General features: G+C 44.2%; 2 long non-coding RNA genes across 3 annotated transcripts; both read right to left on the bottom strand.

The window, feature by feature from the left end:
• Positions 1-15,476: 15,476 nt before the first annotated feature.
• On the bottom strand, positions 15,477-27,020 carry LOC310762479. Of its 2 annotated transcripts, XR_014548006.1 has the most exons (5): positions 26,921-27,020; positions 26,606-26,663; positions 26,223-26,311; positions 25,060-25,149; positions 16,814-16,899 (listed from the first exon to the last, which is right to left on the bottom strand). It is a non-coding gene; the product is annotated as an uncharacterized lncRNA (long non-coding RNA). The 2 variants fall into 2 exon arrangements; XR_014548005.1 differs by lacking the exon at positions 26,223-26,311 and having other exon boundaries at positions 15,477-16,899.
• A 22,654-nt stretch (positions 27,021-49,674) lies between these two features.
• On the bottom strand, positions 49,675-55,400 carry LOC310762496. The gene is made up of 2 exons (XR_014548027.1): positions 53,938-55,400; positions 49,675-50,762 (listed from the first exon to the last, which is right to left on the bottom strand). It is a non-coding gene; the product is annotated as an uncharacterized lncRNA (long non-coding RNA).
• Between the last annotated feature and the right edge of the window lie 16,689 nt (positions 55,401-72,089).

The following is a 72,089-nucleotide window of genomic DNA, read 5'->3' on the forward strand; positions in this document are numbered from 1 at the left end:
CAACATCAGGGTCTTTTCCAGGGAGTCTTCTCTTCTCATGAGGTGGCCAAAGTATTGGAGCCTCAGCTTCACGATCTGTCCTTCCAGTGAGCACTCAGGGCTGATTTCCTTCAGAATGCATAGGTTTGATCTTATTGCAGTCCATGGGACTCTCACTGCTACCATGCTACACATGAATCAAGCCTTAGTGCACTGACAATATGTGACACACACAAAAAAAACCTGCCGGCAGTTGTACTGTTTTCAGTGTCCCTGGGGAAATGTGCTCATAGTTCCTTTCAGGATTTGCAGACTCATGAAGTTCATCTTATCTTGGCATATTGCATTGTCTGTCAGACCTACACTGCTGCATGGGATTTGTAGTCCATCAAATAAAGATAACCTAGCTGTGGCATGTACAGGTATGTATGTCACGGTATGCTACAATGTATGTTTGACTGAAGTCATGTGAGACTCATAGTGCTTGCTGTGCGCTTGGGACCAGCAGTAGTGCACAATGTTGTATCATGGAATGTAAAGACATCTCCTGCAATCTTGTCAAACACAGGTATGTTAATATATTATAACAGAAGAATATAGGTATCACAGAATGGTCATTGGATTTGATGAAAGGCTGCCAAAATATCTTGATAAAATTCAGAATCGCCAGAATCTGATCCACATTCCACTGCTCTCAAAATTTGCATCTCCATGACCATTTGGGTTCTCTTGCATGGCAGAATTGGCTGAACTTTCTGCCATTATGGCAAAAAATGAGCACTAAGTGGAGAACAACCAGACCTATACTGGAAGAGAGTTCTCTAAATGGGATGCTGTCACCAGTGGTAATGTTGGTAGTAGTAACAGTAATATATGTGTGTGTGTGTTCCTCTAAGCAAATATGCATATGATCAGGCTGTAGATTAGGAAAGTAAATACTTAAGAACATAAGAAAAGCCTTGCTAGATTAGGCCAAGGACTCATCTCGTCTGGCATCTTTTTGGTAACAATGGCCAGCTAGATACCTACAAGAGCCTCATCACTGTATGTCCATTTTAAAACATGTTGTTGGACACCATTGGCCTTTGAACTTGGGTGTCTTAGCAGAAGAATACAGGCAGCAGGAGGCAGCTTTTGCCTCTTCCTGGGAATGCTATAAGGGAATAACAAATAAAACTAGAGCATCTGCAAGGCAACCCAATTTCTGATCTACATGATTGCCTCCTTTTCTTCATCTCACATGGGAACTTGAGAGGAACGTGATAGCTACCGATAATGATGGGAAGCCCATGATTCAACACCAAATCATCAAGTCTTATTCTGGGCTTCATTGTGCCCAGTTGTCTGCAGCTGGATGTAAAACCCTAGCCTGGAGCTATTTACACCATGATCAGGCTAGTAATTAGCAAAATGTTTAATATAATATAGAAGCAATTAGGAGGTGATAACATGCAATTAAGATGTGTTTTCAGATTAAAGATTTTATAGTGCTCTCTTTCTTGAAAAGATAAAGTGCCTATCTCAAAATGTCAAACTGCAGTGATTTAATCTGAATTATTTTCAATTAATATGCATGCATTCTTGCGATGTGTTCACCGTTGTTATTGACATTGATAAATTAAGCTTATCCCAGCAGAATTTATCCTTGAGATGCTCTATATTTCCTGAATGTCAGCTCTTTATTTCTATTTTTTTTCTAAATGCCTACAAGCTGTGCGCGATCTAACTTGCAAGTCCCAAGATTCATCCCCTGGATTACAGCGATGTGACAGTCTGGGTGGAACAATAATCTAAAAGGGCATTGTTATAAATAGTGTGTTAGAATATAATTGTTTGTCATGTCGTTTGTCCCCTTTAAATCCCTTTGAGTCCTGTTTAAGTAATTTAGACAGCTAGGTTGACAAGAGTCTTGAGACTTCCCTTATAGAGTTGTTGGACCAATCTTCAGCCTGCTTTGTCTTTAGGGACCACCTCAATTGCGGAGCAGGAAGTACAAACAGCGAATATACTGTGAGTTTATTATGAGATTTCAGCTCGGGCTTCAGCTGTCGCTACTGCTTCCTTGCTCTGTTTTACTGAACTATGTAAATGCCGCTGATGTTAATTTGCTCAACTCCTCAATAGAATAGCTGAAACAATAGGCACCCGGATGAGGCTTCTTAATCGTCATTAAGGAGCAGTTATCCCAAAGCACATTAACATGGTTACAGCAGTTTGATGAAGAATTATAAATGGCTGGAACTGAAGCTTTGCCTGTCAAAATCTTTTGGACAAATCTGGCAACTAAAAGAGTAAAGTTTAGAAAACCTTTTTAAAAAGTGTTCGGATGATTACTAATAATAGTATCACTGCACTGTTCAGTTTGTCAAAATTTGTGGTACTGAAGTTTTAAGAGAACCTAATAGATCACCAAAGTTAATGGTTTTTTCGCTCTCTCTCTCTCGACTTCATTTTGGCATTTTTCCTTTGCCTAAAATGCCTTGTTAATCACAACCATCCCCACACATTTACTTAATAGCTTTTATCAATAAGCAATTAGAAGTAAGTAAAATGTACAGGCTTATGTATGCTGTGCTCCAATTTTTTTGTTACACGCCTTCCGCCCCCCAAAAAAACAAAAACAAACAAACAACAACAACCTTTAAATAAACCAGACTTTCAATTTTAACAATTTAACAGCACAATCCCAACCATGTATTATCATATGTAAATCCTAATGAATTCAATCATACATAGCCAGGATTTATTGGGGGGTGGCGGGCAGAATCGAGCTATCTGTGACTGGTCAGCTAGTTAAGCATTTTTATTTATTTACTTGATTGGGGGGGCAGCTGCACCCCCTGCACCACCTGACTATGCCCGTGGGACAAGGGCAAATATGCCTCCAAACCAGGGGTCGGCAACATTTTTCAGCAGGGGGCTGGTCCACTGTCCCTCAGACCTTGTGGGGGGTTGGGCGGCGGTGGCAGCGGAGGGATGATGAGCGGCGCACGAAAGGGCTCCGGAGAGGGGCTGCTTTAAATGGCGGCTGCTGGAGCGATCACGCTGCTGCTGGTGGTCCCAATCAAAGCCTAGCCCCCTTCCCCTGCAGGGTGGGGAGAAGCCAGGGGGAGGGAGGGAGGAGGCACCACCACGGTGTGTGTGAGGGAGAGGGGGGGAAATGGCGCAGCGCGAACAATCAGAATCAGATCCACACCCATCCACATGGCGATTCCCGGACCATCCGCAGGCTGGATCCAGAAGGCAATTGGGCTGGAGCTGGCCCCCGGGCCTTAGTTTGCCAACCCATGCTCCAAACCAAAGAGAGATTTAGACCAGCTCAGGAGTTGGTCTGCAGTTATGAAAGCACCACACATTGAAAGCACATGACTTCCTCTGTAGTTGGTTAAGGGTGCTGGGAATTATAGGTCTACGGGGTAAACTCAGTGTATTATGGCAGGGCAAATGAGGCAGTGCCCCACCTTAGCCAGCTCCCAACCAGCTTCCTCCTTAGCTTCAGGGCTGCTTTTTGTAGAACTCAACAGGGTGGGGAGAAACCTAATCTTTGTTATAGTTACCGGTAGGTAGCCATGTTGGTCTGCCATAGTTGAAACAAAATAAACAAATTCCTTCCAGTAGCACCTTAGAGACCAACTAAGTTTGTTATTGGTATGAGCTTTCGTATATCTGAAGAAGTGTGCATGCACACGAAAGCTCATACCAAGGTGCAACCGGAAGGAATTTGTTTATTTTGTTTCGACTAATCTTTGTTAGCTCCACAAGTCACTGGCTCTGGCTCTGTTGTGTGAACTCACTGCTTTCCACCCCCCAATCCCAATGGGCACCAGCCACCACTGGATGAGCCAGTGTGGTGTAGTGTTTAAGAGCGGTAGATTCATAATCTGGTGAACCGGGTTCGCGTCTCCGCTCCTCCACATGCAGCTGCTGGGTGACCTTGGGCCAGTCACACTTCTCTGAAGTCTCTCAGCCCCACTCACCTCACAGAGTGTTTGTTGTGGGGGAGGAAGGGAAAGGAGAATGTTAGCCACTTTGAGACTCCTTCGGGTAGTGGTAAAGCGGGATAGCAAATCCAAACTCTTCTTCTTCTTCCGGATAAAGTACAGTACCCAGGATTCCTTGGGGTGAAAGTCAGGTGCTTTCAATGTATGGCGTGTATGCAGTCTCTGATTTACGTAGCTCCCTTTGTTCCAATGAAAGGGCATCCTTCCTTTTAGCTTTTTTAAATAAATCTTTCCCCTTTGGTTTCTTTAGAAGAAAGAAGGCTTCTTAGGAGCTGCTTTCAGGCACATAATTGGCAGCCTTCCCACACCTTCTGATGCTTACAGAAAAGCCCATCTGAAGACATCACAGGGTTTTTAGGAAGTGTGGGCACCCAGGAAAGCTGCAGAGTGCTGATGATTTGCAGAATGAAAAAAAGGACACTCACCAATACCCCTTGGCTACTTGGAAAGTAAGGTAACCTGCTCCCCACCCTTGAGAATTTCACTGAGGTTTTATTATCCCCTTTTATAAATTTTGGACACAATTTATTTTCTCATTAATTGCTAGAGAATGGTTAAAGGTGGGGCGGGACTTTGGAAAAAAATACGGCACATTACTAGTTAATAATATTTGGTAACTGAGTCTCAGTTCATGGATGTTAAAAGCATCACGTGGAAAAGAAGCAGAAATAGGATTTAAAAGATTTGAGCATGGTTTGATAGAATATGATACATTCTAATGAATAAATCACTATTGGCAACTCGGTAGTGTTAATTCCACTGGCATATCAAGTAGGAAATGCTTTTTTAATGCAAGATTTGCTTTATTTGAAAGGAGATACGGGCCCATTTGTCCAATGTTTTTATTTGTCATGTTTTCCGTTACAGAGAGTTCTATCAAATTCCCGTACAGAGCTTAGTGAAAAATGCCAATTGCATATTTAATAAAGAATAATCCTTCCAGGAACCATTATGGCTTTAAGTGTGATTATAGAACAGCTCTCCAGTAGTTTCTTTAACTTGTATAAACATCCATTTTGTAAAGCTGGAGGCTTAATTGTACTTTTGCATAGATCCATGCCATTTTCAGATAGGCCTCTAATGAATTCCCAACCCTGGAAATTAAAAAGTGATGTATGTTACAAAGCTCTGCTCTAATAAAATTTATACTCCTGTAACTGTTGGATTATTCTACAATTTATAAAATAATTGGTCTTCAATATTATGGTGAACTCTTACGGACTACATTATGGTCTCATGTGCTGACTTATTCTGGGTTTGTTCTAACCTGTTTGAAACAGTAATGCCCTATTTTTATATTGTTTTGACTCATTTGTCTTTAAACCATGTGCCTTTTTCTCTCTCCAGCATGTCAAAAAGATGTGCCCTGCTGGATCAGACCAAAGGCCTATCTGGATAGCATTCTGTTTCCATAATGGCCAATCTGCTGTCCATGGGAAACCAAAAACAAGATTCCCCTCTCTTGTTGTTATTCCTCAGCAGTTGGTATTGAAATGGTGTTGATCTTGAAGCGATCCTATAATCATTGTGATTAGTACTCTTATCCTCTCATGTAAAAAGGTAAAGGGACCCCTGACCATTAGGTCCAGTCGTGGCTGACTCTGGGGTTGCAGCGCTCATCTCGCTTTATTGGCCAAGGGAGCCGGCGTACAGCTTCCGGGTCATGTGGCCAGCATGGCTAAGCTGCTTCTGGCGAACCAGAGCAACACACGGAAACACTGTTTACCTTCCCGCCGGAGCAGTACCTATTTATCTACTTGCATTTTGATGTGCTTTTGAACTGCTAGGTTGGCAGGAGGAGGGACTGAGCAACGGGAGCTCACCCCATCACGGGGTTTCGAACCGCCAACCTTCTGATTGGCAACTCCTAGGCTCTGTGGTTTAACCCACAGCACCACCCGCATCCCTTATCCTCTCATGTACCTAATCTTACTTCAGCATAAGAGCGTAAGAAGAACATGCTGGATCAGGTCAATGGCCCATCTAGTCCAGCATCCTGCTCTCACAGTGGCCAACTAAGTTGATGGCCATAATTTCTTGTGGGAGTGAGTTCCACAGTTGCACTAATTTCTGTGTGAAGTACTTGTCTATCTCCAGCTCTTCAGCATCTCTGAGAGAGCACTTTCACTTCATTATGCATTATCCACTTTCACCTCATGATGAATTATTTAATAATACAACTCTATCATGTCCTCTTTTACTCCCCCTTTTTCCTGAACTACAAAGCCCCCAGTGTTGCTCCAACTGCCCTACCCCACCTCAATAATTTTGGTTGCTCTTTTCTGCATCTTTTCCATCTCCACATCACCTTTTTAAAGATATGAGTCAAGTACTCCCACCTACAAAATAAAGTTTCCCTTAGTAGAAAAATGGACTAGACCAGCATCTAAACAGATTTGGCCAAAGGGTTGCCTTCACCTTTGACTGACCCTCAAGGGGTTAAATGCTAGTGGTGAGTGTGGCCAGACCATAATCTCACACACAAACACAGAGCCCCCCCCATCTCAGCTGACCTGTGCAGCTATGGATTCTAGTTTATTGGGCATGAGTTTAAGCGCTTCCTCTTGGCCCAGCCTTTTTTCAAGTCTGCCACAGCTCAAGAACACAGAATAGTGTCATTCTCTTGCACCTTCTGTTGGTTTCTGTTTGTGCCACTGTGCAGCTGCTTAGATTCACAAGACTCTGTTTACATTCCAGAGACATTCCAGGCTGTTGGAAGTCTCACGGGAGACAGATGTGATGTTACTGGTTTCCTGTTCCTTTGTTTGTTTCAGTTGCTCTCTGCTCTCACAGAGAGAGGATGTTTCTTTTCTGTCTGTGTAGCGAGAAATAAAACTCTTTAGCCATGTAGCTCATACTATCTCGTCCTTCCACATGCTGCTTTGATACTCTGCTGAATGGGGAATGTGCCTGGAGCCTTATCAAAGGCTCAGGTCGTTAATCATCGTCGGAGGCAATTCCGGAGGAGCTCGGTCGACCGCAGGTTCTGACACCTTCTAGGGTTGCCTTATTTTGAAGAGCAAAGAAGAGGACACATTTGCCGACTTCTGCTTTTAACTATGGATCACTATGGCGACTCTACCCATGAAAAAGAGGACATGTCCTCGAACAAGAGGACATATGGCAACTCTCAATTTACTACACTGGGCTAGGAAGCCAGTAGCGGGGGCTCTGTGCTGGGGTCTCAGCTGGCTAGGGCTGAAAAGAATGGGAATAAACAACATCTGGAGGGCCACAGGTTCCCCATCCCTGGGACATGGCAGTGCTCAGGAAGACCTTCATTATGTACACACAATACCTTTAAAGCACAGGGAAAGCGTATTTCCCACCCCCTCAAAGAATTCTACTCCCTGTAGTTTACCCTTGGCAGAGTTACAATTCCTAGGAATCCTTAAGAAACTCTGGTGCCCAGAATTCTTTGAGGGGCAAAATGTGCCTTCAATGAATAATGGGCGCACAGTCCTTCCTGTCTCAGGAGCATCTGATAACTGGTTTGGTTTTTTAAAACTCAATTTTATTAAAGGTTTTCAACATTTAATGCAATAAATACCAAACAAAACTGCTATCTGAAGAGAACAAAATAATAACAAAGAAAAGAAAATGGGGAGGAAAGCAAGGAAGAAAAAAGAAACACACAAACACAAAGTTTTATATTCTGGTCTGGATGAGGTCAGTTCAAGGTCTGAGGATATGCCACATAGGTAGACCTGCAGGGCCTTGTGACATGGCTGTTGGTGCCTCTGGTGGTTGTTTATTATTTTATCATTTATTGGATTTATATACTGGCCCTCATCAAAAGATCTTGAGGCAGTTCACATGATAAAGTCTCATTGTCATGGACTGGGCCCCCATGAAGAAGAGGACAAAATTGACTACCTTCCGGTTCTATGAATCTATGACTGCCAAGTGATTTGTTCTGAAACGGCTGGGTAACGCTAATTTCTTGTGCTTCTTCCTTTTGTTTGAACAGGTATTCGAAGGATATTTGAGCAGCAAAGGAAGCACAGATTTCACACAGCCACCTTTGAACCGCCGTGCTGCTTTAAAAGATGAGTTGCGTCACTAACAAGCCACAGGTGTACACTACAGGAGCGGGTGAAATTGTAATTGAGGAGTATGATGGCAGTTAATTGTCTTTAATGTATTTATCCCAAGATGCACTTATGCATCTGCTATATGTCTAGGTGTTTGTTACCAGGAGCTTTCCCCGATACTTACGCAGTGGAGGATCTATATCTAAGAGACAATAAAGATGGTGAAAATGCTATCAAGGGACTCTGAAGTGGCAGGACAAAGAAACTTAGCCTCCCTCTACGTCTTGGAAATAAATGGGCCTATTTATTTTGATGGGATTTTTTTATGCATTTCCCCATATTATGGTGTAAATACTAAACACTTGACAGCCATTTTCAGGCAGTAATCGTTCAGCTGAACTGCCACACGCCGAAGTATTTTAGTGGGCAGATAGTTTGATATTTGCCTTTCTGTTAAGAGGTACTTCTCTTCGCCGTGGGCTTATTGCTCTAATAAAATAGCTTCATACTGTAGATTAAAATAATGTCTAGCCTGCCACTGACAATGGAGGATTTATGTGTGGGAGTAACCCACAATACTGCCTCCATGCATGCATGGAGAATAGATGTGATAATTAGTCATACACTGTCATTCATTTATGCAAGCAATACAGAAATGTAAGATGAGAACAACAGTGAGGCATTGCTGTGCAATAGTGCCCTGAATTCTAAATGTACTAAAACAGTGGGAGCGCAGAACTGATTATTAACCACGCTGTGGCCAAATTTTGCTCCTGTTTTTGTTCATGGTAGCTCTATCAATTTATCTGTTTTAAACATGTAATCCGTCCTCCCTGTATTCCAGATTGGGGTGTGTGTGTATGTGTGTGTTTAGATAATTACAAACTTCTTAGTCCTGGCAAATGAAAGGATGTGGTCTATGGTCTAAGGTCCTGTACTATGTATAAATACTGAACATAAGAAGACAGAAAATATATGTACAACATGTTTTAAATCAGGGATAGGGAACCTTTTTCAACCCAAGGGGCACATTCCTTTCTGGGTAGTCTTTTGGGAGGGGCACATGGCAAGGGCAAATGTGAACAGAGCAATGAATGCAAATTTTACACTCACTGTAGGCTAGTTAGTGCACAAAGTCTTTATGTTCCTCTCTATGCTCCATCCAGGGAGGAAAGAGGCATTATCCGTGTTTAAGGGCACATTCCTGACAGGCAAAGAGAAGACACTCAAGAAAAAGCAGGGTTAGTATGAGGTGCAGCTAGGGAGTGTGGCCTTTGGAGAGTCCCCAGGGCCAGAGAGACAGGGGCATTAGGATGCTCGAGATGGCTAGCAGTGCCGTACCAAGACATTGTACTGCCTAAGGTACATCCAAATGCACACACAAACTCACAGAGACCTAGGATGAACACTTTAAAAATACTTGCTGCACCTTTCAGGCACTTCAGGGTACCACTTGAAGCAGGGCCCACTCGAGCAGCTAATAAAATGGTAGAAAAGAGAAAAGAGTTCAAAGTAGGGAAAACAGAAAGGTCTGACCTTTCCATCTGCTACTGACACTTGGTGCTGTAGAGAAGCTGTGGCAAGGGATGAGAAGTGGTCTCTCCCTCTGTGTGCTTCCTAGAAGAGGGCATGGGAAGCCAATAAGATTCCAGCAGTCTCCCTCTTGCAGCAGGCCCACCATATCTTGCTGCCTAATGCCAAAGATGGCCTATTGTATGTACAGATGCCAACTGGGCCGATGGTTGAATCATATTTCAACACTGGCAGTGGGACATCCACTGTCACACTTCAGAGAAACAGAAATAGTGGAGGGTGTTTGTTTTGTTTTTTTGCAGGGGGAAACAGACCAAGTGGGACCCAGAGCTCTCTCTTCCACCAGAAGGAAACAGCTGAGGGATAGTCACAGCTGCCTCTGAGCATCTGCTCCCTGAGGAGAAGGGTTCAATTTGGCTAATGACAGGGCTAGTCTTGGACATGGGACAACCAATCAGGAGTGGCTGCCTCTTGTCTTTCTTCCACTGTGGCTGAGCTGATGAGGAATCAACCCTGAGAGCAGAAATACATTAACATAAGAAGAGCCTTGCTGGGTCCGACCAAAGCCCCATCAAGTCCACCTCCCTGATCTTTCAGTGGCCAACCAGATGTCTGTGGGAAGCTCACAAGGACGACATGAGCACAACAGGACTCTCCAAATTATCGAGCCCCAACAACTGGTATTCAAAGGCATATTTCTTCCGATCCTGGAGGTAATATGTAGACCACGTGTAGGCAAACTATGGGGGCCGAATCCAGCCCAATCGACTTCTAAATCCAGCCTGCGGACGGTCCAGGAATCAGCGTATTTTTACATGAGTAGAATGTGTCCCTTTATTTAAAATGCATCTCTGGGTTATTTGTGGGGCATAGGAATTCGTTCATTCCCCCCCCCCCAAAAAAAAATAGTCCAGCCCCACACAAGGTTTGAGGGACAGTGGACCGGCCCCCTGCTGAAAAAGTTTGCTGACCCCTCATGTAGACATTGTAACTAATAGCCATTGATTTCATTCTCCGCCTCCATGAATCTGTCCAGTCTGCTTTTAAAGCAAACAAAGTTGGTCGCCATCCCATTGGCCCTATTGGCCGTATACATTTGAAGCAGTATCATCCCGCTTTAAACAGCTGTGGCTTCTCACAAAGCATTCTGGGCGCTGCGGTTTGTTTGCTGAGAGCCCTACTCCCCTCACAAGCTACAATTCCCATACCTCACTGGGAAGAAGGGTTGACTGTTGAACCACTCTGAGAATTATAGCTGTGAGAGGAATAGGGCTCTCCTTAACAGCTCTAAGCACCCTTAACAAACTACAGTTCCCAAGATCCTTTGGGGGAAGACATGATTGCTCAAAATGGTAGGATATTCTTTAAAATGTATAGTGCAAATGAGGCCCATATCTTTTAATGGGAAATTCCATTATGCTCTGTGTGAAGAAGTATTTTGTTGGGAGAGAACCTATCCTGAAATCCCAGAGAGCTACTGAACTAATTAGGTACAAGGCACTTTTCTATGCCTCTACTATCCATATTCCCATTGACACTCTCAACTCTACAAAGTTAGTTAGACCTCTTAAGGAGAAGGTGCTGTTGAGTTCAATTCAATTAGAGAAGAAGGGCTGTGGGCCGAAAACTGCACAAAAAACTTATTTGGGAGTTTTTAATAGCGGCTTTTCCAGAGGTCTAGAATTCTCCCCATGCTAACTTTTCATCAGAGAGTTAACTTCCTACATAATCAAGGCTACTTTGAAATTTTTATTCATTTGTACTGGATAACCTTCCACCAATTCCATAAGGCCTATGACAATTGCCCCAATCCTGCAACTTGCGTAAGTATGATAAGTGCAGCTCAGCAGTGCTACAAGAAAATGTAGAACCTTATATACTGTTGGGGACGTTGTTGTTGTTGTTGTTTTAAAAAATGGGGAATGAATGTGTACTATTGATTTTCATATTTTAATTGTGTTATCAAAAACACAATTAATGGTTCCCCCCCCCCAAGAAAACAACAAGTACAACACTATCTCTCTCTATATATTGGAAGCATCGAAAGAGGAAGAAGAGGTGTTGTAAGAGCACTGCTATGTCTCTGAAATGTATTGCCTGTATCAGCTCTTTCTTGCAGGAATCGCCATGCAGAATTATGGCTGTCCTTCCAACGTGGATCCAAATTTATATCAGGCTGCTGCTTCCTCCATCTGATATAGAGCAAATATTAGCATTGTCTAGAAGCGCCTTCTGTCCCTTCTAGTAATCCGCTTCTCCCTCAGAGGAGCCTAATAAAAATGCGGTTGCTGTGGTAATTGTTATATTATGTTCAGAAAAGTGCCAAGAATATAATTACTTGCAAAATGACTTCACAGTTCAACTTTAATATACGTGGTAGAACTGTTGGGTAGTAAAAGACAAGGAAAACCGGGTAAACAAGTCTATTTAGTGGTAGTATCTTTATTAAATTAAACTTTTAATAGTATCACTGTGTTTACAGCACATTAACTAGTCACAATTTTCAATGTTTGCCATTTGTTTGTATATATATATATATATATATATATATATATATATATATATACACCCAAGCCACCAGAAGATGGATTCCTTAAGAATGTTCTCCCAGGTATGTGTAGAATATTAATTAGGACTGTCTATTTCGGTCGGATAATAACAATGTCCAACAACTGAATGGAATCTGTGACCTGTGAAAGAACCATTCATATGCTTTAGACTGCCTTGGAGCATTATTTAACAAGTGAACATGGAACTTTTTCACAGTGATCCCAAACGTTTCAACTGTGTATTTCATGGTTTGGTTGTTGTTGTGTCTCCAAAAACACACACAGAGATTCCCTCTCCACCCCTACCCCCACGCTCTTGGGAAGGATTCCATGCTTGCTCTCACTTAAATAAATGCTTTTTAATGCTTTTTTATACGATCGTTTCTGCTATGATAGCTATGGGCTTTCGATTGTAGTACTGGTAACCAGAAGATGTGTTCCAGCAATTGAATGTCTTCATCTTAAATCTTTAGGGCTGCACAACATCACCTTTAACAAACAGCCGTAATTAAAAAGCCGCTGTTCAAATTGTGTAAGAGATAAGTAAATTTCATTTTAAATACTGTAAAATTTCATTTTAAATACTGTAGTCAGGATTAAGGGTTTTCTCACTGGGAAGCCTGTGGTCTCCCCCCCCCCCTCCGCTTCCTTTTTTTTCTTGACTTCAGGCTGTATCATTTTTCAATGGAGAGCTAAGAATAATGGCCATTTACTGTAGCAATTTCTAGAAGTATTTCAGTTTATCAAAGATGTTTCTCACGACTGATAGAAGCATATGGTTCACTTGCAGTTCCTGTTAGCATCCCATGGGGCATGTTTCTCCATCCACAAAAGCACCATCAGAGGTCTAACTAGCTGATATTTGTCCTAACTGGCGGACAAGTCAAGTTCCCATAGGGAGTAGGGATTCAATGGACAGGGGGAATCAGCTGTCTCCAGCTATGCGGCATGGGCTCTCAAGGGCAGCTTTGTGAGATACAACAGGCACCAAAAATGACCCCCTGTCCTTGCCTTCTCAAATATGTTGTTCCATCTTTTACAATGTTACACTGAAATGAAATTCTGGGCATGGTGTGTGTGTTAATTTGCATTGGGAAGTACAGCAATTACTGTTTTTCTGGGCTTAATGGTCTTTCAGATCCCTCATCTTTAGATGGTAATATGCATAACTTTACAGTAGTACCTTGGGTTACAGACGCTTCAGGTTACAGATGCTTCAGGTTACAGACTCCACTAACCCAGAAATAGTACCTCGGGTTAAGAACTTTGTTTCAGGATGAGAACAGAAATCGTGGCGCGGCGGCAGTGGGAGGCCCCATTAGCTAAAGTGGTATCTCAGGTTAAGAACAGTTTCAGGTTAAGAACAGACTTCCAGAACAAATTAAGTTCTTAACCCGAGGTACCACTGTACTTCCTTCAAAAGGGAAACCAGCCATGCTGCCTTTGGAGAGGCCTACTCATTCTTTTGACCACTGCCCATGGATGGGAACACGTCAAGCCCCTTTCAGATCTTCTCAGCATGTTCACTCTGTGCATGGGGAACAGGACACAGGTGGCGCTGTGGTCTAAACCACTGAGCCTCTTGGGCTTGCCGATCAGAAGGTCAGCGGTTCGAATCCCCATGATGAAATGAGCTCCCGTTGCTCTGTCCCAGCTCTTGCCAACCTAGCAGTTTGAAAGCATGCCAGTGCAAGTAGATAAATAGGTACAGCTGCGGAGGGAAAGTAAACGGCATTTCCGTGCACTCTGGCTTCCGTCATGGTGTTCCGTTGCGCCAGAAGAGGTTTAGTCATGCTGGCCACATGACCTGGAAAGCTGTCTGTGAATAAACACCGGTTACCTCGGCCTGAAAGTGAGATGAGCGCCGCAACCCCATGGTCGCCTTTGACTGGACTTAACCATCCAGGGGTCCTTTACCTGATTATGCCACCAATCCATAATGGCTGTGAGTCACTGTTGGAGCCTTCTTCAGTTGTTATCTCCCTCATGGGGTCATGAGGCACAAGCTAGCCCAGCACCCTCCATCGTACCCTCATTACCTGCCCCCGCTGCTCCCCACATATTGGGGACTGCATGTTTGCTGTGAAGATCCTCAAGAACATAAGAAGAGCCTGCTGGATCAGGCCAATGGCCCATCTAGTCCAGCATCCTGTTCTTGCAGTGGCCAACCAGATGCCTGTGGGAAACCTGCAACTTCATTGGAATTCCAGTGCTCCAGCTGGGATAGCTCAAGTCAGTAGCACATGAGACTCTTAATCTCCGGGTTGTGGATTCAAGCCCCACGTTGGGCAAAAGATTCCTGCATTGCATGGGGTTGGACTATAGATGACCCTTGTGGTCCCTTCCAACTCTACAATTCTATGATTCTATGAGGGGGGGGAGAGAACCTTTATCTACTCCATGCCAGGCAACATTATATAATTTCTTTCATATCACCACTTGCTTTCCTTTTCTCTAAACTAAAAAGTCCCACATTGTTAGGGAACTGCCATCGGAGCCAGAGGGAGAGGGAGGGCTCCAGAGGGGTTCAGGAGAGCGTCCCGGGAGGGAGAGAAGCAGCCCATCTGCTGGGGAAGGAATTCAGCGTAGCACCAGTGGCTTGACAACCATATGTCAGGAGTGCTCTGATGGCGTTTCCTGCTTGGCAGAGGGTTGGACTCGATGGCCCTTGTGGTCTCTTCCAACTCTATGATTCTATGATTCTATGATTCTATGATTCTAAGGGGGGCAGATGGGGGAATCGGCGAGGTGGCTCCATGACTCCTCGCCGGAGACCAGCGGGGAGAGCACGGGTCCTCCGCTGCCCACACCCTCCCTGTGCAGAAGGCTTCCGCGCAGGGAGAGTAGGCGGCAACTAGGCGTCAAAGAGCTTCTTTGCTGGAAGAAGTTCAAGAAACGCCCACTGACGGATTCTGCCAGCGATTGAGACAGCCACGGGTGAGTGGCTGTCCGGACAGAAAGGGTTCACCCAGGTAACCCAGCCAGGTGTGGCGTCGATTTATGCACGAGCAACCCCTAGAACCACCACACACATATTGCAACCTTTCCTCATAGGGGAGTTGCTCCATCCCCTTGGTTTTTTTGGTTGCTCTTTTCTGAAAACTTCTCAATATCCTTTTTGAGGCGAGGTGACCCTACCTTCTCTGCACATGTATTCTTCCTGTGCAATTTAGAATCCTGATTATAATAATAATAATATAATAATAATTTATTATTTATACCCCGCCCATCTGGCTGGGTTTCCCCAGCCACTCTGGGTGGCTTCCAACAGAATATTAAAATACAATAGTCTATTAAACATTAAAAGCTTCCCTAAACAGGGCTGTCTTCAGATGTCTTCTAAAAGTCTGGTAGTTGTTCTTCTCTTTGACATCTGATGGGAGGGCATTCCACAGGGCGGGTGCCACTACCAAGAAGGCCCTCTTCCTGGTTCCCTGTAACTTGGCTTCTCGCAGCGAGGGAACCACCAGAAGGCCCTCGGCAATGGACCTCAGTGTCCAGGCAGAACAATGGGGGGTGTTTGTATGGCAGGCTCCTGGCAGGAGACATTCACTCTACAATGTGTGGAGTGGGAACAGGAGACAAGGATATGACGGAAGGGACAGGGTCAATGACCTTGTCTCTTCCCGCCCCCCCCAACATGATTCTAATCTTGTGGCTTGTGAGCAACCAGTGTCTTGAAGACATGGAGTGGTTAACATACATTTGTGAGTTTGCCCATGGATCTTCTCTTCTGGGATGATAACTGACATTTGCTGGATCACTTTCAGCCTTTTTCCTAGTTCACATTTCCCCACTGTCCCAAAGCGGTAACAGCCACTCGATAGGCCATTTAACCCCCCCCCCTTCCTTATTCTCGCTCCCACTTTAAAAACAAAAAACAGAAACAGCAACCATCGCCACTCTCTGTTCATTAAAGAAAATGTTGCAAACCCTGTGATTCTGCAGAAGAGGAACATATGAAAATATTTGTTATAGCGATCAGATTTGTTTTGGATTGCCTTGAGAACAGAAGGTCAGAGACATAAGGGTCTGTCTGATAATATTAGTTTGGAAAGTATTACAAAATTGCTGTGTATGTGTGTGCGAGAGAGAGAGAGATGGGAAGAGAGAGTGAGAGAGAGTCAATGCTGTTAACTCCGTGTTTTCCATGACATGTTAAAAAGGAAACTGTTGTATTGAAATGAAATAACTGACTCCAGGCAGGTCAACGCGGTCAATTTTGTCTCTCCACCATGCTCTCCAGGGATGCATCATGCAGAGAATGTTTCATATTAACCGAGCTTTCAATGGAGGCAGCTGCTACTTCTCAGGAATGATTCCTGTTATCACAGTAGCTGCAAATTGTGTTGCTGTGATTACAGAAATTGCCGCTAAAAAAGTGCAAGTGTTATCAGTCGAGATTCCAGTCCGTATGGGAGATTTGCTGTGTGTGAATGCATCCCCAGGGAGCCTCAGGGAGCCTTTGCGTGGAGACAAAACTAACTGTGTGAACAAGCAACCCCTCAGTCTGTCTGACCCAATATCTTTGGGGTATATGCATAGGATTGACTGTGCACGTAGAATTAGACTTTAGAAGCAACTGTGTTTCAGGAGACCTCTCTTTGCTAATTTGTTGCTTTTCACTAGGGAATGAAAAGTCTTTCCGGTCCACAAAGAATGATAATCAGTTGTTAATTCCCAAAGATTGATCCATGTATTCCAGATGAGAGTCTGTCACAAGCAAGGAGGAAGTTGTGATGTGGTGCTGTTTGGTGGCAGAGTACAAGGAATCCCTCAGAGATGTACCTTGTTCTCCAGCTGCTGCAGCAACAGAAGATTCAGTTATGCTCTAAGATATGGGGCTTTATTGCTGGAGCTGTCACTGAACCAGAAAGCAAGGAGCATGAGATTGTTTCCTGGCTTGTAGTTTTCTACATTTCTTCTCTAGCATCTGCAACTGACCATAAATGGAGATAGGATGGATCATGGGCTCAATCCAATTAAAAAGTTCTCATCATACAACCTAAGAAGAGCTGAACCCTTACGCTACTGCTTGCAAGATGTATATATTATTTTTTCTGAACTCTTTCAAGTTTCACCCCTCTTCTCTTCCTCACAAAGTCTGAAGGGCTAGGCTTATCCCTGATGCAACTGCTATTTTTATGTTGAAGCTGACCAGTACCTTGGCAAAGATAAATGCAGCCCTCTTGTATCTTTGTGTACTATTTCTTTGTCTCCATATAGATTCTCCGGATTTCTAATGGGAATATCTAACAGGAAATGCGTTTTGTTGACTGTGGCTCATAAAACATGTCCTTTCCTACCCCAGTTATTTTTGTCACTTGTGAAAGCTCATCGTGCAATAGATAAACTGTCAAAAATAATTAAGAAAAATGCTGATATACGCCCATGGCAAAGAATTATACTTTTTGATGGTGGCTGTTTTCATCGTCCAGAGTCAGTCCCTTGGCAGATATAAATACAGGTGTTATCACCTCATTGCAGATGATGATGATGTTCTGAATCAATGCCGACAAAGGCTGCTGTTTGGGAGACATTCAGTATGGAGGAAAGTGATATATATTAGGAAGGCGGGGAGAGGAATGCAGAACAGCATTGAAACAGGTCCATAAAACTTTTGTATACTGTAGGGATTGCTGGTGTTTTTTTTTTAATGTAGACAATATTAAATTATCCAGTTTGCATAACATGCCCGTTGACAGTAAAACTGCACGGATGATGAAACCCTATAAAATGCCAAACTCTGTAAGTATGTGAACATATTTTATATTTTAGGCGATTTACAGTTTGAGCTTTAGTTTCTGAGCTAATAGGTGTATAGGCAGTAAACTGCCGCATGCAGACCTTAGTTGCTATTCAGATCATTGGGTTTCTACATTTTTGAAGTAAGCCCTTCCGCCCATGAGGGTTTTTTTGTTTGTTTTTTTCAAACCCTACACAAATCTATACCATAAATTCTGAAAGGAAATGGGTTTTTGATTGGATTTATGGCATCGGATTACAGTAAATGGCTAAACAGTTATAGGATTATAGCCTTTTGCATTTGATAGGAAATACTGGAAGAGAACCCATAATTCCGAAGGGAGGCCTTGAGTCTTAGGGGCTTTAATCTCTTACCAAAGGATGTTAGAAAATTAAAAAGCAAATGCATTTACAGCTGGAATCCAAGAGCCACTGAACTGAGGCAGCAGTTCAGAGGAACCAGTGAAAAGAAGGGTGCATTTGGATGTGGGAAATACTGTGCTAGTGTCCCTGGCGATAACGCCAACACTTCTGTCCTGTTTCCCAATGTCCACTTGACACAGCTGAGTGACAATGACTGGCAGTGGCTCTCTGGGCGTTCAGGCAGGGGACACTCCTAGCCCAACCGGGAGCTCCCAAGGTTTGGATTACTGAGCTACAGCCCTTATTTGGTGCACCTTCTTGATAAGGGCTTGTTGTTCTTTTACCCACCCTTCCACTGCAAGGAGCTCATGGTATTGTACATGGTTCTGCCTCCAGCCCTTCACAACAGCTCCACAAGTTAGGTTAGGCGGACAGATAGTGACTAGGGGTTGGGGTGGTGGTACACAGGTTGAACCAGCGTGGGTCAACTTGATGTCACCTGTATTGTAGCCACGGGACATATAATGTGTGTGTGTATGTGTGTGTTCAGAGACTTTCTTATATTTTTACCCATTTTTATGATGCATTGAACACTTTAAAATACAGAACGATCGAATGTATAAAAAAGAAATAAGGAGTGATTATTATATTATATTATATTATATTATATTATAATAATGTGTAATATTATATATATTCTGATATATATGTGTATATATGTGTGTGTACACACACAGGAATATATAGATATATACGTACACATACATACATATACATATACACATACACACATATAAATATACATATACAGTACATATACATATACTTCACTTATTAGCACTCAGAACATTTGGGATGTACAGTTTTTCTCACTTCTTCTCCTTTCATTTTCGTATCATGTGCTTGTTTGTTTTTGAAATGCACCCTTTGGTTGGAAAATGTGCAGACAATGAATGAAAGCATCTTGAGTTCAAAGTATTCTTGTTTTCATTTAAATCCTTCCTATCACCTGCTGTTTGTTGCTCTTTGCTTACGGCATGAATCCCCCTGGATTTCAGGAAACCTAACTGGTCCTCTATAAACTGCCATGACTATTCGTTTCCCATGTATTCTTCTGTCCCCATAGCTTCTGATGTGAAACAGATTTTACTTTTCTAGAGAGTAGAGGTCAACATGAAAGCTTCTTCTTTAAAAAAAGAAAAAAAGAAAAAAGAAATTACTCTGGCATTCAACTTTTCGGTTTCTTATGTTCTGCTTTCTACTATACTTTAGAATTATGTCACAAATATAAAGCAAATATTCTGCATTAAGTTCTAAATTTCATTTTTGGGTGGGAATGTTGCAATTACCATGCCATTCAGGTGGTAAGTTTACACTGGTATCTCATGGGATTTTGAGAAAATGTCATCTTTGATGTTCGTCATAGCATTTTATAGAAACTAATTGGGAAATACAATCTCTTTGTAGACTTTCATTCATTCCTCTTCCACATTCCAAGGGAGCACAGGGAGCACTGATTGTGTGACCACTTTTGTCCTGCCTCTGAGGAAGTAAGTAATTTCACTTCTATTATCTGGTGGTGTGACTGTTTGTATAAATACCTGCTCATCTGGAGAAATAAGGATCTCACACTTTCTATTTGTAGAACTTTTTCACTGGACTATTTCTCTCTTTCTCCTTCTCCCCACCCCCCTGTCTCTCTCACACACAAAACAGGGAGTGATATACAGTGGTACCTCGGGTTAAGTACTTAATTTGTTCCGGAGGTCCATACTTAACCTGAAACTGTTCTTAACCTGAAGCACCACTTTAGCTAATGGGGCCTCCAGCTGCTGCGCCACCGGAGCACAATTTCTGTTCTCATCCTGAAGCAAAGTTCTTAACCTGAAGCACTATTTCTGGGTTAGCGGAGTCTGTAACCTGAAGCGTTTGTAACCTGAAGTGTATGTAACCTGAGGTACCACTGTAAAACATTTATGTTGTACAATGTCAGTAGATAAGTTGTATTTGTCCCAAATTATCCATGAAAAATTAATGCAATTTTCCAGGGCATGGAGAATACCAGGCCCAGAGATGAAATGTGGCCCTCCAGTCTTCTCTACCTGGCCCTTGGGACTCTCCCCAAACCACATCTCTTCTCATCCATACCCTCTCTTCCCAGGCCAGACTCTTAAACCAGACCTACTTCATAGAATCCTAGAATTGCAGAGTTTGAAGGAGTCCATTTGCATGTGTTGCTGCACCCATATTTGGTCTAAGAAAAAGTTCCCCATCCCTGAAGCATACTATGTTTTCATTATTTCCTTACATTAGTTCATTCTTTATTTTTTCAGGACTCTTACTGCAGGCCTGTAAAAATATTTTGCAAGCAGGTATAAGTGGCTGATAGATAGAGGCGGACAAATATGTCAATTTTGATTGTTCTCCAATCAAAATTTTGTTATTTATTCCGAACTGAAGTTTGGTTCTACACCTTTCCACATCAAGTTTTGTGAAAATAAAAACCTCACAAAAATTCACTAGCAGTTTACTGTGAATAATATACACATTTTGGCAAAGCAATTCCCGCCAATATAATGCATTCTTCTGTGTTATTTTTACTTATAGATGTGACATACACAGTTTCTTCTACTGCATTTTTGCGCACATTACACTGTAAAAATTGGAGACATGCAAATTTCAATGTTTCAGTTTGCTAATTGTTTGGGAAAGTGAGAATTAGGTAAGAATTCATTTAAATGCTAACTGATTTCTCTCTCGTCCCTTCTGATAATATTAGCAAGTGATATTAACAAGCCACAGGGTTGTTTCTGGGGACTTAAGACATTGAGACATAGGTCCATAATGCACATTTCCATAGGAAAATTTATACATAGAGATGCTTCTGGTAAATGAAGATGGTAGCCGACTAGGGTCTCACCAGGCTGCAAACTGAAGTGTGTCCAGCCACCCTAGAAGCAAAGAGGGGAGAAATAAGTTTCAAGAAGGGGGGAAGGGTCAAGTGATCTGTGGCCCACTGCAGATGACCCAGGGCTAGCTCTCTATTGTGTGTTTAAGATTGCAGCCCTAATCTCTTCCAGAAAACAAAACAAAACAAAAACACCACTTCTTGCCCTTCCACTGCTGCCTTTGTTGCACAAGTGACAAGGGAAGGTATTCAGCTAACTCATCCTCTTTCAAGGTTTCTAGTTAGCATGCAAAAGAAGGAAGTTGCACATCTTGTTCATGGGAAGATTATATGTTCCGGAAATGAGTACAGCACATAAAGGGCAGCAAGCGTTTACATTAACCAGAAAGATGGTGAAGGCCCAGGTCACTTTGGCCAGTGCTTCTGCTGCAATACATGAAATTTCCTGAGCAAATGTTTAGCATGGAGCTCTGTTTCACAAATGACCTTAATGAAATGAATAATATTTTCACACCCATAAATACATATACATACAATCTGAAATGAGCAATTAAGTGGGGGGTTTTTTGTGTCTCATGTACACACACACACACACACACACACACATATAGTGGTACCTCAGGTTACATACGCTTCAGGTTACATACGCTTCAGGTTAACCCAGAAATAGTGCTTCAGGTTAAGAACTTCGCTTCAGGATGAGAACAGAAATCGTGCTCCGGCGGCGCAGCAGCAGCAGGAGACCCCATTAGCTAAAGTGGTGCTTCAGGTTAAGAACAGTTTCAGGTTAAGAACGGACCTCCAGAACGAATTAAGTACTTAACCCGAGGTACCACTGTATATATACACACACACAGTGTGTGTGTGTGTGTGTGTGTGTAAATATTTTTTATATATTTATATATATCCCATCGTCGCCTTTGACTGGACTTAACCATCCAGGGGTCCTTCACCTTTACCATGTGTGTGTGTGTGTGTGTGTGTGTAAACAAACAAGACAAAACAAATCTTGCCTCTTTCTTTTGCTCTCTCTCACTCTCCCGCTTAACAAAAACACCACCATCAACACCAAAAACCTTGAGTCTAATTAAAATCCACCACATTAAGGCCCTTTGGTTATGAAGCAGACATGGCTGTCTGAAATTTGGGAGTCTTGATATGCTTTTCCAATGATGTGTCAAGCCCATTATAGTGGAATGAGCTACTAATGTGACATTACTGACATAATGTGATGCATCTAACCACCTGAATGATGCATCAGGCAGAAGGAATTTCCAAAGAAGGCTGCTCACTCTTGCAAAATGAAAAGGGGGAAAACAATCTGGAAGAAGTGGGACATAAATCCTTTTATATAGTTTAACACAAATTTAATTATCAAGTGTTTGTAAATGTTCAACCAATTAGGCAGCTTGATTGGCTGAAGACTCCTGGATTTATAGCTTTGAAGATAGATTATCTTGTGTGAGTGAAAGGTCTGCATTAGACAGAGTGGTTTGCATGAGAAGCAGTTGGTTACAATGCTTGTATAAAGAGGATGAGCACTGCTCCTTTGCCTAACGAAAGGGTTTTGTGTTGTTGTTTTAAAGTCAAGTTCCCGCAAGTAGGAAATAAACAGAAGTACTACTGTCGTGTAGAAAATACATAATAACACATTATATATGTGTGTGTGTGTGTATATTTGTTGTTTACTTGTTTAGTCGTGTCCGACTTTTCGTGACCCCATGGATCAGGGCATGCCAGGCACTCCTGTCTTCCACTGCCAAGTGTAGTTTGGTCAAACTCATGCTGGTAACTTCGAGAACACTGTCCAACCATCCCGTCCTCTGTCATCCCCTTCTCCTTGTGCCCTCCATCTTTCCCAACATCAGGGTCTTTTCCAGGGAATCTTCTCTTCTCATGAGGTGGCCAAAGTATTGGAGTCTCAGCTTCAGGATTTGTCCTTCCAGTGAGCACTCAGGGCTGATTTCCTTAAGAATGGATAGGTTTGATCTTCTTGCAGTCCATGGGACTCTCAAGAGTCTCCTCCAGCACCATAATTCAAAAGCATAAATTCTTCGGCGATCAGCCTTCTTTATGGTCCAGCTCTCACTTCCATACATCACTACTGGGAAAACCATAGCTTTCACTATACGGACCTTTGTCTTTAATAGAAAAGACAGATACACATAGAGAGATACCAAGAGAGATCCCTTTTTCCATTTGAAATGGATTGTTATGGGTGCCGTCCAGCCCAAGTGAAGCTGAAGACCCCACTCAACAGAAACCAATGGCTATTGGTTGAAATGGCTACATACTACCTCAATGTGATGGCCTTTCTCAATCTAAACTATGGAAGATGCCTACCAAAGGAGATGGCCTTTTTGGCAGTTACCCCCAATTGTGGAACACACACCCTAGAGGGGCTTGCTGGGCACCCACCTTTCAGCATAATGGAAAACCAAGATCCACTAGGATGAGACAATTTGGACTTTGGCCAATCTTGGGCTTTAAGTCCCCTCCCAAAGGGGTTTTTCATGGGACTGGTGAGGGTGAAGGTCAAGGAGAGACCTACACCTATTCCAAACACCATTCAGCTGAGTGACCTGGGGTCCAGTCCTCAGAACTCCAGCCAATGCTCACCTGTCAGCGCAGCCTGAAGTAGCCCTTCCCAGAGGCTGCTTGAAGGAGTTTGGAATAGGGTAAATTATCCCAGCTTCCTATAGTTAGGGTTGTTCTACCGTGACCTTTTCAGAACAAGGTAAAAGTGTGTTTCCCACCCAACTCCCCGGGTCTTCTAATATCATTTTAAAATAATTTAATGTCGTTTTGATATTAGTCTCTTCTAATTGATGTTGCTTGGTTTTAGCTCCCATGAGACTTTAGCTCTTTTGAGATGCGGTTTTTAGTTTTCTTATGTGTTAAAATGTTTTGTTGCTGCAACTAGCATTTTAGTCTTTTATGCTGGATGTGTTCATTGTATATTTGTTGCGTTTTAACCTTGTTTTAGTTTTTATGCATTTCATATCACCTACATATTAATTAATTAATTAATTAATTAATTAAAAAGAGATAACAAATAATAAATGTGATGCTGTGGGCTTCCCAGAGAATGGCCCATCACCTGGGAAACAGGATACTGATGGACCTTTAGTCTGGTACCAAATTTTCTCCTCGCTGAGGGTGCCATATTCGCTCACCCCACCACTTCTGCCGCCACCAGAGAAACAACCCAGGTAAGGGAGGCTGCAGCAGTGGCAGAATGGCATGGTATTCTGCTGCACAGCCTTGCTTGCTGGTCTCCCCCACCTTCAGGGGTAAAGAGAGACCAGCCGCAAAGCCTCACAGAATGGTCTCCTTTCACTGCAAGAGGGAGGGTGGGCAGAGACCAATAGCAAAGCTAGCTTTGAGGAATGCCTCCCTCTCACAGAGACTCTTTTTTGCCTTAAGGAAAAGCCCTTCTGGATCCTTGCTACCCACCAGAAAAAGCAGGAGAAGCCTTTGCAGGGTTTATACCCCACCCTGCCCTCAGAGACGACGCTTTGGAAGGACTTTTCGTTGCAGGGAAGTTCTTGCAGAGATTCACACCCACCCTCATCACAGGGGGGGTGGGACGGGACATTTTGCCTCAGTTACCAAAACATCTTGGCCTGCCCCTGCATAATAGAGATATAATTAAGGTGCTGATGTATTTCTTAGGGTTATTTTTAAGCTGAGGTGTGGCAACCCCTTTAACTCGTACTTCCAACTTGCACCTATTCTGCGGTCTGAAAAGAAGTGCATGTGCTGGTACCCACCAAAAACCATCTGGAACTCTACACAATTGAGGTTATCAGCCGTGCGGATACCAATATATGCATGCAGGTACACATTTTCAGATGTCCTGCTAAACAGCACACCAAAACAGTAAGCCTGGGTCCCAAAACCAGTCAAGAACAATTAGTTGGGTAAGGATAAAAATGTAAACTTACTGCTGCGGAAATATTGTTTTCTTGTTGAGAGCTGAGTCACTGGGGCATAGTGATGCCTGTTGATGCTGGAAAAGATGTCCCCCGCCCCCTCTACATAGAGTAAGCAAGTGGGAAAAAAAACACAGAGATGAACAATGTTTAGTGCTGTAAAAATGATGTGTGGTTGCACCCTACGGTCTCTCAACAAATAAGTGTGCTCCAAGAGATTGAGAGAGTAGCATGCCATCAAAATGTGATCCTGCCAATCCTTGGGGCAGCAATCTGACTCACACCTTCCTGGGTGTAAACCTCAATGACATGGTGTGACGTCCTTCCGGCCAAATGTGTATAACAGTCTTCCCCCAATCTGGTGCTACAAGTCCCAAAGCTGTGCTGGCTGGGACTGATGGTAATTAGAACTGGAGGACACCAAACTGGGGGAAATGAATGTATAGGCTTGTTCTGCAAGTTACTAAGTATTTGCAAAAAGTTTTATTCCATCCAATTTTGAATTTCTGGCTCATCAAACTTGGGGTGGGGGGAGGAATTCTGTACAAGAGTGAGTTTTGTGCACAGCCCACAATAGAAGAACATGCAACACTAGCCAGTAAACACAATGGTCCTCACTGAAAAACACAAACAATAATTTGGCTGGCAGATGAATCTTTTCTCTTGTACATGCATGTTGTATTTTCTTGTTTCTATCATTTAATCTCTCTGCCTATTTCCTTGTACTGTATAGCAAATGGGGGGAAATGAACAAAAATGACTGGAGGTGAGGGGGGAAAGGAGATTTTGCATATCAAAGGGTGTTATTTTCAAGTGAAAACATTAAAAAGTTTTTTTGGTGGGGGATTGCAGTTGTGTGGGTAACTCCAATTGACTTCTGAGTGTACTTTAGATCAACCCTAGTTTCTTTTGTGAAACTTCCCAGGGAGGATAGTAGAAAACCTGCCAGTCATCATCTCTGCGTGAAAAAGATGCTTGTGAAATGCCTGAGTCACAATCTGAAGCCAGTCATGGATTGACGGCAGTGTTCACCTGAAATATGGCAACCTCTTTCTAAACCAAATCTAACACCTTTTGCTTAACAGTCATTAAGCAATTGCAAAGTACTTAGCAATTGCAAAGTACATGTTATGGCTGGGCAACCATGAGTGACTTGGGTCTGTTTGGAATATTACCTTTGAATCCTTGCAATTCCGTCAGACCCCAGACTAGCACTGTGCTTCATGACATGAGGTTTTGCAGCAATAGTTCTGTTTGCTGGTGGCTGGGATGCAGAATGGTGGCTGGGATGCAGACACATGGCACAACATGCAGAGTTTTAATACATTAGGAAGAGATGCCCCATCCTTTAGACCCAGTTAAGACTACACAATGCTAGGAAATAACAGTTGCAGATCAAGTATATTAAGTGGGAAAATAAGGAAACCATCCCCACCCCCAGAATACATAGTCTTAATGAAATTGCCCCTGTTGGAGAATACAACACGTATTTTCTATTTATTTATTTCTCTCTCTCTTGAGGAGATAAAAAAAAAATAGCCATGTTAGTAACTGTCACCTGGGAAACAGAATCCTTTCCAGCTTTGAATCAGAACATTCTCTCCAACATTTTGCACCTGGCATAAAAACAAAGAAAATAAAACATTACAACACATTCAGTTGCACCCCGAACTTTCCATCCATTTCATCAGCACTAGTCTCCCTATCTAGTGCCCAAACCTGCTCTTTGTATTCCAGCCCCTTTGTCTTAGAAAGAATATATCCCATGTTCATTTCAATGGCTCTCTCTCAGCATTACCTTAGCCTGCCTCCTTGACATTCTAGCTATCCCTCCACCTTTCCCTGAAACATCTGATATAAATATTAAGATTACCTTGGCTTTCTGTCAGCCCTGCCACTGCTCCTTGTGTCTTTTTATGTATAGGGAGGGGGATGCTGCAGAAAGCAGAGCTCTCGCCAAGGATGTCAGCTGTCTCTCAGATGCACCGCATGGGGAAAAAACCTCGCTGTTGCAAGCTGCCTGCAGGAGCAGCAGAGAGTGCGAGACAAGCAGGCTTCAGTTGCCAGAGGTGTGTGCCACTGCGATCGAAGTATCCCTTTATGGAGCAAATCTGTTCCTGTATCCCTCAACAAATGAAACATTGGAAATGTTGTGCCTTTGTTTAGGCCAGCAGGCCTTCCTGCTCATGACTACAGCAAAATTGGTGAACTTTCCATTGATAATGGCAACAATTGGATTAAATAAATCCATGCGGGAGGCACGTTCGCAACCCGCAGCATTCACAATCCGCAGCGCCGCGTCTGTGCACGCGTGGGTCGTGCTTCGGTGCATGCGCAAAGCACCGAAACCCAAAAGTAACCTGTTCCAGTACTTCCGGGTTCACTGCGGTGCGCAACCCGAAAACACGCAACCTGAAGCATCTGTAACCTGAGGTATGGCTTTATCCATTTTCCTATCACCAAGAGGGCAGAGAAGACCCTATGCCTTCCCTTCAAGAAACAGAGCCAGTTAATAAGGCAGTATGTGGCTCCTTCACAACACAACTGCCAAACAACTCCTGCTTCCAAGACATCAGCAAACTTTTTCAGCAGGGGGCAGGTCCACTGTCTCTCAAACCTTGTGGGGGGCCAGACTATATTTTTTTTTTGAGGTGGGGAGAACGAATTCCTATGCCCCACAAATAACCCAGAGATGCATTTTAAATAAAAGCACACATTCTACTCATGTAAAAACACGCTGATTCCCAGACCTTCCGCGGGCCGGATTTAGAAGGCGATTGGGCCGGCTCTGGCTCCCGGGCCTTAGTTTGCCTACTCATGATTTAACCCATATCTGTTCTATCAAGCCTGTGCTCATAGAAGAAGGTGCTCCTGTGTTCCTAATGTGTGAACAGATTATGGGTCACCTACAGACAAACCGTCACAAAACTTGCCTTCCTTTCCTTTGCCTGTCCAGGGCCCTCTTCAGAAATTACCAATAAAGGTTAAATTTCCACATGAGCTGTGCTGGCATGCCAGAGACAAGCTTATTTATTTTATTGTTATTTATTAAATTTTTGTACTGCTCTTCATCCGAGGATCACAGGGCGCTTTACAGCAGAAAAACACAAAGATGCATAACAGAATAACAAATGAAACAATACCCTGCCCTACACAGTTTTATTAGCCAAAGGCCTGGGAGAAGAGGAATGCTTTCGCCTGGCGCCTAAAGATATGAAATGAAGATGCCCGGTGAACCTCCTCTGTTAGCTGCACCATCCTCTTCATCACCATTGTTGTTGCCTCCAGTATGGAGAAATTTGATCTTCTAAAGCAAGGAACTTTCTGTATCAGTGGATACAGTCATTTTAGAATCCTGATTTTCTGTCTCTGCACCGAAATAGAATGTAGAAATAGGAACAATTTACGCCAGTTTAATTTAAGCTGGCATATGTTATGTTGGCTTTCTATATTTAGGATTGCTGTTCAGAGGGTGAAGATGATGACCAGCTGGTGCATGTATCTGCCTTCTTGGTCTTCTTTTGAGGTATGGACTTTGGATAAGCAACTTCCAGGCCTCGCTCGTGTTTCTTACGATTTTCATCTTTAAACTGAGCTTTATTTGTTAGATTACTGCCACACCTTTTCCCTTCAAGGAGCAAAAGGTGGCAGTGTGCATGGTTTTCCCTCTTTCAGTTCATCCTCACAACAACCCTGTGAAGTAGAATAGGCTAAGAGACAGTGACGGGCTCAAGGTCCAAGGTCACCTTGTGAGCTTCATGCCTGAGTTGGGGACTGAACCCTTTTGTCTCCAAGATCCAAGTCCAGCTGCCTAACCACTAAGCCACATTGGCTCTCAACTTGGACCAGACAACCCTTCAAATTTCAGGGCTGCCCTGTGCAGTGTCAAAAGTCTATGCCTCCTCTCGCCCTGCCTCTCCTCTCACCTTCCATTCTAAGTCATTGCTGCAGTGCTCCCTGTGGTGATTTCTTGGCTCGGTGCCCAGTGTGGGCAAACCACTTGCGCTCCCATAAATCTGCTTCTGATGGCATAGAGGAAGATGGGCCAGATTTCCCCATCTAGTTGTCAGCCATCCTAAACTGTATCCTTGGGAGATCTAGCAGAAGATACATGAGGCCTTGCTTAGGGAAAATGGAGAGAGCTACTGAGCAATGTCCTTTGTCATGCCCTTTTCCAAGGAGTTCTCAAATCCGTTGCCACCTTTGTTCTGGCGAGCAGGGTAGTTGGGAGAGGATTCCACCCCACCCCCATGATCTGGTGCTGACACTAAAGCAATCCATTGCAGCTGAATAGGATGGCCTGTCTGGAATTTGTCACGCATGCACACACACATGAATTTGTAAATCTGTCTGTGCTTGGCTACCCAGAGTTTAAATACATGACCTTTCACACAACCTTTCAAACACTTGCATTTGGAGATGATCCCTAACTTGGCAGAGAGAGAGAGATGATAGATGATAGATGATAGATAGATACAGTGGTACCTCAGGTTACATACGCTTCAGGTTACATATGCTTCAGGTTACAGACTCCGCTAACCCAGAAATAGTGCTTCAGGTTAAGAACTTTGCTTCAGAATGAGAACAGAAATCGTGCTCTGGCGGCGCAGCAGCAGCAGGAGGCCCCATTAGCTAAAGTGGTGCTTCAGGTTAAGAACAGTTTCAGGTTAAGTACGGACCTCCGGAACGAATTAAGTAGCTAACCCAAGGTACCACTGTAGATGATAGATAGATAGATAGATAGATGATAGATAGATAGATAGATAGATAGATAGATCGATAGATAGATAGAGATAGATGATAGATAGATAGATGATAGATAGATAGATAGATGATAGATAGATAGATAGATAGATAGATAGATAGATAGATAGATAGATGATAGATAGATAGATAGATGATAGATAGATAAATAGATAGATGATAGATAGATAGATGATAGATAGATAGATGATAGATAGATAGATAGATAGATAGATAGATAGATAGATAGATAGATGATAGATAGATGATAGATAGATAGATAGATTATAGATAGATAAATAGATAGATGATAGATAGATAAGACCTGAAATACTGGACAAAACTTTATCAATACAGGATGTAGCATTTTGCATTGAAATACGGGACAATCCTGTATTATACAGGACAGGTGGCAACCCTAAATCCTGACCTCTTTCTGTGCACACATTACCCTTGCAATGGCTCTGCTCTGCCTCCACTGTCAGAGGCAGTAATGCTCCAGGATACAAGTTGCTGAAAGTCACAGGACAAGAGAGTACTCTTGTGCTTGGGTCCTGTTTCAGGTCATAGGAGCCAACTCCTAGGGGCCAAGGTCCCTATAACCCTCCCATAAAATATTTGAGGGGTCAGGGTGTCCCCAATGTTGATGGGCATTTCCATTCAAATAGTGTTTGCACCACATCTTGTGATTGATCATGTGGGGTGGGGCTTACCTGCCCCCCACAATATTTTATCCACAATATTTTCCCACAGGCATCTGGGTGGTCAGTGTGAAAGCAGGATGCTGGTCTAGATAGGCCACTGGCTCTTATGTTCTCACATTGCTTGGATTGCGGTGAATTTAATTCACTCTTATTTATTTATTCGCTACCAAATAAATATGTATTAAAGATTATATTAATGAAACAGTGATGTAGAAAAGCAGGCCTGTTATTCTTCAGTCCATTTTGCTTCTCTTTATCTTCCTGTGAGGTGGGCAGCGGGAGCTCAGCAGCTCTTTGTCCAGAAGTCTTTACAGAACGGGATTTAAGATACAGTAAGTTCATAACTCACCCATTACATAAATACTCCCTCTGCTAGAGAAATATACACATACACAATGTATGTTAATGCTAGAAAAATACACAGACAGGAGGCACTTCATGTGACTGCAAAGGTTTTGTGGTCAGCAGACCGATAAAATTCTATCAACCATTCTAGGGATGAGATCACTGATAAAAAAAAGATGTTTTCACAGTTGCAAAAGTAAAATAAAAATAAGCTTGTCAGCCCTGCCTCTCAGAGCTGCTACCCTTTGCCTACATTTACAATTCCTAATGCAGACAAACACAGCACAAACACAGCTCAGGGAAGCACAGGGAGCTTCTATCATGTGTTAGGTGACTTTAGAAAATTCTGTTACAATTCTGGAGTTCTTTAAACAACAGCTCTTAGCTAAGTAATAAGGACCCACAGAGCAACCCTAACCAGGTCTACTCAGAAGTGAGCCCTAGTAAATTTGATGGGGCTTACTATGAGGCAAGATTGTACCCCAGTCACTATTATCCCCTTTGATCTGCCAAGTTTGGGGGTAGATCACTGAAATGCATTCAATGTGGTGTGGGGATGTCCCTGAAAATGGTTTGGAAGCTGAAGATAGCACTGAATTCCCTTGACCGTACCTTGACCAGGTGGGATTCCAGAACCTCTCACATTGGCCTACCATGATGCTTCTTCCTAGGTTTGATTCCAAGTTTCTTAGGATGTGTTCCCATTATTGTCTTAGAGTGCAGCAGCGAAGTTGTTTTTTCAATGCATTTCGCAGATCTTTCCTACCTCTCAGCTGTTCACATGAGCACAGCTTCAGTTCATTTCTGTTTGCATACACACCAGGAGGTGTGGATGGGGTGTGTGTGTCATGTATTTACCCTGTGCAAAGGTGTTCATAAACAAATTAGGAACAGCAACTCCCATCAGTGGGAAGCTGGTTTGAAAAACAACATATCAAACACCGGTGCGGGAGACATATGTGTTTGGGATAATGCCACGTGAACACATTAGAAATCCAACACTGGAAATGCTGTGAATTCACAGTAAAAGGGAGGGTGAACACAGCCTCAGTTGAACATTTAGAGAAACCTACTGGTGGTAATAGTGGTTTGACAATGGAACCAAACACCTTGAGTAGGGCTAGGGAACCTTTGGCCCTCAAGAAATTGTTGGGCTCCAACTTCCACCACCCTCAGCTGACATGGCCAGGTATCAGGGATGATGGGAGCTGTAGCTCAGCAACATCTGGAAGGCCAAAGGCCCTGGGCTACAGGAATGGAGGGCTCTCCCTTGCTGGAGGTCTTCAAGAAGCGTCTGAATGACCATTGCTTGGGACATTCTAGCTCTGGATTTCCAACACTGAGCAGGGGGTTTGATTAAACAGCCTACAAGACTGTCTCCAGCTCTATGATTCTTAGACATAATGGCACCAGGATTTGTGTCAATGTACTCTCCCATATAAACACCCATAGATTATGGTTACACCCACACCAAACATTTAAAGTGCACTAAAGCACCCTGGAAACTGCAGTATGTCCTTTACAGAAGCGCAGTTCCCTGCACCTTCAACAAATAACAGTTCCCAGGATTCTTCAGCAGAAGCTATGCACTTTAAATGCATGGTGTGGATGTGACCACTGAGATACTCATGGATGAATGTCAGGGAAATTAGGTCTTCAGGATAAGACTTTTCCAGCTGTGGCACTGTAGATAAAAAAATGAACAAACCTCTCTAGATGGTCCTGGCAAGGCACTTCAGTGTATATTTCTAGCAAGGAAGTAAAAGCAACTCTGTCTTTCCTAGGTATCTTAATGGTGGTGTTTGGATGACTTTTTGTTTGTTTGACCACATTATTATCCCACCTTCTTCCTGCTCAAGGAGTCATGCATTTTCTTCTCCCCTGCCATCTCCATTTTATCTTCACAATAAGCCTCTTAGGTAGCTTTGATAGTGAATGGCCCAAGATCACCCAGTGAGCTCAGCTTCATTAATGTGTGACCCCGAAATTCTGGATCCCACTCCCAACTGATGCCAAAGTTTAGTGCTAGTTTAATGCCGTTTTGTGCCACGAACCCCACGTTTCATGATGTCCCTCCAAACCGAGTAACTGACACAGCAAATTGCAGTTAATACCAAAAAAATCCAACCTTGTCTGATTCACTCCAGACAGGTGCCAAAGTTTTGTGCTAGTTTTGTGCCATTTTCAGGGTCACATATTAATGAAGCTCCATAGGTGAGTGAGGATTTGAACCCAGATCTTCCCAGTCCAACACTTTAACCACTATACCACACTACACAACTCCACCACACAACTTTTGCTGGTATTTATATGCTGCTTTGCAGTGTTTTTGTCTGTCTGTCTGTCTGTCTGTCTCTCTGCGTGTGTGTGTGTTTAAACAGAGCTATTGTTTTAAAATCTGCCAAACAAAGGTAAACCAGATTGGAGCAAAACCCAAATTATTCCCCATGTGCCTTTCTGAGCTTATAGACAATTGAGTGTAGTAGTTATTTTAATACATGGCTTGCTTAGAAGAATTGTTGCTGGCCTTTGGTGGGTGGGTGACTACATTATACTATGGGTATTAATTAATACTAATTGTAAGCATAAATCAGAAAATGTACACACTAAATGAAACAGGCAGAGGTAGATCTGTGAGACTGGCATTCAAGCACCACTTTCCCCCTGGATGTACATTGTGTGACCTCTGACAAGTCTCTCTGATGTAAAAAATGGAGTTTGGCTTCAGCTGCCCAACTCCCATGGGACTCTGAGTCCCCTAAGTCCATAATCGGTCAGAGAAGAATGGATGGAGGCAGGATACTTTATTTTTCTGTTGCAACAGAGTTCTCTCCCCTCCCCTCCTCGCAAGCAGGGAGAGATCCAAATCAAAAGTGTGCAGGAACCATTAAAGACTTTTGACATCACATCTGTAAATGAAAACAACAAAGATTTATCTCAAGGGGATGCTATGAGCACAAACACAACAGGGAATACAAAGCACTTGCAAATTAACAGGACATCCCTACACAGTTTCACTTGAAAGAAAATCCCACTAAGTTCAATGAGTCTTACTCCCAAGTCAGCATGCATAAAACTGCAGCCTAACAAGGCCATTCTATGTGTGTCTCTTCAGGAGTAAGTCCCATTGCATTCATTGGGAATTACTCCCAGGTATGTGTGCATAAGAATGCAGAACTTCTCTGCATCTGAGTTCCAGCTGAAAAAAAGCCCTGTAAAAAGTACTTCGGGACTATAGTAATAGTACCACTTGATTGATACGAAAAGGATAAGATCTCCTTTTTAAAAATGGGGTGATGGAATACTGGTGATAATTCTGTGTACTGGAAATGGATTTGGACTTTCCTGTTCAAATATTGTGCTGAAGTCATCGCTGGAGTGAGCACTAAGGGAGATAACTTACCAACAAAAAAATTAAAATGAAAAGTGTCACCAATATTTTCTACAGCAATACCCTGTGGCTATGCCACTTTGTCTCCCATTCACACATAACAAATATGGTTTTGAGTCAATTGTCCATGTGGCATAACCAATATAACCTCAAGTACAGCAAGCCTGATGCTTTATTATTTTCTTTTTGTGTTATTATAATACAAAGGGTACAGTTGGCTGACTTTCATGTAAAGGGAGAAGGGGAGCAAATAACCAGAGTAATTCAAGCATACAGTTTTTGATATTATTATTATTATTATTCAGCTGAGCCCTTTACTTCAGATTAGGATCATGCCTTCACTACACGATGCACATTACTTTGAGTTCTTAGTTCAGTACTGAAAAACTAACACTTCTCAACATCCCTGACAAGTTAAAATAAAAAGCCATTAGACTCTCCTGAGCATAGATCTCACTAGGAAGCAAAGTTTTATGTAAATGCCTATCGTTGGTGTATATTTAATTCCTACAGGAAATCAACAACACAAGAGCTAGAAAAGCTAGCATGACAAAAGTAGCATTCAAAAGTGGTCATTTTTTGTAGAATAAAAAGTAAATGTGTAATAGAGGGACATGATACTGGGAAAAGAGAAGTAGTCAAATGAATACAGTAAGGAAATAGAAGTAGCCCCGATAATGCAGAAGATGGGTGTAAATTAAGAGATTACTACTGCTGGAGACGATAGAGGCTCCAGGTAAGAAGCTACACAGTTTTGACTGTATTCTTTTCGTTATCTTATGTATTTTTAGAACGAATATCTTGCCCTTTGTCTGTAAACATCAGGGGTGGTTCCAGCAATAAATGCAAAATGTTCAAATATTTGGTTGTTTTAAATGACAGTAAGCGCTCATGATATCAGAACATTAGACAAACATATACTTGCACAAACGTACAGTGGCACCTCGGGTTAAGAACTTAATTCGTTCTGGAGGTCTGTTCTTAACCTGAAACTGTTCTTAACCTGAGGTACCACATTAGCTAATGGGACCTGCCGCTGCACAATTTCTGTTCTCATCCTGAAGCAAAGTTCTTAACCCAAGGTACTATTTCTGGGTTAGCGGAGTCTGTAACCTGAAGTGTTTGTAAGCCGAAGCGTCTGTAACCCGAGGTACCACTGTATGTGGTTTTATTTATTTTTTAAAGGTTGCGTTTTGTTAGCGTCTCTCTTCTTTTTTTACAAGTACTTAGAAAGAAATTCTTGGAAGCAAGCTTGAGTTATAGAGCAGCTTCTAGGGCAGTGAATATGTTGACTGGGGGAAAGAAGGGAAGAACAAAAGACGGCAATTAATAACCCCACAAGTGTTTGCAGTTATTTCCCCACCTCTGCCACTTTTGGCGGAGCGGTCGTCATTAATAAAGACAAATGTAACTTTTACCGGGCCTTAAGGGGCTGCGGAGGGAAATAAACAAGCCTAGGACCCATTGCATCTAAGTAAACAGAAAGGTTGTAAACCCTTCAACCTCAACTGTCAAGAGTGCTGCAAATTAACACCGTGCACAATAGGCCCTTTGGAAGCCAACTTAATCCACCCCCATGTATCTACATGAGGGCCATGCATAACAATGGAGGACTTTGGGCTTCCATTTAGAGTTGCCACTACAGGCTGTCAGTCGTTTGAAGAAATAACCATTTCCTAGGCATGACAGCTCCCCCCTCCCCCCTCCACAGAATGTTCCCACTGATGTGTAATAGAAGTGACTTTACTTTTCTTTTCTTTTTACATATGCCCCCTCCCCATCTTCCACTCCTGCCCTCCTTTTCTTCTCCCTCCCCACACTCCCTTCATCTGAGATATGGCTTTGGGGAGAACGGAGGGGATGTACTTAGGCCACTGACCCCCTGCCAGTTTACTTTGTGTGGATTATCTGTGCAGGTGTTAATATAATTGAAGGTGTGGTAGCAGATACAACCCCCTAATCGCTTTTCCTATATGGAGATTACCTAGGTAGAGAATGCTGAGCTGTACCTGAAGAATAGGCATGTGAGTGCCTTATTAACATATCACCATTCAGAGGCAGCTGCATATCTGGGAAGGGGGGGCCTTTAAAGAGCCTATTCATCTATGTTAATGGGCCCATTGCACAGTACATTGTGTGGGAAATTAAGTCTCTGGCTGTGAACTTCCTGTGCTATGCAAGCTGCTTTGACTCCTCCCCCCCCTTCCTACATTTTATTATTGCTTCAGTCTTATTATCTCCTCCTGGAAATAAAAACATTCATGTTCTTACACTGGAGAAGCCAAAACGTTCTCAGATAACAAACTACTGATGCTGGTTGAAAAGTTCCTTTGGTTTCCGCTATTAAGTGGGGAAACAAACAAACGTGGGGGGGGGATATGTTTGCAAATTAAAGCAAACCTGAAATTAACATCGCGGCCCATCAAATTAGCTGAGCTGTCATGTACATGACAGTGTGGAATCCTGACCCACCCATTCCTCATTTTCTTGTAAAATATGTACATTTTAAATTGCTTTTCCTATTTATCGCTCTTGCCTTGGAATTAATCCCCCCCAACAAAATTATTCTGCTGAGATATGATTATTGTTGTTGTTTACGATGTTGTTGTTGATTATGATGATGGTGATAAGGCATGGGGATAGAACCGTTTTTCTGTGGAAAGCTGTTGAGTGAAAAAGAATAATTGGTTGATGCAGTAGAAAAGGTATACCTGTATGTAATGCATATCCCCCCTCCCTTCTTTTAATGTATATACTACAGTGGGTGTCTGGAATTAAGTGACTATCATAATCCCTGAGTGGGAATCCCAGATGAATCTATGAAATTCATTCCCAACCTCTGATGTACCCCAGGCACTACCTAAATGCAAGCAAATCTAGCGAGGAGAGAGAAGGCGTACCTTTTGTGCACACTGATTTGAACTCAAATCATACATACGGAAATGTCAGCCTTCACCAGTTCTAGGTGTTCATTATTCTATAGTAAACATCCGTGAAAATAAATAACTTGTTATTCACATGTGTGTGTGCGAAAGTAATTTTCACACGTATATGTATCGACAAATGCATATTTCAATATAGATTCAGACACACGCATATGAGGATGAGGCTGGAACGCTCCTTACTCCCTTTTCTATATTGCTCAGGCCATATTCTGAAACAAGTAATTATCATCAAATATATTGTAACAAACCTTCATCTTTCCTTTATGACCCAAATGCTGAGCATCGAGTCATCACCATCATCGCTGCTGCGGTCATTATCGTCATTACCATCATCAGGCTCATAAAAGAGAGCCTTTAATGATCAATACTAACTGATTACAACTCAATTAAGAGAGACCCTTCCAGAGTATTTTTTTTTTTAATCTGGCCTTCCCCCACCCCCCAGTCCTCCGCTATTTTCAAGTTACTATAATATGTCCCATTATTTAACATATTAAATGAATGTGTGAGAATGTAGCACTGCCACTGTTCCATTTCCCACTAGTCTTCTGCATCTTTCTCCCTCCAGAGCTCTGTGCATGACCGAAAATGTACTTGATAGTGCTGGAAAAAAAATACGTGAAGGAGCAAATTGTCAAGCAGCGTGCAGTCCAGTGGTTACAACTGATTTCTCCCCCTGCTATTTTGCTAACTATTTTTGACCATTAAGCATCCGATCCCTGTGCAAAATCCTGTTTCCATGGACAACACACTCTCAGATAGATCAGGGAGATATTCCAGAGTGGGGGAAGGAATTAATGTAATGGGGGGGGGGCGGAGTCTAGGCAGTTTTTCAGAGTGAATAATGTGAGTGCCTCCAGATTTCAGTATTTTGCTGGAGGAGTTAAAATGGGACATAAGAAGCTGCTCTATACAGAGTCAGACCACTGGTCCAGCTAGCTCAGTATTGTTGTCACTGGTGGCAGTGGCTCTCCATAGTTTCAGAAAGCATTTATTTTGGAGGAATTGAAACTGGGCCCTTCTGCATGCAAGACAAATGCTCTGAACCTGAGGTACACTCCATCTCCTGGGATAGGGGATACCAGAACTTTAAAGGTAAAGGGACCCCTGACCATTAGGTCCAGTCGTGGTCGACTCTGGGGTTGTGGCGCTCATCTCGCTTTACTGACCAAGGGAGCCAGCGTATAGCTTCCGGGTCTAGTGGCCAGCATGACTAAGCCGCTTCTGGAGAGCCAGAGCAGCACACGGAAATGCCATTTACCTTCCCACCAGAGCGGTACCTTTTTATCTACTTGCACTTTGACGTGCTTTCGAACTGCTAGGTTGGCAGGAGCAGGGACAGAGCAACGGAAGCTCACCCTATCTCAGAGATTCGAACTGCCGATCTTCTGATTGTCAAGTCCTAGGCTCTGTGGTTTAACCCACAGTGCCACCTGCTCCCACCAGAACTTTAGATTTGCACATTTAGGATGGATTAAAGGGCTCTTTTGCACCAGCACAACAAATGCACTGAAAGGAAGGAAGGAAGGAAGGAAGGAAGGAAGGAAGGAAGGAAGGAAGGAATTGTATTTTTGTGGTTTGGGAAGCAATGCACTGAAAAGTTGGGGGTGTATGATGATTAATGGGAAGATGTATAAACACCCTGCAAACTGGGAAAGGCTGTGGCAGAGACAACTCGGGTTTATTTAAGTGCCCCTCATACAGGGGTGGTTGATCTGTGGTCCCAATTTTCAGGCAAGTGGGGTGAGTCCAGCAGGAGAGGAGGGTAGGGTGGGAGGAGGAGGGCAGAAAACCCAAAGGGATGGAGCTATGGAAGGAAGAGAGGGGAGAAGGGACCTCTGCAAGCAATCCGTTCAGAATGCTAGTGAGAGCAACCTGCCTTTCCCTGGCAACCCCCTGGGCAGGAAGGAAGGGGTTGTGGGGAAGAGAGGAAAGGAGTTGCAGAAACAGCAAATACAGGTAGAATGAAGGCCCAATTTGGGATTCAACCTCCTCCATTGCAGGGTTCAGCGCCATCTACCTCTGGCTGCAGCCCCAGGTGCCACCAGTTCTGACTCTCAACAAATTGCTCCCTCCCCAGTAAATGCGATCCCAGAGAAAAGGTCCCCCATCCCTAACCCATTGAGTTGATAGCTGAAGCAGCTTTTGAGCCATTCTTAGTTAATGCCCAAAGCTAGGATTATACCACAAAGCACACTAAAAGACTTCCTCAAAGTAAATTGCCAAAGAGGGAAGATGCATTTCCCCTGAGAGTTTGTGACATCCCACCTTACAATTGAGGGGGAGAGGGGGGTTGGGAGAGAAGAATACCGAAGGGAATGTATATATACATTGCAACAGTAGTTTGTATTATGCACATTGATACTTCAATCACAATGTTAGCAAATTCTGACTCTCTCTACTGTAAAAAATGGGTCTTGAATAAGAACAGAGACCTCTCTTGTTTCCAACCTTAGCTCATCCATAGGCAGATGAACTTGCAAAAAAGCTAAGTTTTCTTTTTCTCCCTCTTTCTCTCATCGACATTTCATGCATTTATCAGCATTTATTTCTCACTAGCCACACTGTGATGTTTTTTGAAGTTGAAACGATCCTTTGCAACTTCTTTCTGTCTCATACAGTTAACAATGAAAGCAACAAAAGGACCTCCAGAGAGCTTCATATTTCTCGACAAAAGATAGCTGATCTACATAGAGAAAAGGGCTGCTGGGGGGGGGGGGAGAAAGCCATTCATATTTAAATGAAGCTTGCTTTAGCATTAAATTTCCATCTTTCATGTTACCTTGTCTGTTCTGTTTTTGTTGGTGTTTGTTTTCTGTGATCTGGCGGCAACCAAATCTGCATACTGAATATTCTTGGTGGTTTCTGACTTCCCAAAAAGAACGAGCAGGCACCTGAACAAAATCTGATATCCAAGATGGAAAGAGTTATCTCCTAAATGGTCGGTTGCCTCTGATAACACCGAAGCCTTTTTTCACAGGGGAAATATGTGGCCTTATTGTAACCTTTTACTCTGATAGAAGCTCCAAGTGTGAGCAAAGTTTCACAGATGCCATTCTTTCTTCCGTGGAAGGTGGGGAGACTGTATCCGCTGTGTGATTTGAAAGTATATAAATCATGCCGATATTACAGCATACGTATTCATGTTTGGAAGCTAATGCTCCCCATAAACACACATGAAATTTTCACACATCATGTTCACATCCCACCCCCCAAAAAAAATTGCACCCATGTTTGAAAAACACCATGTGTGAAGCAATCATAATTTCTTCCCTAAGTAAAGTTTGCAAGATGGAGCCCATCTGCCTCTTTCAAATGATGAGAGGTATAAGAGGAAACGTGAAGTCTTTACAGCTGCAGTGTATGGAATATTCTATTACTTCAGTGGCAAAACCATTAGAAAAAATATGTATATTTAAATGCTCTGACAGCTTACTATTTTAACATTTCGGTGAGGAAGGCTATGGTTATGTCTGTCTTTAAAATGTTTATCTGGCACTGAGATAAGAGTCCCGGCCCAGGGTATTAGTAAGCATAAAAGCTGCACCTTAGGTTAAAAAAAATGTAATTTTGTGTTATTCTTTTAAAGAAACCTTAACTAAGAGTCATGGAATCGGACTGAGACTGTTGTAAGCAAGGACAAGAGTTTAAAAATGCTTTCCTCCCATCCTGTGGTCCCAATGAAAATCACACACACACACCCATTGCTATTTGCACCAGGAGGGAAGCTGCCAGTGGCATCTGTGTAAATGGTAACTAGGGAGCCATTTTTTATTAGCGCCACTCGGCAGGAGAAAGGGAGATTACAACCCTCCACCCAGGTCCTGATTTCTGGTTGCTATCTGAAGCCAACAAACGATGCTCCACACTGAATGTAGCATGTAGTTGGCCCCACATCTGTGACTGAGGGACCTCTGGAGTCCTCATTTCAAACAGCTTGAGCCTAACATCAATGGGCCTGTTCCTCATATTCATTGAATTACAGAGCTGTAAGGGTGCCTGGGTACTCATCCTCTGCTCAATGCATGTTCTGCATTTTAGAACTCAAGCACAGTGTCTCTGTCAGGAGACTCTTCTGCCTCTGCTTCAATACCTCCAGCTCTCCTAATGTTTAACCAACATCTACTCTTCCCTGCAATTTGCAATTTGATTCCAGTCCTGCCCCCCCACCTCCCACCCCAAGCATCAAAAGGACTAGTTTCCTCCATCTACTTACCAATGGATGACTGCTGCAACACCATGTGATGACTTGCATGTCTGAATGGTCCAAACACGATACTTTCCAGTGGAATCAGCTCATAGATTCAGCTGAATTGAGAAGAGATGCTGACTCTAACCATCAGTCATCATTTAGATGCAGTTCTACATATTACTTGATAGTATGCTAATAATAATAATAATTTACCGGTATTTATTTTCCCTGCCACTCTGGGCGGCTTCCAACAAAATATTAAAATACAATAGTCCGTCAAACATTAAAAGCTTCCCTAAACAGGGCTGCCTTCAGATGTCTTCTAAAATTCTGGTAGTTGTTTTTGTCTTTGACATCTGGTGGGAGAGCGTTCCACAGGGTGGGTGCCGCTACCGAGAAGGCCCTCTGCCTGGTTCCCTGTAACTTGGTTTCTCACAGCGAGGGAACCACCAGAAGGCCCTTGGCACTGGACCTCAGTGTCCGGGCAGAACGATGAGGGTGGAGACGCTCCTTCAGGTATACTGGACCGAGGCCGTTTAGGGCTTTAAAGGTCAGCACCAACACTTTGAATTGTGCTCAGAAACGTACTGGGAGCCAATTTAGGTCTTTCAAATATTACTTAATTGCATTTCTAGTCAAGGATACGTGGCTCTCTTCTTCCTCTTTCTAAACTCACAAAAAACCTCTGTGAGGTAGGCTTGGGTGGTGACTGGCCCACAGTCTCCCAACAGACTACCATAGCTGAATTGGGCTTTGAACCAAGACCTCCCCAGTCCCAATTTGATGCTCCAATCAGTACAGCGACTACACCATACTTGAACTCAATCCATTGGGATGTTCCTCTGTGCAAACTCCACTGGCAGAAATGGAAGCTGCCCAAGAGCAAATAGAGAATGTTCAAGGCATGATGTTTCCCCCTTCTATAATTAGAGCTGCCAGACCGAGGTTATTTCCAGGCTATTGCTATTTTAGGGTGAGTTTCCAGCAGATTCATACTAGCAAATTCTGGTTGTGCAATTAACATTAATTTGGCACTTTTTTGCAACAAATATGTTTCCCTCCTTCCCTAAAACAGGACTATTTGTGACAAAGAAAATGGCGAGGAAATGCATTGGAAAGTGTGGGGTACCAGTTGCTTGATATAATGTTGCATAACCTCCCACGAACAAATCAGGATAAATGCTCAATAAATATCCGATGGCGTCAAACCTCTACACAAACAAATCGGGATGGATGCACAATAAACAGGTCAACTGGAAGCAACCAGGCAGCAGCAGTAGTGGTAGTAGAAATACGATACTATTACTATTGTTACTACTACTATTAATTGTCATTATATATTTTTAGGCGCCAGGCGAAAGCGTTCCTCTTCAACCAGGCCTTTGGTGGATGAATATCTTACAGTCTTTTAAATGGATCTGTGGGAAGGGGGAGGGTATTGCTTTGTTGTTTTGGTTTAAACATTTACTGTGTCTTATCTTGTATTTTATTCCGTGAACTTCCCTGAGATCTTTTGATGAAGGGTGGTATGTATATAATTTTTAATGATGATGAACTTAAAAACAACAACTGGAGGCTCTCTAAAGAATTCAACCGAAAGCACCTGTCTGGTTATCTATTGGATCACCATTTAATTATCAATTTATAATGACCATGGTATTCCGCCCCTGCTAATCCTTCTTGCTTGTAAGAAAGTGGCTCTAAGCAGACAGGTAGGGCAACTGGCATAACCACAACTCTCTCCAAGCAGATGTTGTTGGGAGTGGTGACTGGGAGCGGCCACCGAGACCATATAACACCGGTCTTGAAAGACCTACATTGGCTCCCAGTACATTTCCGAGCACAATTAAAAGTGTTGATGCTGACCTTTAAAGCCCTAAAAGGCCTCGGTCCAGTATATCTGAAGGAGCGTCTCCACCCCCATTGTTCTACCCGGACACTGAGGTCCAGCGCCGAGGGCCTTCTGGCGGTTCCCTCACTGCGAGAAGCCAAATTACAGGGAACCAGGCAGAGGGCCTTCTCAGTAGTGGCGCCTCCCACCAGATGTCAAAGAGAACAACAACTACCAGACTTTTAGAAGACATCTGAAGGCAGCCCTGTTTAGGGAAGCTTTTAATGTTTGATGTATTACAGTATTTTAATATTTTTTGGAAGCCGCCCAGAGTGGCTGGGGAAGCCCAGCCAGATGGGCGGGGTATAAATAATAAATTATTATTATTATTATTATTATTATTATTATTATTATTATTATTACAACTCTTATCAGCCCCAGCCAACACGTCAAAACCTGGGCTTGACCACTCCTTGGCACCAAGCATTTGGCACAGGTTCTTCCATTATGTGCCCTTTGAGCATTTCCCCTCTGTTGAAGCCCAACGAAAGCAATGCCTCCCCTTGTTTCCTTGGCTGGCCTGCTTCATCCCCCTCTCTCATTACCCTGGGCGACTGCGACTAGCGTTCTCACCATGCGTGTGGGTGCAACGACTTGTTGTGTCACTAAGGACAGCACTAACAGCAGCTTCATTAGTTCTTTTTACAACAAAAGCTAGAGGGTTGGGTCTCCCCCCCTTTCTCTGCCTTCTCTTTCTTCCCCTTAGTTGGCATGCGGGTTGAATTTTCCTTGGACCCCCTGCTTGACTTTTTTTTACAGCTCCTTTTGAACAGCGAGGCAGCGTGAACAACTAAGAATTGTAACTGATAGACTGTTTGCATGAGAACCCATGAAAGTCCCCTTTGTTCCTTTCACGTCAGCCAGGTTTAAGCAGACCCTCCCCCCCCCCAACCCCTCGGCTAAAGAGGAGGAAAAAGGAAATCCACTTTTAATTATACATTGATGGAAATCGCTGCATAGTGAAGTTACATCAAGTGGAGAATGGCCAGTTTATACTCTTTTATCTCAGCAGCCCAAAGAGGCGCTGTCTTCAAAATAGATATGTCAGCACAGAATGCCAGTTCCCAATATGTGGACAGCCTTGCCTAATTTAAATCAGATTACCAGCTTCATTTATAATCATGAAAACATTTTCAGAAGCGCAGCCATATTACTAATGGACTGGTTGACACCTTGAGCCGGCAAGCACTTACTTATGTACATGAGCAAGCTTGACTCAGATGGGGCGCAATGAATAGGACTGCAACGTAAACTGGGAAGTCAAATGATGGGCAAAAATATGCTCCACTGTTTGTCATTAAGAAAACAAAAAGATGGGAAGTAGGGGCCTTTGCTGATGGCAGTCAATGACTCATTTTTGTATGCTGCAAGATATAGATAAGTTAATTTACAAATCAGCAGTCTTGCTTGAGTAAAATGTTGGCAATCCCCGATAAAGTGGAGCAAGGCTTTTGCAGTGGGTTGATCCAGTGAGGCCAGTCACTAATGGGGGCTCTTGCCTTCTGTATTATCAGAACTGCAAACAGAATTGTTATCTGATATTTTTAAAGGTTTGATATTGCCATGGTTTTAAGACCCTGATTTGTTGTGCACATTTTATGTGCATCGAAGGAAATCAATCAGTAAATATGTCCATATGTTTATGTCAATTTTAAATAAATGATAAACACTGTACTTGTTGGATGTACATTTCTGTGTTGTCTGAGTTCTTGGATCAAATATGAAATCTGTGGGTGAGTGGATGCATGTGTGTCTGATGATTTTTAGTAAAAAAAAAAAAAAGTTTGTGGTAGGTTGTTGTGAGGAATGCTGATGTTCAAGCATTTTGCTTTTTCTCCCTGATTTCCAAAGTTGTCCAGGGCTGTGTGAGTTCCATGATCTCATGTCAAAAGCTATAGGATCTGGTTGCAAAATCCAGGAATCTCAGGAAGCATGCATCATGAGGCAATAAACTTTTATTCAGAAGTAAGAAGAAGAAGAAGAGTTTGCATTTGATATCCCGCTTTATCACTACCCTAAGGAGTCTCAAAGTGGCTCACAATCTCCTTTCCCTTCCTCCCCCACAACAAACACTCTGTGAGGTGAGTGAGGCTGAGAGACTTCACAGAAGTGTCACTAGCCCAAGGTCACCCAGCAGCTGCATGTGGAGGAGCAGGGATGCGAACCCGGTTCACCAGATTACGAGTCTACTCAATATGATTTTCAGGTCTAACCCCCAAATTATAGAGCAGTTCTAACCAGTGGCCAGGGATGATCAGAATGGCAGAGACACCACCATATCTGAAGCCTTGCCAGCTTGTGCTAGTCAGGGCAGAAGTTTCAAGGGTTTTCTGGGTTTTTTTTTAGTATTTTAAAAAAACTTTGCTAGCTCCAGGCTGATGCAGTCAAGGGGCTGAGTAGTTAGTCCCTCGGGGATCCAAAGGGGTTTGGATCTCTGCCACTACCAGCAGGAGAACCACCAGTAGCAGTTTTCTACCCATCATGGCAGAGCCCCTCCCCATCACCGGCAGAGGCCAGCACAGAGAGGTGCCAACATGCTAGATTGAAGTGCTGGATCAGAGCTTGGACGAAGTGATAGGCTGGATGTGAACCAATCAACTGAAGCTGAATCTTGGAACAGGTACTCCTGGATCCAACACTGGCACTGGAGGATCAGGTAGCCTTGGTGGCCAGGAGTGCCTTTTTCCATCTCTGCCCCCCCTTGGGAAAATATGACTTGGCCACCCTACTTCACACTCTCCCAACCTCCAGATTGGACTATAGCAAATGCACTCTACTTGGAGCTGTCTCTGAAGACGATTTGGAAACTTAAACTGATCCAAAATGTAGGGGCCTAATTACTGGACAAGGTTCCATTCAGACCTCATACAACCCCTGTTTTAAAATAGCTGTATTGACTGGTTGTCAGTCTGTTTCCAATTCAAGTTGTTCATGTTAGTGTTTAAAGCCCTATATGACTTAGGCACCAAATATCTGATACACTGCCTCCATCCCCACCAACCTGTTAAGATATGCAGAGGGGCTCTCTTGATAAGTCTTGCCACCCTCAGAAGTGCTGACTATTGGAGATTCACTTACGTGAACTATGTAAATGGTGTATGTGTTTTACAAAAGGGCCATAGTTACGTTGGGCGGGGGGGAAGAACTTGACTCTGTACAGAAATGCTCATGAAACGATCACTTGTGCACGAACAAGGAGCAGTGGGATTCAGTTTTAACTTTGCTACTTGCCTGTAAGTTGGTGAGACATCTGTTGGAACTTGGGCTGAGCTGGTAGTAATAATAGGAATAAATATTCCTTTGCGTCAGGATGTTCTGAATCACTCAGAGGAGCCTTAAGTGACAGACTAGTCTGGAACAATTGACACACAGCAGGGGCAACTGGAAGTGGTCCCGCCCACCCCGTTGAGAAGAAATCTTTCAAGGGGAAGAAAATGAGAATTAAACTGACTTGAGTAATGGGTGGAACAGACCGAGAGAACTAGGACAAGGGGAAACAATATGCACATGTACAAATCTTTTAATTTTGTTTGCTTTTTTAAAGTATTTATGGCAGCTGTGCATAATACACCCTTATTTGTTTTAACAGACCTGTGTGCATCAGAATGTTTGCACAAGAAAAATCTTGAGTAAAAACAAGATTACCATCTGAGAAAAATCAGAAGATGTAGGCAACTAATGTGATAACGGCACGGTTATTTATTTATTATGTGGTATTTGGTTATTGTGGACTAAAGTTAAGGTTAGTAACTGAAAGGCCCTGGAACAAATCTGACCCACTGACTCTCAAGTTACCAACATAGACGAAGAAGGAATTTGGATAAAGTTGCATATGTGGCAATAAGAGCTGTTCAACAGTGGAGTGGGCTTCCTCAGGAGGTTGTGGACTCTCCTTCTTTGGAGGTCTTTAAGCAGAGGTTGGATGGCCATCAGTCATGGATGCTTTTAGCTGAGATTCCTGCATTGCAGGAAGTTGGACTAGATGACCCTTGAGGTCCCTTCAATCTCTACCATTCTATGATTCTGATTCCTCTGAGGTAGAAAACAGCCTAGGACCATAATATCTCTAGGACTGCCTTTCTCTCTGTGTGAACCTGCCTGGACCCTGAGATCATCATCTGAGTCCCTTCTTTGTGTGTCTCCTCCACAGGAGGTCCAGAGGGTGGCAACATGAAAACAAGCCTTTTCTGCAGTGGCTCCCATTTGTGCAATGCTCTCTCCAGGGAGATTCCTCTGAAACCTTCATTATACATCTAGAGGCACCAGGAGAAAACGTTCCTCTTCAACCAGGCTTTGGGCTGATTAACATCCTACAACAGCCTTCTAAATGATTAAAATCCTATAACATCCTTCTAAATGTGTTGAGAGGGGAGGTGTTGGTTTGGTTTGCCCTTGTCTTTATTATGTACCCTGTTTTTTATCTTGTATTTTTATGTTGTGAACATAAAAATGAATGAAGGGCGAATGAAGGGCAGTGTACACATTTAATAAATAATAGTAACAATAGTAGTAATAATAACTCCTTTTTACTTTTCATTATTACTAGCTTTGCTGTTTGGAGAGAGACCATAGTTCAGTGGTAGAGCATAAGAGACCATACAGACTTGCTCTCTTATAAAGATCTGCATCATGAGGTCATTACTCCTCTTCCATCATCCATAGCAGGTCGTTCATCCACTGCCACAGTGTCCTTCCTTCTTGCAGACCAAGATGACCAGGTGACAGCAAATACGGCAATTTTTTTGGCTGGGGCAATTAGAATTAGATCTGCCATCTGACTAACTTGTGGAATGCCTAGTAAAGAAAGCCAACTCGTTCATATGTTTTATTTGCGGTCAAGGACAGTTATTCTTTTATTTGTATAGTTGTAAACTTTCAGAATGCATTTTGTATAGCCAACTATCCAGCTATATCTGCATTTTATTGTATTTCATTCCTTTGCTATGGCTTGTTGCTGACGCAAATAAAGATTTTATCAATCATCTACCTATCATCTATCTCTATCTATCATCTATCTCTCTATCTCTCATCATCATCATCATCTATCTATCTATCTAATCTATCTATATCTATCTATCTATCATCTATCTATCTATCATCTATCTAATCTATCATCTATCTATCTATCATCTATATCTATCATTTATCTGTCTATCTATTGACCATACAGATGATCTTGTGCTGAGAATCAGTGGCATCTCCATAGGATCTCTGCCCAGAAACCCAGCACCAATCAGAGCAGACAACCCACATGTGGCTTGAGCACCAAGTTGTCTTCAGCCTAATTTCTTTTGGAGTTGGAGAATCTTGGGGAAAGGAGGTAGCAGAGAAAGGCAGTGCTCAGCCTACCACTGGCTTCAGCCCTGCCCATCATGTCAAGTGGCCTCCATCAGATTATCATTGTGTGAATGTGGCCCTTGACAGAAAAGGGTCCCCCACTCCTTGGGTATTTTAACAAATAGCCTGACCAGGTACAAGGCTGCTGCCTGTGCTTCTCCCTCTTCACGACCTTTCTCTCTCTATCTCTCTCATATATATATATATATAAAACAGGGACAGATTCTAAAGATTTTAGAGGTATTTGTTCCGTTAATTCCCTGCTGGTTCGTTCTTTGCCCACTTCATGCTGGTTCCCTGATCTATTATAGTCAACTTACCTTTAAAATAGCCTTTTCTTTTAAAAAATAGTTTTTAAATATTTGGCAGAAGTCTCTCTGTGTCTGTCTCTGTAGCACTTCATGAAATACAAATGAATCTCTATCAGCAAAAGAGATTCCTGTGAACATTTATCAATTGAGATCACTGGGCTAATCAAATATGAAGGCGAATACTCCACCCCAGAATGCAGACAGAGGCTCGTTCTCAGTAGGGGTAGGCATGTCACAAGCAGCTTGTCCCAATTAAAAGGATTCTGCTACCACAAAATTCCAGGATTTGGAAAAAAAAAGATTAGGGATGAGCAGATTTCCTTACACCATTTCCTAATTGTTTTGTGGGTGCTCTTTGGACAGTGCTCCCTTCCTTCTGTACAGTGCTCCCCTCCCCTGAAGGCTTTCTGATAACAATTTAACAAACAAACAGATTTTTGAACTGATGCACATGTAATTTGCTGTAGTTCTCAGTTCTTTGGGGAGGGGTCGCTAGTGATGAAGAAAAATGACCTCCCCAATTCATGGCTTTGCTGGCTGAGGCTGAAGAGTGCAAAAGCACCTGAAGGGCGCTTTGCACCAGATTGGCAAAGTTTGTGCTAGGTGGCAGTGAATGGGAGAGGGTATTTAGGTGCTCAGGAAGGTCTCGCTTTTAAGTTTGCAGAATCTTACCATTTGGTGGAGCAGCAGTATGGCAGACTCCACCCACCCCTTTTGCGTGTCGAGGTCCCCAAGCCACCCCCCAAATAACTCACAACGCACACTTAATTTTTGTTTAAGGTTTTTGGCATAATTTTGGCCACAACTTTATTTAAATACAAAACCGTGAGTGGTTGTTTAGGCATTGGTTAAGACTATCTGTCCCCCCGCCTGGGGACAGAACTGACTTCCGGGCACCACCGAAAGACAGTGCGGGGGAAAGCAAGTCGGGGAGAAATGGAGCTGAGTCACAGACCCTCAATTCTCATCCGCATGCTCCCCGAAGGCTTGCCGGCCCTAGTCCCATTCCAGGGATTGGACGAAAAGATGGCAAGCCCCAGGATTCCTTTAACGGAATTCCCTTTCCGCAGCAACCATGGAGGGGCAGGCCCAGCCTATCCTAACCCCTCCTCCACCAATTTATAACCAATGCCTAACCGCCAATCGAGCCCTTTACGCTCGCCGCCAACCACTCACAATCCCAACCCAACCTTCAACCTTGCAGTTACTGCATCCAGCCAAACATCATTCCCCAGTACAGAGAGATGTACTCCATCATTGCGGTAAAGGGCCAGAGCCTTGAAGGTAATATCCGGGCAGGAAATAACCAATCCACCCAAATCCGCCACCTTCTTACACACTGCTGAGTTAATGCGCTTCCTGGCCCTTTCAGCAGCCTCAGGTCGAGAAATGCCGTGCCAATCGCGCCTTTGCAGCAAATTGTGACCAAAATATTTTAACTGTGGGTATTAAGGTCACCAATTCCCCCAAGTCTCCCTGAATCGTGGAGCACAAAGTAAAGCAATCATAAGTTGCCACATCGTTCTCCCCCAGCTGAACCACAATTGCCATGGGGGGGGCCATCCGAAAGCACCCTCTGCTTAATTAGCGGGATGAATTCGCTCCACTGCATTCTGTGCCTGGACATCCACAACACCTGCACATGCTGCGGGAGGCCAAGACCCAGTCCCCTTCCAGATTGCCTAGCTCTGATGCCAGCCCAGTAAACGATGCTGTGCCCCACAATCCAGATGCGGACTGGAGCTAGAAACATGGGCAGGAAGGCCGAGATGGCGCCCCCAGTCCAGACTCGTCAGGGTGCTTGCCAGCTCAGTGCATGATGCTGCGGCCGACAATCCAAATGCGCACAGCTGCTCCTATGAAAAAAAGGAATAACAGACAGGCATCAGCACAGGCATCACTGGCGATGCTTCCTGACATAACCTTTGTCAGCGTCAGACTTCCAATGACCCGTATTCACAATCCTGTCTACTAACAGGCCCCAGTGCGCAGCCTTTGCAGCAGCACCTATTTGGAAGGAATGAGGCGTGTTCAGCGGTAGGCAAGCCGCAGGCTGCAATAACTGGCGCACGACGTGAGCAATTAGATGCCTGTTGAACCGGAACCCATTTCTGTGCACTAGGATCGAGCCAGCCCCCAGGGGAACGAAAAGCCAAATATTTCCGGTATCCAATAACAGGGCAAGGGCCCACCTCACCTGTGACTGGAAGCCTGATGGTGGCAACCCTGCTCACTAGGTCTGACTTACGAGCTCCAGACACTTATGACAAGCTCCAAAGCAGATAAGGAAAAGTCCTGAGGCAATAAGCCTCCAAACTCAGCCCCGTGCTGGCTCCAACACAATTTCCCCAACCCTCAGTACACCAAAATTACAATGGAATACTGAAATAAGTCTCGTCTTGATCTTGAACCAGCTGACAAGTCTTAACTTGTTGCGGATACTGCATAGGTCAAAGATTGACCGGCTTCCTGCCTGCTGTCCTGTGAAGGTTGGAGCCTATTCCAACCTTCCGAGACCCTGCGCACGACACACTTTTAGAAGGGTCTCTGAAAAATTAAAGCTTTACTCTAGCAGACATTGCAGCGGACTGAATTCTGATAGTTTTAACACTGCATCCGATCTGCAGCAGGTGGGCGAATTACTGCAGGTCCTGCTCAGAGGATGGGGGCAGGTTCCTCTGAATGGCCGAGGACTGCCAGCTAAATTTTAAGAAATCAGTCCAGGCCTTCTCATAAGACCTGAAAGCGGATGGGGAAACGTAAGCTACTACTCCTCATAATTATTAATTGTTGCCAAGTGCCACAGGAGCTCCAGAAAATCCGGCTATAGCTGGGCGTCCAGAGCCCAGGATCTGAAGCTCTCGAACTGAAAAAACGATAGATAGAACGACAGCAAAAACATTAGATGATCCCGAAATAAAGCGAGCAGAAACGCAATATTAAACCTTAAGCAGTGCAAAGACTCTGCCAGAGCATGAGGACCGTTTTGCCAGGACTCTCACACTGCCTGGTTATCAGACCAAGACAGACCCGACAGCCCCTAAACTCCTCAGTCCAGATGTGCGCTGACACTACAATGGGGAAAACTCGAGAAAAGTTAGGTTACATGTGATTGCCTTGCCCTGCCAGGCTCAAGGCCACTGTACATGATGATGAAGGGACCCCGGGCCATGAGACCACCTGGCCAAGCAGGAATGGAAGGGGCAGCCTGGAGCAACCACCCTGCATGCAAAATTTAACTGACCTAGGAATGATAGGATCTGACAAAGCAACACTTGCTTCAGAGGAAGTATTACAAGAATAACATCCTTCAAGGCAAACAGCTTTTCCACAGGCAAGCAGATGTTTGAGCAACGGTATCCAGCTAGCCCCCAAATACGTTAAAAGGGGCAGTAGGACCCACTGTCCTCCACTGCCAACAGAACACCCAGCTCCTCAGGGAATAAAGGGGCATCTAGTAAGCTAAGCAGAGGCTGGTGTCACATGAACCAGCCAGTTAAATAATCCACATAACGATACCCCCAGTTAAACGAGTCTTGACTCACAATGTTCAATCCAGAAAGGCGCTAAAGGACTCAAGTGCTGCACAGCCTATTGAGCAACCCACTTGCATCGCCTTATCAATATAAGGACCATGCAATTAAAGCCTAACTACTTAAAATCTTGAGGGTGAACCGGCAGCAGCCTAACAGCCGATTCAATATCGCATAATGCCAACAAGGCACCTCCTCCAATTTGTTGGTAAGCTCAACTGCCTGATCCAAAGATGCATATTTCACAGAACAATTCCGGAGGGATAGCATCATTCACTGAGGTGCCTTTGGGATGCGATAAATATGGATCAGATAGAATTATATGGGGCTTATATGGGGCTTTCTTAGGGACGATCCCCAAAGGGGATAAATGAAAATCGGGACTAGAAGGAGTATCAAGGGGATCCCACCATATGTCCCAATTCAAGCTGCTTCCTAACCTTCTTTCTGGCTACCACAGGTAGCTCTCTAACTGGCTTTTGAGTTGCTGTATTCTGAGCCACTGGCTGAAAAGCCAGAGGAATCCCAAACCTTGGGAAAAAACCCTTCCCACAAACACAAAGCTACTGACCCATCTAGATAACCTTTTAGTCAGACTTTCAAGGGAGATATTTTTATGGAAATATGGATATTTTTATGGAAATATGGGCGAGAGGTATTGAGTTATTGCTTGCCAGCGCCCGCTTGGGCAAGATGCCCTGCCTTGTGTTGCCACCATGATGTGTAAATTTACAGGGCCAACACTGGCCAGAAACCCTAAAGAAATCCCAACAAAGCTGCCACCGGGCCAGCTTCCTGCATACCAGCTTCAGGTTCTATTGCTCAGGGAATTTCCATTTGAAATGTGGAGCTGCGCAAGTGGTCCACATGTCCCCGTCCCTGCGATCCTAGCGAGCTGAGGGGATGATGGCAGCCCTGCGTCTAACATTCCCATCATAGTGACTTACCACTTATAGAATAGTGGGGTTGGAAGGGACTCCGAGGATCATCTAGTCCACTCTCCCACAATATCATCATCATCATCATAATCTATTTGTACCCCGCCCATCTGGCTGGGCTTCCCCAGCCACTCTGGGCAGCTTCCAACAAAATATTAAAATACAGTAATGCATCAAACAGTAAAAGCTTCCCTAAACAGGGCTGCCTTAGATGTCTTCTAAAAGTCTGGTAGTAGACATCTGGTGGGATGGTGTACCACAGGGCAGGTGCCACTTCCGAGAAGGCCCTCCACCTGGTTCCCTGTAACTTGGCTTCTCACAGTGAGGGAACCACCAGAAAGGCCCTCGGCGCTGGACCTCAGTGTCCGGGTAGAGTGATGAGGGAGCATGCAGCTGTCCCATACAGGGACCAATCCTGCAACCTAGGCATTACCGGCACCATACGCTGACCAGCTGAGCTATCCAGGGTGATCCCTAAAGACCTGGAACAGCCTCACCCTGACCCCTGGAGAGGTCCAAGGTGATGTCTGAATCATCATCAGAGCCCAGTGATGATTTACCTGCAAGGAGGTGTAAGCATCATCCCTGCTCCGCTTTTTCCTGCCTCTGAAGACGCTTCCTTCTGGAAGCAGGCACCTGGGGCATCAACAAGTCATCCTCTGCAGCAGAGGCAAGCTCTGGAGGCATCTGCAAATGCCCTGTCATAGTCTGCAAAAAGAAAAAACCTAAACAATGTGAGGAACAGGTGAAACCAATGCCTTGTGCACCACATGGGGACGCTATTCAGGCCAGAAACGCTGCCAGAGGCCATCAAATTCTAGGGCCAAGCGGGCCAAGCCCTAGGATCACCTGCTAGGCCAGACATAAATGTTTCCAATGAGATAACAAACTCGAGGCAGCCCACCGCCTGTCCAGGTACCCCTGCTTGCCCTTTAGAGGGAAGCACCTCCTCAAGAAACCCAAAGTTCTTTTTGGGAGCAATATCACAAATGGGCCAAACTACCCAGCAACAAATTAGTCCAAAAGGAGCAGCTTGTTTTGCTTTGTTGTAACAATGGCTAAGTGGGGGATATGAACCCTGTCTCCCAGGTCCTAGTCCTGTACTCTAGCCACTAAGCCACAATGGCTCGTCTCTAAAATGGCAGTCGCCACTATCAGGGAAAAACAAACTTGAAGAAAATAAACTTGTTCAGAAACAGCATAGTTAAAGAGCATACAAAGAGTGCTCATTGGAGGCACAGAGAGCCTCTGGCTCCACTCTGTCTGCCTAAGATATACATTAGCAACAAGTGAGCCTGCAAACAAACAGATACATTCTTAATAGAGAGAATGAGTCACATGTCACAGAAACTTAACAATTTACTGTACTGCTAACTGTAGCAGGCTTAGGCTTGAATGATATGTGCAGGCCGTGCAGGCCTCCCTGCTTCTGCTCTCTGCCTTTTTTGTCTCATTGCAATATTAAAGGAACTCAAAATAGTGCTCCCGCCCAAGGCTAGATTAAAATTTGGCCAACGGCACTGCACACACCCAAAATAAAGCCAACCTATGGGGATACTATAAATGAAAGTGATTCCAGGTAAGCTGGGAACAGCCCTGACTAGCCCCACAATTAAACAGGCGAAAATGGGGAAAACCTTTTTGCAAAAGAAAGCCCCTAATGGGGGCTCTCTCCCTATTGGGAAAGGCAAGCCAAGGAGGATTATGCACAGGCAGCGCTCACAGGTACAGGGAGAATCTTCCCAAAGGGCAAGGTAAGGGGTGGGGTGGGAAATCAAACAGAAAAAAGGGGGGGAATTAAATTAACTAAGGGACTAGAAAAGATTAAAAAGAAGGGGAAAATAAAGAAATGTAACCAGACAATGAGACAATGAGAAGATCGCTCCACTGTCCTCCAGACGGTCCAAGTGCTCCAGGTGATCCGTTGCACACAGCAAAGAGAAAGCTCCAGGCTGCGTGCAGAGTATTTAAACATTTTACCCCTCCCACCAAAATTGCAACATAACTTTTACCCCAGCAACCCAGTGAACCAATCACTGCCCCAGGCCATCTTTAGAGGCCCTGCCTGGTAACCGAGGGGTGGCTCACCAGACCCCACCGCAACACGTGCTCTCCATGAAGGAGAACACGCTTTAAAAAACAAAACAATGATCGGTAGTCACTTCCTTACTTCCCTGCTGGGCCCAAATACACGAATTCTTGTAAACTGCAGGCGGCAGGGGATGGTGGCCATTTTTCTTGTTTTGACCATCATTTTCCCCATTTTGCCTGGACCTTTTCAGGGGAAACTAGTGACTACTGCTTGATGGCCTCTAAAAGAAAATTGCCACAGACAAAAGTGATGGAGCAAAAGTAATTTTCATATAGGGATTTTCATACTGTTGCTTCCACAGGTGCCCTGTATCATTCAATAAAATCTCCATTCCAATACCCCCTTCCCTGAGAACATTTTTTTTATTATTGTGAACACATTCATTAAAACAAGGTGTGTGGGGGTGGGGTGGGGAGAGAATCTCGATACAAATTGCAGAATTTCATAAAGAATTTTGTTCTGTACTGTGGTTTAATCAAATATGAAGGGGAGTAAGCAAAATGGATTAAGATGCAATGAGATGACTGCTTTATTGGTAGGCTGGTGGCTGGGTTGCATGGCACATATATGTTTCTGTACATCAGTAACCAGCAGAGGGGGTGAGGATACCTGAACTAAACACCACAGCAAACAGTCATGCTCAGTAGATTGCACAAAGTCTGGAAATTAAAAAAAAGAAAAATGGCTAATGCATTTGTGTTGCTCCACAAACAATATCATATAATTCAGAACCTCCAAAACTTTGGGTATTTTGGTGAAAAGATTGTAATATGCATGTAATAAAGACATAATCTACATGGAAAAGTTATTAAGATGAATAAAGGACTATCCGGATCGAACTGGATAGAACTGATTAATTAATGCAGTAAAATGAGTGATGTCTGGATTTATCCGGAATTTTGGACTCGTGCGGAGCTTGATGTATGGGTACCCTCAAAAAAATTTAAAATTTGGCTGTATAATTCGGAACCAATGTGATTTGAATAATGTGATGTGATTGGCCTGTTAATAAAAATTATTATTTTTTTTTTAAAAAAGGAAAAGTTATTAAGATGCGTATCTAAAGGCCAAGCTAGGTGAGATGTTGGGAGATCCGTGGTCAAATTTCACATGGCAAGCCGGAGTTAAAAACAGGCATGGGGTGCAGAACAGAATCAGATCAGAGCTACAAAACTGGGGAGATTAACACTTCTCCCATATTTCCCCCCTCCCAAATCTACTGTATTTCTAGGAGCTGATATTTTCCCTAAAGAGTAAAACATACAGGTACCATATAACACCAGTTATTAGGGCTGTGTATGGACTCTCTCTACCTGAATTGTGGCCCTGATTTGTAAATCTGAATCAGACCTAATCAGTTCAATCCAGACTCGTCTGATCCAACTCAGATCTAAACTGCAATCCTCAAATCCCATTGACAGGACTGAAGTTCAGGGACCTCAAATAAGACCTTCTAGAGTGTGGCAGATGACAGAAGCAAAGTGCATTCTGGTGCTTCCACAGTGGGAAGGTAGTTGGCCAGGTGTGTAGATGTTTAGAGATGTTTGTTTTATTAATTTTACTTTAGAAATATACCGTCCATCTCTACAACCAGCTGGTGCTCATTCACAAGTAAACGTGTCCAGCGTCAGGGCAGGAGCAGCAAATAGCATCTCATTCCTATAGCCACAATGGTCTCATGATTTGAGTGAGTTTTTTAAAATAAGAAATGCTCAGAGTACTTCTTTTAAAAAATCAGACTCACCACAGGTTAGGTCAGAAGGACAATCTAGGAGGCTTGTAGTTCCTCTCTATCTACTCTCTCCCATACAGACACACCAGCCTTTGGAGCAAGCTAAGTTTAGCTCCCATCACTTCCAACACCTTACTTGTAGTTTTACTCTAACAGAAGGATGAGGAAACTATGCCCCGCTCCCACCAGTTGTTCCTGGACTCCAGTTTCCATAAGACTTAGCTGCATAGGCTAAAGTCAGGAATGATGGGAGCTGGACAAAGTTGTCCTTCTCAGTTCTAACATATTAGTCATGTAGAAACAGCTTTAAAGCACAGAATGGTGGCAATAGGGTCGAGGACAGAGGGAGGAGATAAATGTTAACTGTGTGCTTTACAACTGAAGTTCTAATAATGCACATGACCCACTAGGGTTGGGGAGAGAGAGAGAGAGAGAGAGAGAGAGAGAGAGAAAGAGAGAGAGAGATTCAAAAATAGAACAACTTGAGTGGGTGATCTTTAAACACTCTCTCAACAGTCCCGAATTCGGCAGGATTTCTCATGGCTATTTTTGTAAAGAAAAAGATGTGGCGAGTTCTAGTCATGAGAGACCATTACACTATGCCAACTGTTGCTATGCCAACAGCCATCTTATCCCAGGAATCCTTGGGAGTCCAGAAAGGGGGTAGCTCCATCTACACCATTTGTCATCCTTTATCAAAGTGTCCGTTGTTATCTGCGATACGCACTAGCTAAGAAGCTTCCCTGTTCTTAACAGGTACACTGTATAATAACTGGTGGAGAGAGACATGCATGCAACAGATAACTGATCAACCTCTCATTCCTGTTTCTCAAAATGTATTGGTTGTTGAAGAATTTCAGATCCAAACTTTAAAACTGATTAGTTTGTCAGTCAAAGAGTTACAGTTCCTTCGGAAAGTAAAGGTTTACAGCAATCAACATCTGAGCATGTGCAAAGATGGCACTAAATGATGCTGAAAAGTACAGAACACACACGAGCAAAAACTAGAGATTGACTTGTAATCAATTTTGGTTTGAATTGATGAAAATATTTAAATTCATTAGAGAAGTGGGCTCAGCACACATCCGAGAATTTTTTAACATAACAGATTCAACCTGTGGACTGACCAATTTCAAATTTCAGCAACATCACTAATAGAATTCACATTTTTTTATCTACTGCAGGGGAAAACTAATATTCAATTTATTAGCACTGGAGCTGCTGCCAACAATGTCTAGAAGCCCTGTAAGGTGTAAATTACCTTAGCCAATTCTGGGACAGGATGTGTGTCTGTGAAAATGAATTACTTACAGATCACAAAGGGAACCACCTTTTCGGAATCATTACAGATTGACTAATTATCTGCAAAAATGCAAGGGATGGGTTTGGCACTGTTCACATTTGTTAATATCCACCCAAAATGCTTTTGGCATTCTTTGAATGCGCAGCAGGAAAATCAGTGTGGAACTGGGTCTTGTTGTTAATAAAACTTGAAAAGAGCAGCTTACGGTCTTTGATGAACTATAAATGGCTTTCACTACTCAGGTCTACCACACACTTTTGTAGGAGGAGAACATATGGAAAGAAACAAGGAAATTCAATGCAAAGCTCATGTCCATTCATGTTCTTGAGATTATTAATTAGTGATGAGCTGCAAAGATGCAAAACCTGACCTATTTCATGGACTTCAAAGAATTACAACAGAAGGAATACTCAGGTCAAATATTTATGCTCCTTGCCCATGCAATTCTCTCTTTTGCAGTGAAATTGAAGTTTTGTTATCGACAGGATAAATATATAACATGTATGTTATATGCCTGGCTTCCACATCCGCAAACCTTAATTCTATGATCAGCAAATATTTTCCACCACCACCATGCCATCCCCATAATTAATTACCTGCATAATCAATTTAAGATTCATAAATAGTGACAGCAGCCACGAAATTAAGAGACGTCTGCTTCTTGGGAGGAAAGCAATGACCAACCTAGACAGCATCTTAAAAAGTAGAGACATCACCTTGCCAACAAAGGTCCGTATAGTAAAAGCTATGGTTTTCCCAGTAGTGATGTATGGAAGTGAGAGCTGGACCATAAAGAAGGCTGATCGTCGAAGAATTGATGCTTTTGAATTATGGTGCTGGAGGAGACTCTTGAGAGTCCCATGGACTGCAAGAAGATCAAACCTATCCATTCTTAAGGAAATCAGCCCTGAGTGCTCACTGGAAGGACAGATCGTGAAGCTGAGGCTCCAATACTTTGGCCACCTCATGAGAAGAGAAGACTCCCTGGAAAAGACCCTGATGTTGAGAAAGATGGAGGGCACAAGGAGAAGGGGACGACAGAGGACGAGATGGTTGGATAGTGTCTTCGAAGCTACAAACATGAGTCTGACTAAACTGCGGGAGGCAGTGGAAGACAGAAGTGCCTGGCGTGCTCTGGTCCATGGGGTCACGAAGAGTCGGACACGACTAAACGACTAAACAACAACAAAATAGTGACCATGCTTTGAAAATATACAATTGCTTTTCAAGGGTTCTTCGCTTAATGACACTTGCAGAGTGTGGGGTTTCAATATTGCTTTAAAAAGTGGTTAGGGGTCAACCTAGTACAGGGATGGGGAACCTGTGCCCACCCCATATGTTGTTGTACTCCAGCTCCCATCATCCACAGCCAGCATGGCCAATGGTAAGGGATTATGGGGGTTGCAGTCCAACAATACCTGGAGGGCCACAGGTTCTCCATCCTTGATTAACAGCACCCCAAATGTGTGCTTGCAGGAGTTGCTGCACATGGAAAGGGAAAGGATGTGATGAGTAACTGCATTAGTGCCCCTAGCTCACCCCTTCCTTCCTTCCTTCCTTCCTTCCTTCCTTCCTTCCTTCCTTTCTTCAAATGGTGGTGGTGGGAAATTGGGATACTGAGCACTTTGGAGAAACTGTGGCTGGGTGGTGGTGGTGGTGGACAACTTTGGAGAAGTGCTGTAGATCAGTGGCAGAGCAACTGCTTTGCTTGCAGAAGGTCCCAGGGTCAATCCCTGGCATCAGCAGGTAGCAATGGGAGGGTTGTTTCTCTGAACTCCTGTAGAGCTGCCATCAGTCACTGCAGACAACATTGAGTTACATGGACCAGTCACCTGACTTAGTACAAGGCAGCTTCCTATGTTCTCATGTACAGCTTTCCTAGCTGCAGTCAAATGCATACTCTGAAGCTCCTATTTGCCCCATGGAGCAAATAACAGTTTGAAATGAGTGATGAAACAACTGGAATGTCCATACCCACATTTTTACCCAAACTGTGTGTTTTAAAAATTCAAAGCAGTGTACAGTAATAACATGGCACAGAGTAGAAATGTTAAGAAAAAACCAATCTTGCAATCGCTGTGATCATTAAAATAAACGGAAGTAAATACAGATTCCCTGTATCACATCCAGTTTGGCCCTTAATTTCCTATTGTAGGGTTCATCAGGAAATCCACTGTATGAAGGGCATGGCCCAACTTGATAGAATAATAAATGAATAATATTCATAAATAACAGTACAATGAAATATGAGAAAATAAGTATGTTCTAGGCATGCTTGGTTTGTTCAGATCTCTATTCTGAGCAGCCACAGATAACAGAAGTCAAAGAAATGCAGGGTTTTGATTCCTGACCGTAGAAACATATAAAAATGCACCTTGACATTAGCATAGAAATTAAATATAGTGACAAAAAGCCTCAACTATATCCTCCTTTGATCCCTTTCTTGTTTCTTGTGGTACAAAGAAATTTAATATTTTTTAGCACTGGACAAATGGCCAACATTGTCTAGAAGCCCTGGAAAATCTAAATGGCCTTAGCTGGCTCTAGTACAGGAGATGCATCTATGAAAATTAATTGCCTATGGATCATAAAGTTATGGATCACCAATGTTGTCGTTGTTGTCGTTTAGTCGTTTAGTCGTGTCTGACTCTTCGTGACCCCATGGACCAGAGCACGCCAGGCACTTCTGTCTTCCACTGCCTCCCGCAGTTTAGTCAAACTCATGCTGGTAGCTTCTAGAACACTATCCAACCATCTCGTCCTCTGTCGTCCCCTTCTCCTTGTGCCCTCCATCTTTCCCAACATCAGGGTCTTTTCCAGGGAGTCTTCTCTTCTCATGAGGTGGCCAAAGTATTGGAGCCTCAACTTCAGGATCTGTCCTTCCAGTGAGCACTCAGGGCTGATTTCCTTAAGAATGGATAGGTTTGATCTTCTTGCAGTCCATGGGACTCTCAAGAGTCTCCTCCAGCACCATAATTCAAAAGCATCAATTCTTCGGCAATCAGCCTTCTTTATGGTCCAGCTCTCACTTCCATACATCACTACTGGGAAAACCATAGCTTTTACTATACGGACTTTTGTTGGCAAGGTGATGTCTCTACTTTTTAAGATGCTGTCTAGGTTTGTCATTGCTTTTCTCCCAAGAAGCAGGCGTCTTTTAATTTCGTGACTGCTGTCACCAATGTTAAATATTGGCTAATTAGAGCCCCTCCAGTTGGGTGGTTTTGGGCCGGTGTGTTCTGCAGCATGTCACTGACAGAAAATTAGTGTATTAGTGATGGATTTATAGTATTCATACATCATTCCATGCTATTGGTTCTGTAATGCTTCCCCAATGTTACCGCATTATTGCCATCAGAAGGGCCACTCTTGCACAATAGTTCAACAGAAGTGGAACACACAGAACATTAAAGGATTTCACCAGAAAGCTATAGGGCATGAACCAATTGGAAATGAAGCAGTATGAGCAGAGTGCAATGGTGTGATTCCCAGTGATTCAGAGGCATACTGCCCTTCTGCTAATAGAGGTAGAACACGGTCATCATGGCTTGTAGCCATTCCTAATTTTAACTTCCATGAATTTGTCGAATCCTCTTTTAGAGCAATCCAAGTTGCTTCAACAATTCAGCTGTGCACTGTAAATCCTGCATTAAGACTAGAGGGCACCATTGTTTTCTGAACACCCAATTTGCTTGCAGAGAACTTCCCTCATCATGTTTCCTAGTTTGGTTTACATGCTGCTTTCCCCCCACCTCTGCCCCTCCCTCCCCCTGCCCGCTTTCCTCCATCTGGCATTAGTATTTAAATATCTAAATTGGCATCTGAATGAGTTGAATGATTGCTGGCCACTTTCTATACCTAACAAAACCATTCCTTGACATTTCAAAAAGATGCTTTGCTAACATGCTTCCAAAGATTCTGTAAAAAGAAGAGGGGGGGGGGGGAACCAATTCTGTGAACAGAGGCTAAACACAGCTGAACAAAAAGCATTTGTGTTTGCAAGAAAAGAAGTATTTTCACCTCATATCTGGGGTATGTTAATTGAAAATCTGGAATCAGACTGATTTCCTGTTGAGTACTAAAATGGATTGCAATATGAAACAAGGCTCTTCAATCCGACTACTTCCATACTTTTCTATCCCTCCATTTCCACTGTCATCTATTCATATCTGCCGGGTGATATTTCGGTCTGCATTTAATGGATTAGAGTCCACATTGATCTCAGTTGGAAAATATGAGTCGCTGTTGCTGATCACCCAGTGTTATTGCCAAAGACTACTCCTTTGCTAGTAAAGTCAGCTTCTATTGAAGTCTCTCCCAAACAGTCATCTGTATAAACAATGATATGTGATTCTAAACTTTGAGCACATTTTTTGACCAGCTGTACTAACCATTTTTTATGCAAGTTTTTATTTTATTTTAAGGGCAGTACTACCATGCCATGAAGTCAGACAATGAAGAGATTAATCCTAATTTTTGAAAGACATTGCAGGGGCTGGGCTGCTGATCTGATCAGACACCAGCCATTCTCCATAGGAAAAGGCAGCCAATATCCAGTGTCAGTTGCGGCATTTATTTTATTTTATTTTTCAATGAGATGTGCAGGATGAAGGAGTATGAGATCTTCGGTTTATGTCTTAGATCAGCAGAGGAAGATTGAAGACACTATTGTGGGAAGGAATTAAGTTCCTCAGTGATTTTTTTTTAAGTGTAAAACTCATGAAAAAAACCAACTAAATGATTAATCGGTAGAGAACTTAAATATCTCAAGTAAATATGATACAAACATGTAGTATTGTGGGTGTAAATGTGATGGCCATTTGAAAGATGAAACATATGCAAGTTGTTTCTTTAGTTTATACCTTAACCCAGAATTTGCTTAAATTACAAGCTGATTTGAAGAAAGTACACAGGACTAGGGGAAGAAAATTGTTATTCCTAATAATGTTCTCAACTGGATGTCCACAGTTTTGACTGAATTATTTGTTATTTTGGGGGTGAGGATTTTGATGGTGCTATCCAATTTCCAATGGAAAAGAGGACCGAGAGTTGTCACTTGTGTGGTAGTTAGGCAATTTTACACCCTTGTTTTAGTTGTCTTATTTCCTCACCTTTTTAGATGATAATGCGTAGAATCATAGAATCGTAGAATTGTAGATTGGAAGGGATCCCTGAGAGTCATCTAGTCCAACCCTCTGCAATGGAGGAATCTCAACTAAAGCATCCATGACAGAAGACCATCCAACCTCTGCTTAAAAACCTCCAAAGAAGCAGAGTCCACCAAGGAAGGAGTCCATTCTACTGTCAAAAAACTCTTGCTATCAGTAAGGTTTCCCTGATATTTAGCTGGAATCTCCTTTCTTGTAATTTGAATCCATTGGTTGAGATCCTACCCTCTGGAGCAGGAGAAAACAAACTTGCTCCATCTTTCATGTAACAGCCCTCTAGGTATTTGAAGATGACTATCATATCTCCTCTCAGTTTCCGCTTATCCAGGCTAAACCACTGAGCCTCTTGGACTTGGTGGTTCGAATCTGCATGACGGTGGTGAGCTCCCATTGCTCTGTCCCAGCTTCTAACAGCTCAAAAGCATACCAGTGCAAGTAGATAAATAGGTACCGCTATGGTGGGAAGGTAAACGATGTTTTCATGTGCTCTGGCATTCGTCACAGTGTTCCACTGTGCCAGAAGCGGTTTAGTCATTGAAATATACTCAGAGTCGCAAGGTGATTTCATGCTCTTTATTCAGCTCATAGTGGTGAGGAGGAATGAATGAAAGTCCCCTCAAGGTATCTGCTTTATATACATTATTTACACAATGGGCTGCACATGATTGGCTAATTCCGGAATTCTACTGTAAGCCAATCAGGTTGTGGATTCACTTCTATCTGGAGCATGATTGGGTGGTTCCTGCCAACCAATCATATTGCTGCATTGTTCTAGGACCAATCTGACTGCTGCATTCTGAATCCTATTGTTCTAGGACCAATCAGACTGCTGCAGTTTGGATCCTATTCAACTCAGTACATAACACCCCTCCCCTCTAAGTTCCAGTCCTGCCCGGGAGGTCGCATTCATAGTCCTCGAGGTACGCCGGTGGCCTACGTGTGCGTTGCGGCCTGGGGTGTTCCCTGGTCCGGGGTTCAGGTTCTGGCTCATGTTCCAAGGATGCTGGCTGTGATGGGCCTGTCTGGTCTGGTGCAACCGGCTCGCTCAGTCGTGGTTCTGGTTCCGGTGTCCTTTTGGCTTCGCGGGTCCTCTCTGTATTTACTGATTCTGCCTCTCCTGCTGGCCCCTCCTGCTCTATGGGCCTCACTGCCCCTCTGTTCCCTTGGGACTCCTCTGACCTTTCCTCCTCCTGGTTTTCTCCCGGGAATCGTCGCCGTATCTGGTCGCAGTGGCGGCGCCAGCATTGCCCCCCATCCGTTAGCACCTCGTACGACACGGGACCAGTGACCCTGGTGACTGTGGCGGGTACCCATGCTGGGCCTGCCCCAAAATTCTTTGCGTACACTGGGTCCTGGGCCTCGAAGGTCCGGGGGTTCCTGCCTTCCCCCACCACTACCTCATCCTGAGCTCTATCGGGGTGAAGGCGGTCCAATCTGATTGCAAGGCGCCGACCCATTAGTAGTTCAGCGGGGCTCCGGCCAGTCGTTGAGCTGGGGGTGCTGTGTTGTGCTAGGAGGAATGTGGCAAGGCGGTACTCCCAATCCCCTTGCGTCATGCGGCGAAGGGTGTCCTTGGTGGTCCGCACCATGCGTTCTGCTTGGCCATTGGTGGCAGGGTGGAATGGCGCCGAACGGATGTGGCGGATGGCGTTCTGCGCTGTGAAGGTTTGGAATTCTCCTGACGTAAATGCAGTCCCGTTGTCTGAGACGAGAGTGTCAGGGAGCCCGTGGGTTGCAAACAGCCTGCGTAGTACCCGGATGGCTGCGGACGTAGAAGTGGACGGTACCAGTGCGACTTCCAGCTATTTGGTGTAGGAGTCCACCACTATGAAGAATGTTTTCCCCTGAAAGGGGCCAGCGAAGTCCACATGCAGGCGTGACCATGGTGCTCGGGCGGACTCCCAGGACTGGACTGGGGCCCTTGGGGGATCTGGGCGGGATTCTTGGCAGGCCTGGCAGTGTTTGACCCAGGCCTCTATCTCTCCGTCGATCCCCGGCCACCACACATAACTCCTGGCAAGGGCCTTCATTCTTACTACCCCTGGGTGTGTCTCGTGTAGGGCTGTGAGGACCCTTTTGCGGAGGGGCTGGGGAACAACGACCCTGCTTCCCCATAACAGGCACCCCTTGTGGGCCGACAGTTCATGTTTGCGGGTTGTGTAGCCGGCGAATTCTGGCCCGGGGCTGCTGCTGGGCCATCCCCTCCACACCCAGTCCAGGACGCGGGAGATGACCCTATCTTTCTTGGAATGGTGTGCAACTTCTTGTGCCTGAATGGGGCGGTCGGGAAGCAGCTCCAGGCTCATAACCTCTTGTGCAGGTGCTGGGTCGGGGCCTGTTTCCGGTAGTGGTAGCCTGCTGAGGGCGTCCGCATGGCCCATCGCCTTCCCAGGGCGGTGAATCAGTGCATACTGGTAGCTGGCAAGGAAAATTGACCACCTGAGGACACGAGGAGACAGCACTTGGGGGGTCTGCTTTTCGGAGGCAAACAAGCCAAGCAAGGGCTTGTGGTCAGTCACCACGGTGAAGGGCCGCCCGTACAAGAAATCATGGAATTTTTTTACTCCCTTCACGATTGCCAGACCCTCCTTGTCGATTTGCGAGTAGTTCCGCTCGGTTGCGTTGAGTGTCTGGGAAAAGTATGCCACCGGTACCTCTCTTCCATCCGGGAGTTGGTGTCCCAGGACAGCGCCAATGCCATAGGGTGAGGCGTCGCATGCTAGCACCACCGGCAGCCTCTCGTCGAAGTGTGCCAAGACCGAGTTTGAGACAAGCAAGCCCTTGACTGCCTGGAATGCGGCCTCCTGGCGCTGGCCCCACACCCAAGGGGCCCGCTTGTCCAGGAGTCTGTGTAGGGGCTCCGCTACCGCCGCCTTGTGGGGAAGGAAGGAATGGTAAAAGTTCAATAGTCCCAAGAAGGCCTGAAGTTCAGTCTTGTTCTTGGGCGCTGGGGCATCACAAATGGCCCGTACCTTGTCCCCAGTCGGGTGGACCCCTTCTGCGTCCACCATAAATCCCAGAAAGTCCACCTGAGGCACTCCTAGTAGACATTTTTCCCGCTTCACCTTGAGACCCGCCGTCTGGAAACGGTGCAGAACGGTGCGGAGGCGGTCCTCAAACTCCTCTGGTGTGGGCCCGGCAATCAACACATCATCGAAGAAGGGGGTGACGCCAGGAATCCCTTTAAGGAGAGAGTCCATTAGATTCTGGAATATGCCTGGTGCCACGCTGACACCGAATTGCAGCCGCTTTACCCTGAACGCTCCTCTGTGCGTCACAATCGTCTGTGCCTCTGCTGTGGCCTCATCTACTGGCAGTTGTTGATATGCTTGGGCCAAGTCCAGCTTGCCAAAAATTTTCGACCCAGCCAGGGTGGCAAGGACATGGCTGACCACTGGCACTGGGTATGCATGGGCCGTGAGGGCCTTGTTTATGGTACATTTGTAGTCTGCGCAGATGCGGACCGAACCATTCGGCTTGACGGGTGTGACGATTGGGGTTTCCCAGGGGGCATTAGGCACCGGCTCCAGCACGCCTTGCTCCACGAGTCGGTCCAATTCCTCGTCTATACGGGGTTTCAGGGCGAACGGGACCCGGCGGGCCTTGAGCCTGACTGGTCGTACTGCGGGGTCAAGCTGTAGAGCAATGGGGGGGCCCGTATACTGTCCCAATTTCCCATCAAAAACCCCCGGAAATTCCTTGCATATGGCGTCCACGTCCACTTGTAAGCTCGTGTGGTTCACCCCGGTGACGGCTAGCCCCAGTGGTCCAAACCATGCCAATCCCAGTAAGCTAATGTAGGGGCCCTTGACCACAAGCAAGTCCAGTTGCCGCGTCCGCCCTCGGTATTGCACCCTGAAGGTCCCCACCCCCATTGTGGGGACCTTACGTTTCTGGAAGTCCCGGAGGGTGAATGGGGCCGGCCTGAGTTTGGGACCCCCAGTAGGACACAGTTTCCTTAAGGTCCTTGCCGAGATTATGGATAGAGTTGAACCCGTGTCAAGCTCCATGCGGCATGGGGCCCCCTCTATCTGTACCTCTACATAAATTTTCTCTACGTTGGGGTGGGGCAACTGGTATACCTGGAAGTCCGTGAGCTCCGTCGAGTTGCCTTGGTGTGTTGGGCCCCGGGACCTGGGGCTCTTTGATTGGTCATCTGATGCCTGGCGTCGGGTGGGCCGAGCTCGACACACCCGGGCGATGTGTCCCAATTTTCTGCACTGCCTGCACTCTGCGTTGCGGAAACGGCAGGTCCTCCTCTCGTGACTGTCTCCACAGCTTGCGCAGTTCCCTGCTTCTCGTCGAGGCAGCTGTGGTATGTGGGCTGCTTGAGTGCGCTGCTGTACTCGGTGCACCTCCTCCCTGTTGGATCCTGAGTCGTCGGTGAGGTCTTCGTGGTGGACCCTCGGTTGGGACGGCTGGCTTGGCCGTGCCTCTTGCGTCGACCTCTCGGCAGCTTCCGTTGCCAGGGCCTCCTCCAGAGCGACCTGGAACGTTAGGTCCTTCTTAGCGTAGAGGCGTCGTTGCAGCTTCTCATCCTTCAGGCCACCGACGAGGCGGTCACGAAGCATGTTCTCCAGCTCTGAGAAGTTGCAGAACCGGGCAGCTTGGCGGAGAGAGGTCACAAACCCAGTTATGGTTTCCCCAGGGGCTTGCCGCTTTGCATAGAAGGCATTTCGACGAGCCACCACAGAGGGCTGTGGCGAAAAGTGCCCCTTCAGCTGTTCCATTATTGTTTTGTATGGAACAGTAGCGACGTCTTCGGGTGCAAGGAGAGCCCGGGCGATTTCAAACGTCTCCTCTCCGCAGACGCTGAAGAATATCGCCCTCTTCTTGGCGTCTTCTTCATCGGTGACCCCTTTGGCTTCTAGGAGGAAGGTGAAACGGGAGGCATACGCTTCCCAGTCTCCAGATGCTGGGTTGAACGGCGAGAAGCTGCTGTCGGTTGCCATTCTGAGTTCCTTGTGTCCCGGAGCTGAAGCCTGGATACACGGTGCGAGGCAGCGGTGCGGCAGGTGGCGGTGCTGCGGTGCTGTGTGTGGCAGTCAGCTCAGCGGGATCCCATCCTCGTCGCCAGTGAAATATACTCAGAGTCGCAAGGTGATTTCATGCTCTTTATTCAGCTCATAGTGGTGAGGAGGAATGAATGAAAGTCCCCTCAAGGTATCTGCTTTATATACATTATTTACACAATGGGCTGCACATGATTGGCTAATTCCGGAATTCTACTGTAAGCCAATCAGGTTGTGGATTCACTTCTATCTGGAGCATGATTGGGTGGTTCCTGCCAACCAATCATATTGCTGCATTGTTCTAGGACCAATCTGACTGCTGCATTCTGAATCCTATTGTTCTAGGACCAATCAGACTGCTGCAGTTTGGATCCTATTCAACTCAGTACATAACAGTCATGCTGGCCACATGACCCAGAAAGCTGTCTGTGGACAAACAACCTGAAAAGCAAGATGAACGCCACAGCCCATAGTTCCCTTTGACTGGACTTAACTGTCCAGGGATCCTTTACCTTTTTACCTTTATACCCAACTCCCTCAACCATTTCTCATAAGGCTTGATTTCCAGACTTGATCATCTTGCTTGCTCTCCTCTTAATTCATTCCAGCTTGTCAATATCCTTCTTAAATTGCAGAACTGGACACAGTACTGCAACTGTGGTCTGACCAAGGCAGAATAGAGCTGTACAATGGTACCTTGGGTTAAGTACTTAATTCGTTCCGGAGGTCCGTTCTTAACCTGAAACTGTTCTTAACCTGAAGCACCACTTTAGCTAATGGGGCCTCCTGCTGCTGCCGTGCCACTGCTGTGCGATTTCTGTTCTTATCCTGAAGCAAAGTTCTTAACCCGAGGTACTATTTCTGGGTTAGCGGAGTCTGTAACCTGAAGTGTAACCTGAGGTACCACTGTACTATTACTTTCGTTGATTAGGATACTATACTTCTGTTGATGCAGCCTAGAACTGGGACGGGACGATATGGGATTGGGGGGGCAACTCCCATCTCTTGCGGGGGCGCAGTTAGTGCCAGCACCGTCCGTTAAGAGTTTGGGTGTAATCTTCGACACCTCCCTTTCCATGGAGGCGCAGATTGCAGCTATAACAAAGGCGGCATTTTTCCATCTCCGCCAAGCTAAGCAGTTGGCTCCTTACCTCTCTCGCCCTGACCTAGCCACTGTGATCCACGCGACGGTCACCTCCAGACTGGATTATTGTAACTCGCTCTACGTGGGGCTGCCCTTAAGACTGACCCAGAAACTCCAGCGGGTGCAGAATGCTGCAGCGAGACTCCTTACGGGGTCTTCGCTGCGAGATCACATTCATCCGGTGCTATATCAACTGCACTGGCTCCCGGTGGAGTACAGGATCAGGTTTAAGGTGCTGGTTTTAACCTTTAAAGCCCTATACGGCCTTGGACCCTCGTACCTACGGGACCGCCTCTCCTGGTATGCCCCACAGAGAAACTTATGGTCTTCAAATAAAAATATCTTGAAGGTCCCAGGCCACAGAGAAGTTAGGCTGGCCTCAACTAGAGCCAGGGCTTTTTCGGCTGTGGCTCCGACCTGGTGGAACACTCTGTCACAAGAGACTAGGGCCCTGCAGGACTTGACATCTTTCCGCAGGGCCTGCAAGACAGAGCTGTTCCGCCAGGCCTTTGGCCAGGGCACAGCCTGACTCCCTCCCTCGGCAATCTTCGCGGAGCTCTGGCCCAATAGTGGCCAGTGGCTTGAACTTAATCAATTTTATAATGAATGATTTTAGAGCGTTGTTTGTGTTGTACTTTTGTATTGTTTTATTGTTGTTAGCCGCCCTGAGCCCAGCTTCGGCTGGGGAGGGCGGGATATAAATAAAATTTATTATTATTATTATTATTATTCACACTATTGACTCATACTAAAACTGTGGTTTACTAAGACCCCTGGATCTACTACTGGCAATCTATGTGTCCCCATCTTATATCTGTAAAGCTGGTTCTTTCTGCTTAAGTACAGAACCTTACAGTTGCCGCTTTTGAAATTTGTTTTGTTAGTTTGGGCCCAGTTCTTCAATCAGTTCAATCCTGATTCTGTCTTCTGCATCATTAGTTACCCCTCCCACTTCGTGTCATCTGTAAATCTGATGAGCACCCCTTAAATTCCTTCATCCAAGTTGTTTATATAGATGTTGAACAACAACGGGCCCAGGACAGAACTCTGTGGCATCTCACTCACTCTCTCATTTCAAAATGTGGTAAGCCAACTTTGTTGTGTTTGGGGCTGTGCCTCATTCTCGGGGCACTTAATAATTTATTTAGAATTTGGGGGGTAATGGGATAGTGACCTTACCTTATCATTGTGAGGTGGTCACAATGTCTTTTTCATTCCAGTAAGCATGCACTCTGCAACCTTGCTGACTTCCTGATCTGAAAAAAAGATACATGGCAAGAGTTACTTTGTGGATCCTTCCTGTGGGCTTTAATTAAAGTGAGGTCAATCCACACATGGTCTTATTCAAGGGCAGATCTACACTGATACCACTTTAACTGTCTATAATTTATCCCAAAGAATCCCAACAATTGTCATTTGTTGAAGAGTACTTTTTGAAGAGCACTTTGTTACAGCTTCCAAGTCCCACTCACAGAACTATGGACGGTTTTATTTAGAGTAGACCTACTGAAATTAAAGGATCTCGCTTACTATAAGCCAAATTAATTACTTAGTCATCTATCACGAATAACCAAGAGCAGAATGATCACTATACCAATCCATCTTAATCTTCTTCCAGTAAAATAAAGGGAGATTTGATCCTACTTTCCTGTCCACTTTGCCAAGGAGGATTCGAGATTGATATAGGATGTAGATATTATGTTGGAGACACCTGCTTAACAAAATTGTACAGAGCCCACCAACATTTTGCACAGAGGTCACTAGAAATCTATCAGAGGTCTGGGTCTTTAATTCAAGAGGGACCTGTCCAGACACAAACCTGTGACCTCAAGGTGAAAGGTTTTATACACCAATAATGTTCCCTGGAGCCATCTCGTTCCCCAGCATGTCATGCTTTGATGAATTAAGTGCGTCAGAAAAGAACCAAAGGTCCATGCACTGAGTTAGCCTCAATATGATACAGTTTTATGAATCATCCCCTTCATTCAGTTTTTTCTTTTTTTGGTGCTGACTGAAAATATTTCTCAATATTTAATAATTCACTTTCATCTGGTTATCTGACAGGAAAGTATTCCATGTGTACTAATGCAAAAAAAGGAGGGGAGAATCCAACAGGAATCTTTATAACGTATTCTTTCCTTTCTTGATTCTTGCAAGAAACCTCTTTTGAACATACAAAAATTAAAATTAAAAAATTAAAAGAGCTGCATAATGTGAAAGACTTAAAACACTTTCCCCTGTTGGAGAGATTAAAAGTTGAT

Source organism: Podarcis filfolensis (genome assembly GCF_964270895.1).
Source record: "Podarcis filfolensis genome assembly, chromosome: 5".
Classification (NCBI taxonomy): Eukaryota; Metazoa; Chordata; class Lepidosauria; order Squamata; family Lacertidae; genus Podarcis; species Podarcis filfolensis.